The sequence below is a fragment of the Cupressus sempervirens genome, chromosome 11, assembly GCF_028749045.1.
Source record: "Cupressus sempervirens isolate cs-2001-9-10 chromosome 11, ASM2874904v1, whole genome shotgun sequence".
NCBI classification, from domain to species: Eukaryota; Viridiplantae; Streptophyta; class Pinopsida; order Cupressales; family Cupressaceae; genus Cupressus; species Cupressus sempervirens.
The window spans coordinates 757,229,620-757,301,708 of record NC_143128.1 but is presented as its reverse complement, the minus strand read 5'-3'; the positions used below and the strand labels follow the sequence as shown (position 1 = coordinate 757,301,708).

At 32.7% G+C, this 72,089-nt stretch overlaps 1 pseudogene; it reads right to left on the bottom strand.

Annotated features, from left to right (window-relative positions):
- Positions 1-21,192: 21,192 nt before the first annotated feature.
- Positions 21,193-46,896, bottom strand: LOC149531813 (nicotinamidase 1-like; annotated as a pseudogene).
- Positions 46,897-72,089: the final 25,193 nt, after the last annotated feature.

The following is a 72,089-nucleotide window of genomic DNA, read 5'->3' as shown; positions in this document are numbered from 1 at the left end:
GCTTGTTAACCTTCAATCCTTCATATCATTAAGCCTTCTTTCCTAGTATGCCAAGGTAGATTCATCCCTTTAGCCAAAAATTGAAGTATCACCACACGACTACTTGTCTCTCTCTAATTTGCACTATGACAAATTTCTTCTAGCCTATTATATCCTTATATAGAGAATTTAGATCTATTTCCACTTAACCACAATCATCCTATTAGTGTTTTCCAACTATCAGGCAACAAAATACTCAATGTCAGGATAATAAAATTCACAATAGTCTAAGGATGATCTACTTACTATAAACAATTATATGTGCTTTATATCTGGACCCAAGTTCAACAAAATAAAGATTGATTTTCTACTCTTTAGGCTTTGTAGACCCAAGGTAGGTGTACCTAAGAGATGGAATATTTTTTATCTTGACAATACACAATCCTTGAAGTATATTTGGTCACAAATAATTCTAGAAATGGTAGCCTACTAAAACTCAGAGGTTAAGTGCAAACAAGTGCTAACCAACATTGGTATTCTTTAAACAAAAAATTAAATTAAATTTTGAATTTGAGCTTGATGCTAGTTCATGACTCTCCATCTGCAGATTGAATTAATGGATTACTAAATTATCCATTAGGACTTAGATTCCATTCAATCTTTAGACCTAATTGATTGCATTATATTTAATACTATAAGCAATTCATGTTGAAAATTATTCTTATAGACATCCTTATATTTACCATGGAAACCCTATCAAATATAGTAAATTAATAAAAAGGAGACAAGATTCAACAAGAATAGGTATAGAGATTGTTTATTCTTGTATTAATCTCCCTTGGAAAATTAAATACAATTGAAATGAAACTGAGAATGACTTAAGGTAAAACATCAAGATCCTACAACATTAATGTATTCTCATATATTTGTAGAGAAACACATCATAAAGCTAAAATCAAGAAAACTAGACCTAATAAGCTTAATGAAGACTAAAAATTATGTAATGACTCAGACCCTTTCTCTAACCCTAAAAGATCACTTATAAAGGGTTAGATGCAACAAGCTTCATACATAGAGAACTGGCAGCTATCCCTTAGACAACATACATTTACATTTGTTGCTGTCACAAAGCACAAAATTTTGGGTAACAGAAAAACTTTACATCAAAGTATTCTCTTAGTGGGCCCATTTTCTATTTACACTTTCAGATGATACAAATTTCATGATTGACATTTTTCTACTCTAAATCCTTAGAATATGTAGCCATCATATTTTCCAATGACATGTTTGGCTCTGATCTCTACAAGTTTACTTCAACTTAGGCATCTCCACTTGCATCATCATGTATTGTCAAAGTAATAGTTATATCTTGGTGTGTTTCTACCACATCATCAATTGGGACTATAGTGCTTTCCACTTGGGCTAGTTGTTCTTCTCTATCTTCTTCTGCATGCACTAACGTGTCACCTATTTGGATTTTATCTTGGTACACATCATTAGCTACTATCTCTTTTTTTATTGAATGGAAAAAATCATCAATCCATTTGTTGAAGACTACATCATCAGGTGAATCAAAGCTCAAGATTTCTTGTTGCCTTTTAACAATTGTACTTTAACAAATTCTTCATTTTCCCTTGCCCAAAGCACATGTCCTTCTTCATTGATGACTTTAGTTATCCTTTGGCACAATAAATCATTTAATTTATTTCCCCACTCCATTCTTTCTTTTATTGTGTGAATTTGTTTGAATTTCTAAGGAAAGAGATCAAATTTCTCACCTAAATACCTAGAGACAAAGTTTTACTCTTCTTTATAATGCCTCCTTTTTAAAATCAAATAGATCATTAGTTAAATTTAGAAAAAAATTCTATTTGTTCATGGGATGAGTCAATAACTGAAGTGCATAAAAGGGTGATATCCTTATCCCTTTCCTCCCATTTACTTATTATAGGTTTTACAACCTCCTCATCTTTTTTAATTTCTATCCACACATCAAAAATGTTCATTAACTGCTCATAAAATACAGGCTAGTCAATCTTATCTACCAGATATAAGATTTCTTTTCTAAGTTTTTCACTATACTAATAAGTCAATTCAACTTGTAAGGTTTTTTGCTTACTCTTTTCTTCCTCCAACTCATCAGCCATATAAAACTCTAGCCTTTGTGGAGTACTAGGGATCTCAATAAAAGAAGTAGATCTAGAAGATTCCATTGATGGGTGAAGATAAGTTGTTTGTGGCCTAGTAGAATGTCCCATCCCTTTATTCTCAATTTTAATTCTTCTTTGTACTTCTTTATTATATGCAGCCAAGAGCTTCTCATAAGTATCCTACAATTCTAGATTTTCTCTCTGATCTCTCTTAGTAGTGGTTAAAGTCAAGCTAGATACTCCAACATCCAAATGTGCAGCTTCTACACTAGTCATATCCTCTACTATCATCACAATTATGTTGCGCACCATTCTAGTATCATCTAACTATGAGGAACTAGTCCTAGATCCTTTCCTTATTGACCAAATGACTAATGCAGCCTAGTCCTCATTGAATTTGACCTTTTATTTCCTTCCTATTTTGATCCTCTATACTTAGTCTATCTAAAATAAAATTAAAAACTAGAGCATCTGCTATATCCCAATTGGATAGCAATAAAATACTAGATGCTTTTTCCATTTGTCTCCCCTCTTTAAGGGTCATACTTTGGAACTCTTGCATCATTTCTCCTTTGAACTAATTTTGTACATTTGCCACATCCATTTCTAGATGATTTATTCTTAATTTATTGAATTTCTCTTTAAACTTTCCCATGTTGACTCTCCATGAAAATTGGTGGAATGCTCTTCTTTTAACATAAATGTAATCAGATAAAAATTCATGACTAGCCTATTCAATTAGAGGATCTAGTTCTTTTCCTCTATAATATTCCACTATTGATGCAAGAGCATCCAGAGGTATAAGGGCAATCCTGTGTCACCCAAAAAAAATGTACTTAGACTTAGTTTCTATTTCATGTGTTTTCATTTTTGGACACCCATTTGGGTCAAATAAAGTTTCCAACTCTCACAATTCCACTATCAGTTTGCTAGAAAATCCTGAAAAAATAGGAGCATATAATTGGGCCATCATTTTGGTAAACTAGAAGGTGTGAATTGTCTAGATGAATGTAATTGTGATTTAGAACATTCCAAAAAAAAAATCAGGTCAAAAGGCCCCACGGTTTGAAAGTTATTGCAATTTTTTCGGGTTTTGGAGACCTCCTACGAATGCTTCAAAGCCAAGTTAGGGGCATTAAATGACCTCAAAAAGGGACAAAAAATGGGGGACAAGGAAAGCCTATCCATAGGGCTATATAGCACTTTGAGATATTTTTGGAAATGTAAACGGCTCGTCAATCGGAGCTACAGTTCAAAAGTTATGCCTCCTGGAAGTTCAATTACCGTTTTTGAATTCTTCTAGATTTGTGCCAACTTCTAATGCAGCTTTTGGAGCCTTCTATTTGGTTGGTGGATGCCTAGTAGCACCTTCTAGAATGTATTCCTAGTCCTTAACCCTTCGGGGTCTATTTAAGGAGATTCCTGGCATTGTAAAAGATAGTTCGGAGTGGAGTTTGAGAGGAGGTACTGAAAGGAGAAATTATCTCCACATTTATGCTATTGTAAGCCCTTAGGGCATGTTTTGAAGTTTATTTTCTCTGTACTGAATGTACTAGCTTATTTTTTAGTTAATACAATTTCCCTTTTCTATTGTGTCCATTTTTTTCTTGGGTTGTGTCCCCATCAAGTGGTATCAGAGCTAGCTTTCCTGAGTGTGTAGACAAAGCACTAACTGTGAGGCAGTTTGCACCAAGACTGTGTGGCTGTGGATTCAAGTTAGAAGATGCCTCCATGAAGAGAGCATGGTGGAAGGGCCAAAGCTATTAACCCTGAGGGTGTGGTCAAGGAGGAAGGGAAAGTGGTAGATCATCTAGAGGCCGCAATGAAACCCAAAAGAAAAATGAACATGCGGGTACTAGCAAGAACCAGAGGAATGAGGGTTTCAATCACTCCCATGATCAAGACTTTGGAAATAAGAGAGGAAGAGGTAGAGGACATGGACAAGGAAGAGGTAGCTTCCATGGTACCTATTTCCATTGCAATGAAGAAGGTCATCGTGCCTTTGAATTCCCTCAACAACAAGGATAGATAGGAGAGTTGAGGGACAAGCTAGGGTTGCTCATGTGGATGAGGATGCACAATCATCACACTCAGAGGATGTAGAAAGAGGAGAGACCTTGGTAAATGAAAGAGTCCTAGTAAGTGGTGAGATTGAACCAGGACAATGGAGAAGTTTGTTCCATACTAGATGCAAGTGTGAGGATAAATGTTGTGATGTGATCATTGATGGTGGTAGCATTGATAACTTGGTATCAGAGGAGATGGTCTCTAAGCTGGAGCTCAAGAGGGAGAAACATCCCCAGCCCTATCAGATTGCTTGGGTAAAAGATGATCATAAGGTCTTGGTAAGTGAAATTTTTTTAGAGAAATTCAAAATTGGGAGTTACCATGATGAAGTTCTCTATGATGTTATTCTGATGGATGTTTTCCATCTATTGTTGGGTAGACCATGGCAGTTTGATAGACATGTAGTACATGATGGGCATGCAAACACATACTCTTTGACAAAGGATGGAGTTCACCACAAATTGAAGCCCATGAAAAAGGAAGGTGAAAAGGTATGTAGCAGTGCTAGGATTTGTCTTGTTAATGGAGGGAAGTTTTTAGATGGCATGAAACATTAGCATATGTGCTATGCTTTGATTCCTAGGAAAGATAAAGAAGGTAGTAGTGAAATACCACTTGAAGTTTCAGATTTACTAGGGGAATTTGGAGATATTATCTCTGATAATGTTCTAGATGGATTGCCACCAGTAAGGCAAATCAGTCATCAAATAGATCTGATTACAAGAGCTAGTTTTCCTAACAAGGCTACTCATAGGATGACTCCTACTGAAATAGAGGAGGTAAATAGACAGGTTTAGGAGCTGTTAAGGAAGGGCTTGATTCGAGAGAGCTTAATTCCATGTGCAATACCTATAGTACTCACACCAAAGAAGGATGGAGAGTGGAGGATGTGTACAGATTCTTGAGCTATAAATAGGATAACCATCAAGTACCAATTTCCTTTGCCAAGGATGGATGATCTTATGGACTGCTTGAGTGGAGCTCAATACTTCACAAAGATAGATCTCAAGAGTGGCTATCATCAGATATGGATTCGAGAAGGAGATGAGTGGAAAATAGCCTTCAAGACCAAGGAGGGTCTTTATGAGTGGTTAGTCATGCCCTTTGGATTGACAAAAACCACAAGCACCTTCATATGACTCATGAATGAGGTACTTAAGGAGTTCTTGGGAAAATTTGTTATTGTCTATTTGGATGATATTTTAATTTTCAGCAAGACTTTGGAAGAACATTTACCACATATTCGTAGTGTCCTTGAAAGGCTAAGGGAAGAGAAATTGTTAATTAATTTGAAGAAGTGTATCTTTGCGAAAAGGGAGTTAGTCTATTTGGGGTTTGTTATATCACTCAAAGGTCTCAAAATGGATCCAGAGAAGGTAAAAGCCATCTTGGAATGGCCTACTCCAAGGTCTTCTACTGAGGTAAGATCATTTCATAATCTTGTTAGTTTTTACAGGAAGTTTATTAAGAATTTTAGTGGCATATGTGCACCCCTAACTGATATAATAAGAGGGGATAGAAAAGAGTTCAAATGGACTACAGCAACTGCGAGAAGTTTTGAATTGCCAAAGAAGAAGGTAACAGAATAACCTGTGTTGGCACTTCCAGATTTTAGAAGTGTTTTCTAGGTGGATTGTGATGCCAGTGGCAGTGCTATTGGGGCTATATTAAGCCAAGAAGGTAAGCCTATTGCATATTTTAGTGAAAAATTGAATGATGCAAAGAAGAAGTATTCTGTTTATGATCAAGAGTTCTATGCAATAGTTCATGCCTCAAAGAAATGGAGGCATTATTTATTGCCAAAAGAATTTGTTTTTGTATACTAATCATCAGTCATTACAATACCTAAATAGCCAAGGTAAATTGAATCAAAGGCATATGAAGTGGGTAGAATTCTTGCAGAGTTATACATTTGTGTTGAAGCATAGAAGTGGAAAATCTAACAGGGTTGCAAATGCACTAAGTAGGAGACAGTTGTTGCTTACAATAATGCAAGTTGAAGTAGTTGGGTTTGATGAACTCAAGAATTTTTACCCCGAGGATCTTGATTTTGCTGAAGCATGGAAAGCTTGTAAAGAACCTATTGCTGTAGATAGAACCAAGTGGTTAGACTATTTGATTCAGGATGGCATGTTGTTCAAGGGTAGTCAATTGTGCATTCCAAGGAGTTCCATGAGGGAAAATACGATTAAGGAGAAACATGGTGGAGGGATGGCAGGAGATTTTGCTCAAGATAAGACCATTTCCATTCTTAGAGAACATTATTTTTGGCCTCAAATTTCACAGGATGTGAATAAGTTTGTACAGAGTTGCTAGGTTTGTCAAGCTGCCAAGGGTTTAGTCACAATACTAGCCTATATCAGCCATTTCCTGTTCCATCAAGGCCATGGGAGGACATAAGTATGGATTTTGTTCTTGGATTGCCAAGGACACAAAGGGGTAATGACTTAGTATTCATGGTGGTTGATAGGTTCTCCAAAATGGAACATTTCATTCCATGCCACAAAACTCATGATGCTGTCCATATTGCAAACTTGTTTTTCAAAGAGGTGGTAAGACTACATAGACTTCCAAGGAGTATAGTTTCTGATAGAGATACTAAATTTGTGGGGTATTTCTAGAGGACATTGTGAAAAATGTTGAGAATAGACTTGAAATTCAGTTCCACGCATCACCCACAAACTGACGGCCAAACAAAAGTGGTAAACAGAAGTCTGGGCAATTTGCTGAGATGTTTAGTTGGGGATAAGCACAAGGGATGGGATTTAATTCTACCACAAGAAGAGTTTTCTTACAATAACTCTATAAATAGGAGTATTGGAAAATCACCATTCCAAATTGTATACGGGAATAGCCCAAGGACTACACCAGAATTGAGGAAGATAGAGCAAGGGGAGAGGACAAGTGCTGAAGCAGAAGAGTTTGTTGAACATATCAAGCATCTACATGAGGAGGTTTAGGCACACATTACCAAGATAAATCAAGAGTATAAAGCTAGGGCTGATCAAAGGAGAAGACATAAGGAATTCCAAGTAGGGGATCTAGTCATGGTGCACTTACGAAAAGAAAGATTTCCAGCTGGTACTTACAACAAGCTAAAAATGAAGAAATTTGGCCCTTGCAAAATTTTGAAGAAACATGACTCAGGAAATGCATATGAGGTGGAGCTTCTAGATGGTATTCACATTTCTCCCATTTTCAACATTGCAGATTTAATAGAGTATCATGATGATGGTGTAGATGAGGAGTTGGTGTTAGAGCCATGTCCAATTCCTGCTTCTAAGAAGGAGGAGATAGAAGATATTCTAGATCATCATGTGGGTAGGAGTATCAGAAACAGGTAGTATGAAGAGTATTTGGTCAAATGGAAAGGACGACCGATTGAGGACTCAACTTGGATTTTAGCAGCTGAGGTTTCCCATTTGGGATTTCCTCTACCATTCATAAAGTGACAAGGTCACTTTTCAATCTACCCTAGGTGTCTGATGCAGGAGCATCTGAAGGTATAAGGGCAATCTTGTGTCACCCAAAAAAAAAATGTACATAGACTTAGTTTCCGTTTCATGTGTTTTCAGTTTTGACACCCATTTGGGTCAAATAAAGGTTCCAACTCTCACAGTTCCACTATCAGTGTGCTAGAAAATCCTGAGAAAATAGGAGCATGTAATTGGGCCATCATTTTGGTAAACTAGAAGGTGTAAATTGGCCAGATGAATGTAATTGTGATTTAGAACAATCTAGAAAAAGAATCAGGTCAAAAGGCCCCACGGTTTGAAAGTTATTGTAGTTTTTCAGGTTTTGGAGACCTCCTAAGAATGCTTCAAAGTCAAGTTAGGGGCATTAAATGATCTCTAAAAGGGCTAAAAAATGGGGGATGAGCGAAGCCTATCCATAGGGCTATAGAGCGCTTTGAGAGCTTTCCAAAAATGTAAACAGTTCGTCAATCGGAGCTACGGTTCAAAAGTTATGCCTCCCAAAAGTTTGGTTACCATATTTGGATTCTTCTACATTTGCGCCAACTTCTAACACAGCTTCTAGAGCCTTCTATTTGGTCAGTGGATGCCTACTAGCACCTTCTAGAATGTATTCCTAGTCCTTAACCCTTCAGGGTCTATTTAAGGAGATTCCTGGCATTGTAAAAGGCAATTCAGAGTGGAGTTTGAGAGGAGGTATTGAAAGGAGAAATTATCTCCACATTTATGCTATGGTAAGCCCTTAGGGTATGTTTTGAAGTTTATTTTCTCTGTACTGAATGTACTAGCTTATTTTTTAGTTAATACAATTTCCCTTTTTTGTTGTGTCCATTCTATTCTTGGGTTGTGTCCCCATCAACTATCAACTCTAAGCTTGGCATTGGAGGTTCCTATAGATTCCCCTCTTCTAATTTAGGCTATGTGATGAATATTTCCCCTTGGGATCATAGTTGCTCCATCTGCTCATTGGTGAGTTGTTCATCTCCATTTTGTAATGGGGATTATGTAGGAGAATATTGTTCAACTTGGGGTGCCTATTACCATATTACCTTATTATATCCTCAAGGAAATAAGGTTCATGTTTTTTGGAACCAACTTTAACCCTTATTCCAAAAACCAAATCATAAAAACCCTCAATATCACAAAAATGGGGATGAGATACAACCAACTTGTACTGGTCTAGAAATTTGTATAAAAACAACCAACCACCTTTTGTAAGTATGAAATGGTGAGCTATAGTACAAGTGGGAAAAATTGAACCTTTGCTCTTCTAACCAAATATGTTTCCTCCAATCCTCCTATTTTCCACAATATCTCAACTATCCCTACTTTTAAAGGAACATGGTAGGGAAGGTCATGGGGAGTGCCTTGGAAACCATAAACCCTAAAAACTATTGCAATAAGGTATGGTATGATATTAGCCCAATTGTGAGACAACTTTAAGCTTAATGGATTATCCATTGGTCTGATATAATTTATTAATGCCCTAGGGATTCTTGGATTGTCCCTTAATAAGAGGCTTCCTAGTTTTGAAGAAAAATATCAATCAAACCTAACAAAGCTAGCCTTTTCTCCATCCCTAGTCATAACTACACTCCATAACTATATTAGCAGGGCTTCTCCCTCATGTTCTCTATTAAAAACCATGTCCTTCCCAAAATATGTTGAACCCTTAAACAAGAACATATGCATAAATAATGAGTAATGACCAAAAGTCTTTTCTACTTTTCTTTTGGAAATTCCAACTAGCCTGACATGGATTTATTTTGCTATATAGGATGCAAAGTCAAAAATAATATCCACGCCAAAAAAAGAAATCTAAGCCATCATATACATAAATTTGATTGTCATAAAATTCTTCTCATCCTCACCAAAAACTCTACATAAAGTCATATATATTTCTATGGATCTTGAGGTGAAAAATTCCTTCTTAATAGGCTCTTTTACAAAGGTTGTGACCATTGGAAAATTCCAAATTGAAGCTAGGTGTACCCCCAATGCACCTTGCCTGACTATATCCTTCTTTCATAAATATACCTCTTCTAGTCTAGGACATCCAATTGGTATATGGTAATCTGACAAAGGCTCCAAACCAAATACTTTTTAAAATTCTTTAGCACTTATACTCATCAAGCACTCCCCGTCAAATTTTCTTACTACTTTGATAGTTGGGTCATAGTTTTGGGCAATAGCCATGAGTAGGTCAACATCCACAAATACAATAGGGACCACTAATTTTCCTAAGTGAAAATTCCAAATGTTTCCATGTGGAGAAAAAAAATTTCTCTCTGGGAACCACTTTTTAAAGAGAAAAAGCCCTAATTTGGTAGTATTAGCATCCCTAATCCAATTTCGTCTATCATATAGACCTTCTGCAATCTTGAGCCTAAGGTTTATTGAAATTAGCTTCTTCGTCTGAGGAGACTCATTTGTAGACTCAGGTAATAACTCAAGGAGGTCATCATGTATGTTTCTATTAGCATAATCTACTTGTCTTGAGAATACTTTCTTTGGAGGCATGATGATTAAAATTTTTAAGATATTGGAAAGCTTTAATATATATGGTAAATTGAGAAACTTACTTGGCTCTGTGCTACCATTTCATTGTAATTCTGTGACACAACATGTATACTAAAATTTCTATTGCACTTCAATCACCTAAGGCATAATTATTCAATCAATTTGAGCTCTTTGAATGTTAAATTCTATTGGCATAGAGAAGAATTAGAAAAATCTCTATGCCAAGGTAAAAGCACAAACCTGTGTCACCCTTTTACAAAGGAAAAGGCTAACAAAAGTATAACTGTTCACCTTCAATGACATAAAATTGGTATTATTATTTAGAATTTGAAAATAAGTAAACTAATGAAATGTGTATAAATGGATGAAGTTTAGAAATATAATTCTTAATAATTATTTGGAATAAAAAATGATATATTTTTCTTATTTTTAAAGATAACCTTTTAGTTGCTAAAAAATGCTAGAAATTAGGGGTCTAGTTCCGACCACAAAATTACATGTAAATAAACTTATTTCCTTTTATCTCAAATTATGTTATAGATAAAATATGTAGCTAGAACAATCAAAATAAAAAATTGGCTTTACATCTATATTTTTTCTTTTATAACGATTCAAATTTCAACTTATTTAAATCGATAATTTTCATCTCCCACCATATTTTTCAAAATAAATGTATTCCAATGAAAATAACAATTATAGATTCTAGAAGAGGATTCTCTCATCTAGAACATGATATAATTTTTTTGATATGATTTAATATTCTTTTCTTTCTTAAAATTGACATCTTCTCGAGTTTTAAAATACGTACTTGTCAGTTTTTTTTAATTATAATGTACTATATCTAATTAAAACACTATGAACTCTATATGAAAATATTCATGACTTTGAGCTCTATAAAATGGTGTTTATATGTTGTTCAAAAATTATAATAAAAAATAGTTAGAGTTATTAAAATGTCACTTTTTTGAAATAATTTTATCTCTTGAGTAACTGGATACTAACTAGTATAAAACATGTATTTAATGGACATCTCTAATTGCAAAAATGTGAGACCATATATAACTTAGCGAGAATAAATTTATCAAGATCATGTGTTTGAAAAAAAAATATTTTTAGATATAAATACTCAAATTTTATCATTCTTATAAGTCAACCTAAAAGATGACACAACTTTGTACTTTTACCCTGCAACATACTCTATTCCTGGCTCACATGGGGAGTCTTTATTCTTCATAAATAAATCATAAAGAAAAATAGGGTGGCATCACCTTGTATTTTTTAAAACACACCATTGATTCAGAAAAACCCAACTATCTAGGAACAAGATCGTGGATGATTCATTTTTCCACTTGCCAGCTTGGTAGTCAACCCAATAGAATTTCTCTATGTAAGCCTTTCCCTTTTCCACTGGCAACTTGACCTAGACCCACTAGTGCTTGCAAACACGTGTCACCTTTTTGCTATGTTACTATGCCTAAATATTAAGCAACTTCTTATAGGTGACTTGGTGCCAACCATCAATGCACTTCTGATCATATGATGAGGATTCTATGATAACTTCACTCAAACTATGGTGGGTCCATATGTTTTCCCTTTGGTCACCATGTTGCATGGGATAAAGATTGAGCAAGTTTCATAGTGACTTGGCACCTTCCATTGATATATCTTTGATCTAATTGCTCCAATAAATCATGTGCCTTTCTTCTGAGTGTGAATCTATGTAGCATATGAAAAAACATCATTTGAAATGCTAGCGAATAATTTATATTAATTAATCTTTTGGTGCCACCTTTTTAAGCTTCCACTGTGTTTTAATTTAATGGGAAGGAATTATGTTGTTACTAGCAAGAATGATGAGTTTTCCATTCACAACAAAGCAACCATTGTGTTATTTGAAAGAATTCAGCACAAAGAAGATGCACATTCTCATTACTATTTATTGCATTTATTACTTCTAACATTTCATAAGGGTTATGTGGCTCATTTATGATAAAGAATTCTTATGACACCTAGCACATGTTAATTATATTACTTCTTACTTTTACGAGAAGGTGTTATGTCGCTATTGACCAAAATGATGAGTTTTTCGATTGTGACATAGAGACCACCATGCTCTTTTAGAAAACCATCACCATGAAGAAAAAGTGGCAAGTTCTCATTCCAACTCTTTATTTACTATGCTTGACATTTCTGACAACTCTAATGCTAGTAGAGCTCCTTTATGATGAATAAAAATTGGACATTGTTTCCACTTTTGGGCCTACCATGTTTTATTTTGGTAGGATGTTGCCATGTCATGTGGGATGAAGTGATTTCCATTTTTTAATATTTCATAGCGACCATCATGGATCTTGAAGATCTGACAGTGCAGGAATTTTTGGGAAAAAGGAATTTAAACAAATATTTTTTAAAGGCCCCTGTAAATTATGACCCTCATTTTTTCAAAATAATTTTCCCTTGCTTAACTAAGAGATGACAATTTTATGACCTAGAGGGCTCATTTAGGGCATGAGTTTTATTTAGAATTGGGCTTTTCATAGGGTTTAAATAATATTTGTCAAGACCAAAACCCTAATTTATATACTCAAACCAGTAGTTCATAGCAGAATATCTTCATGAAGGCATAAGGAAAAAAACATGACCAATGCATCCATCTTAGGGTTAGGTTAGATTCATTGAATCTTCCCATCTTTCCAAGTTGGTTCCTTCAAAAAATTCCTTTACAATCCTCTTTGAATTCATCTCAAAATGGTTTATCTTGAATTTTGTGCCACCAAATCATCATACTTATCTTTCACATGCTTTAGAAAATTCAAGAATTCAACTTTGTCAACTCATATTCATCAAATCTTCAACCAGACTCATTTTATTTTCCCTTGGAAGTAATGTGTTGTTGCTTAGTATGTACAAATTTTTGTTTGATCTCTACTGCCATCTTTTGATGCTTGACACATACTAAGATTTTTGACCTGGAAACTACTAGATTTCTCTTTGCTTGGCACATACTGAACTTACTTCACTTGGCTTCAACTAACTTTCTGCTTGACCTACATTGACTTTCTTAGCTTCCACTATTTGTTCGGTTAGGCTTGGTAGACACATTTCTTTTCTTAGCCATCTTCTAGTTGTTTCTCAAGTATCCTTTCATTATAGCCTTAAGTAGATAAACAATACGCTATATCATCAAAATCTTGCTTGGTCTTAGTGCTTCTTTATACACCATATAACTCAACCTTTCTCTAGGTTCTCTTATTATGTTTTCTTTTCAGATACTCTTCATCAATCAATCAAATAATAGCATTAGCAAAAAATAAGAAATTATCTCACCAATAAGTAGTAGAGTTAACATCAATGACAAAATAATGATTGTTCTATGAAAAGTTTCATCAATCTTCTTGATTTTAATAATCTCCTTTCAAGAATCCTTCCATAACAATTACTACTAGGTCAACCTATTCTCTACTACTTGGTCAAATATAAAAAATTTGGATTTTTTAAAATATTTTTCATTCTTTTCAAAGATAAAAAATTATATTTTCAATAATAGACCTTCAAATTCATAGTTTTCAAAGTTAAAATACAACTTCCTCTATTAATTTTAAGGTGAGACTTCTATCTTTCATTTCCTTTTATTATTTTATTTTAGATTTGTATCTTGATTGGGCTGATTCTATACACTTTAGATCTAGAGATAGATACATTTCTTAATTAGTTAGTTCAATTTTGCATACATGTTATCACATACAGGCCAAAGAGAGTGTTTCCTTATATTGCATCCCTTTTCATAATTGAAATTGAGTATTGGCATCCCATCCTTTTGGACCTTTTTAATCTAACTTGGGTTAAAAAAGAATCATATTTGGAGATTCTCTCTTTCCCTATACATATATTTTCAATGCTTTAGCTCATGAAGTGGAGGTCTACATCATGTTAAAGTATTTCTATTTCACCACTAAATATAAATTAAATCTAGAAAGATGATAATAATTTGAATGAACTAATATGTAGAAGAGAAATATCATTGGTGTATATTAAAGACACACTTAGTGACACCATAAATTCTCTTCTAAAACTTTTTTATATAGTATGGAGACCTTTCCCAGTATTCTCCTTTATGCTAGGATCTACCCCTTTTCAATAAAAATAACTTGATTTATGGTCAATAGAGGAGAAGTATTTAGTTATTCTTGTTATCCAACATTAATTAGTGCATGAATGGTCTCCACATGATGTGTTTCCTTTCTTTCTTTTTTTCTTTTAATTCTCCATAAGAGTACTTTCCTTACATTGTTCATATTATTTTTCCTACTTGGTATTTTCTAACATGAGAGCATCAAAGGATAAAATATCCATATCACATATGAAGTTATTTTTTTTATGTCATCTAAATTCAAATCTCTCTCCAAAAATTCTATTGAAGATAAATGTTTATTGAATTTGTAAAATAGTATTCCCCATATAGGACCATTGACAACCACACACAAAAATACACCAATTGATAGCATAGGTTATCAATATAGTGAAGATATATGCTAGTAGATATCAAACCTTATGTATATGTTTATGTATATGCATGTTCATATATTTCATTTTTCAAAGAAAATTAAGAAATAAAAACTATTGTAAGTTTATTGGGAAAGTGAGATACTAAGAGGGTTGGGAGGGGGGGGGGGGGGGGGAGGTGCTGAATTAGGATCACTAAAGCTTTTATCGTTCAAAGAAAATAAAAAACTAATTACATTCACCACTAATCCTTCTCATATCTGGATCATGATCCATATAACCTGAAACTTGAAATGGTGGTATACATATAACTATGCATCACATCCATAAGCATAAATGTAAATAGATAATGTTCATAAAATATTTGGTTACCTAGAAATCCTCCAAGGGTAAGGTAAAATTGGAGTGGGGATCACACCCACAAATCTTTACTACTACAATAACAAAGTTCTCCTATTAGAGCTACAATTGTGATCACTTTTGTTGATCTACCTTGTGAGGGGTCTACTCTATTAGGATCTTACAATACTATTAGGTTTACCTTTATTAAAGGATTTAAAACTTACAATAAGTAAGCACTCTATTAGGAGATTTGACTAGGCCTCTTAGGACCACTTTGTTAAGAGATTTACCATAATCCACTTGCTAGAATTTATGAGTACCCAATCCTTTGGTTTATAGTTACAATGTTTATTATAGATATTCTCTTTTCAATCTCTAATGTGATCTACTCTCTAATATATATCTTCTTTTCTCTTCAATTCTCATCTCGATCACTATACTTTTTTCTTTAAAACTTTTCTTGAAACATCCAAAATGTAGTACCTTCATATATACTTTCACATTACATCACAAAAAATAGAATATGGTTTGGATATGCTCTTAAATAGCCATGTGTAGAGCTATCTAGAACATAATCAATGATCTGAATGCTTCTCTTTTTGCCTTATAATCTTATTGGCTAACTTTCCTTCATAGGGATTAGAGATTCATTCCAAAAATGTCTAATCACTTCCATAAAAAACTCTAAAATCATTAAATATTGTCTAAATATTAATAAAAAATGGCTTACCCCATATTTTGTGTCATTAAAAACATTCTTTTTCAAATAGTGTCACTTCACAAATATGGTTCTTGATGCTTAGTCATAACTATTTTTCCTACTGATAAGTTTATCTTCAACTAGCCTAGCTTCTTCTATATAACTCGACACATACTCTTCTTTTCTCAATATTCACTATATAGTGGATATCTTGGCTTCCATAGGGATACTTAGTGATGTAGACTTGTTTGACTCCTATAGAGCTTAGTATATACATGATTATTTACAACTCTAACAAATACATAAGTCTCTCTATCTAGAGTGCCTCATTCCTAGTGATGACTGGCCAACTCTCCCTTCTATATGACTATGTGTTTGCTACTAACAAATAACAAAACTAAAGAGATCAACAATCTTCTCCTTTGACATTTGTGGAAAAATACTTTGTCACGATTACATCATTATAGTTCAATACAAAAATGATAATACTTCCCCTATGTTAATGAATCGGTCCATATAGGACTACAAAAATTTCACAAAAATACTCATATATATATATATATATATATATATATATATATATATATATATATATATATATATATATATATATATATATATATATATATATATATATATATATATATATATATATATATATATATATATTACATGACTCAAATTGTTTGATGTAGCTCTTTCATACCTTTGATCTATCTATTGTTGCATATCTTACCTCTGAAATACCTCCTTTATATCATTTTCTCAAAACTTCTTCTTTCAAATCTTCTTCTTTCCCCCTTCTTTTTGCCACTCATGTATTTTGCTATGGTTGGGAGGATGGAATGAAACCATATTTTTCAAGAAATAGCTTGTGAATTTTGATGATCATGGTCAGAGCATGATCCCATGTAGTTATATCTAATTCTAAAACTTGAATCTTAATCTTCATCTTTGCAACTAAGTAAATAAGGCTAACTCATGTAGAAAGATTATGATTCATTTGTACCAAATCCTTTGCTAAAGCTAACTCCTGTTACATCACCTCCAACTAAGGCATTAACATAGACTGTATGGAGACAATTTTATCCCTCATTCATCTATCTATTGTATATATTTTGGCTAACCTTCCCTATGCAAACAATAATTTGTTGCAATGCATTGGACTAGATCCAACAGATTGAGAAATAGTGTTACCTAAAGATTTTAAGTCTCCCTCAATCTTTGGAATATTAGGTTGAAATTTATTTGTGAATCTAGGTACATCACAAAGAGTAGTGTACAGATAATAGATTGTCTTCATACGTTCTTTTAGGTTATGTACAAGTGTAAAAAATTCAACCTTCCTTAATGCAATTACAATAGAAACCTTGTCAAGTACCTTGTTTTCTAGCTTCTTTTTTGACCAATCCATTAGCTTTTCATTGGTCTCTATATCCTCTATATTTATCTTTTCAACTATTTGTACAAGCTCATAAACACATCAAGAAAAATATTCTTGATATTATGTAACACTTACCTCTATTTTTTCTCCCTCCTCATTTCCTCTTCTTTTTGCTTCTTGGAAAAATATGTTGCAATATAAAAATTTACTCAAATGAAAGTCTTAAAATCCTAGTTAGTAGTTCAATAACTTCTTCCAAGGTAAAAAATTTAGTTTGAGAACTTTCCTTTTTATTCTTTCCTTTAATCTTCTTGGGTGTGGTACTACATGATACACCTAAGCCTTGAGTGTGTGAAGAGATTTGACCACTCATTTTATCTTGTGTATTAATACCAAAGACAATAAAAATAGTAATTGGAAAGGTTTGTGGTTGAGGAACTTGCACCTATTTTGTGGATGTAGATTATATATAGTTTCTTGGGGTGGAGTATGAGCTCCCACACTTGGCTCTAACCATGACATATCAACTTTAATCTTATCATTCCCCTTCTCTTTAGGCTTAGTGTCCTTATTTACCCTTGATAGAGGTCCTATGACTTGAGCCCTTTTTGACATGTGGTAGACTAATCTACCACTGAGTCCATGACTTTTTCTTCTTGTTTCTTATCTTCCTCTTGTAACTTAGTGGATTCTTTTCTTTTCTCTAGCTCCTTAGCATCTATTACCAATGTTGTGTTCTATGATGATTTTTGAAATTGTTATTGGATTTTGTGAATTTGTGCATTAAAATTGATGACTTGAACTTCTGCCTCAGCTATCTTAGGATAGTCTATTACTGGCCACAAGATTAGAGCATTAAGGGTGATTAAAGTAATAGGGACACATAACCTTGCTCTTGAGAACTCAACACACCTGTGTCTTGTTCATCAATATGAACATATTCTATTGTTATAGTGTCTTACTCACTCTCTTTAATCTTGTATATGATAGCTTCTTCAAGTGTGTCTAGATCATTATACAAATTCTATTAATTGTCCAATTTAGCTTCTCCAATACCCTTATCTTTATCATCATCTATTACTTCCTTTCTACTGGTTAAACTAAAAACTCACTTCCATATTAATCCAATTTGGTTTAAATTTTCCAAATCTTATCACTACGACATTTGATACCGAATTACCACAATAGGTCCATCACAACTTTGGCGACGTAAGCTATTGTTGTCATAATTTCTATGATGACGGGTTATGATGTCAAAATTGTGACAAACCTATTGTGGTAATTTGGTATCAGATGCACCTTCCCTAATCTTCCTTTTAGTCTTAATTACTTGTTTCCATTTTACATCAATCCTATTACACAACTCATTAGGAATGGTATTACCTATCTCTATAGGTGTTGTTTTAAACTTTACCATCATATCTAGCATAACTTCCTCTACCTTGGACTTATCTACTACACTTAATGTTCTAAGCTTTTTAAACCTAAAACTAGATAAGCCTATAAAATTCCTAGTGTTTTCACATACCTCATCAATTGATTTAGGCTTTGTTTCTACTACTACTCAGAAGTGACATGGTTCATCTGATTCTATATTTTCTACATCTTCCTCATCATCATTTTGTGTCATGAATTTCTTCCTCCTCTATTGAGGCTAACCCTTAGTTGCTGACAATTTTCTCTTTGTGCAACTTGTGCCACTTTAACCTTCACTTGGTTTTGTGATCTTAGCAACTCCTTTTGATCTGAATTAGGAATTTAGATTGCAATATATACATGGTGTACAACTTGAAATATTGTGACTAAATTGAAAGCAATTGAAATGCAACTATAGATGTGTCTAGAAAATGAAAAGTGACATTTTGAAAAAAAAAAGTTCATGCAAGTTTGATGGATCTCAGGGGTCACCATTATCACTTAGAAGTGAAATAGATAATTCCACAAGCTAATTAAAATTACAAAATAAACTCTAACAACTATAAAAAATTATGAAAACCTATATTAAAAATTATGTATTCTTGTAGAAGTCATAAGTTTCTACTCGTAGCTCAAAAACATGAACCCTCAAAATTTATGAAAAGATCTTCTAAAGTTCTACATTCAATGTTAGGTGTTGCGAAAGCCCAAAAATGCTCTAGAGGCCTCTAAAAATGCAAAATACTAGAACATAGAAAATACAAAAAAAAATTATTTTAGACTTTTCTCATTTTTTCTTATGGAAACATCTTTAGCATCTTCATGGACTATGTTTTGATCACTTTTTCTCATAGGTGTATTAACACTCGCTACTATAGTAGCTCTAGTCCTTAGTTTTACTTTACTGACTCTAATCTTTTTTGATAGATTTCTTTACATTGGACTCAACCTTTGTGACTTTCTTGGCCTTCTTAGCCTACTGTAAACAAAGTGCTAGAGATTTACCCTTCTTCTCTACATTCTCTTCCTTGTCACCAAGAACTTGTGTTATCATTAGGGGTCCTTCACCATAAACATGTGTGCCTAGTTTCTTAAGTCTAGGTCTTCTTATCATCTTCTTCCTATTTCTATTAGATGAGGAAATCTTAACATTAATTGTTATCTCAACCTCTTCATCCTCATATTTTCCAAAAGGATCGACCTTTGTATCAATTTCCTTAGCAAGCAATGTAGTGATTAGTGCATTCACATAATCAATATCAATTTTATAAGAAAATAGTTTTAGCCAGGCTACACTTAGCATAACTAATTGAATGTATCTATTAATTATTAGTATCCATTGGAAAATACACGTCATTATAATACTTCTCTTCCAAATATTTAGGAATCCTTGTCATTTTACTCATCTTTTTATTAAACTTATCAAAATAACAATCCAAAATACTTTATGAACTCTCCAAATTCTTAATATATCACTAGTAAATTTGGACTCAATTTTCAACAAATGTTGGTCAAAATATTGCCCTAGGTTGGTTGAAATTTTGACCAAGTAGTTAGTGGGAATTTTTCTCATCGAAATTTTGACCAACTTGTAGGTGGTTGAAATTTTGACAAATACATTTGTTGATTTTTTTTCCCTCTGCGAAATCTAATTTGTCATTTTTGGTAAAAATTTTGACCAATTCTTGGTGGAAAACTTTCAAGATTTGGTCAAAATTTTGACCAATTATTTCTTAAAATTTTTGAAGAATTGGTGGAAATTTTGACCCTTGGTAGAAAACTTCCAAGAATTTGTGGAAATTTCCACCAATTCTTTGTTATAAACTTTCAAGAATTTGTGGAAAGTTTGACCAACTCTTGGTAGAAAACTTTCAAGAATTAGTGGAAATTTCCACCAATTCTTTGTTGAAAACTATCAAGGATTGGTGGAAATTTTGACTAATTCTTGGTAGAAAACTATTGATAATTGGTTGAAATTTCCACCAATTGTTGGTCAAAAACTTTCAAGAATTGGTGGAAATTTTGACCAAACTAAGTTGTTTTAAAAAAAAGACAAAGCAGGTGAATCCCCCAAGAAATGCCTAGTAATTCATCTAAAGTGATGTTGTTGGCATGAATGAAGCATCAGAGTTTATTGAAGAAATAAATGAAGTATTTAAATATATGATAACTTGAATTAACTTGGATTTGAGAGAATCTAGTTGAATTAACTTGAAACACTACACATCAAATATCATAGAAGTCACTACCCATAGCTATATTTTAATGTAAAATATATCTCCATGATGATGCCTTTTATTTCACCTATACACTATGGTTCACCTACCACAAACCATAGTGTATAGGTACATCTAGCTAGCCTCCATTTAAAAAAGACAAATTATCTAAGAACTACAAATGATCAAATTAGAGCTCCTATTGAGACCAATGGTTGAAAGCTATTTTTTCCAACAAAAATTATCATTAACAACTAATACACTGGAAAAAGATACATCTAATGTATGATTTGTAATTGCACCACTTGATGCAACAAGAATTGTGGAAATTACAAAGAAAGAAATGAACACATAAAATGTATTTGATTCCAAAAAAATTAGGAACCATCTCATTACTATCTCAATATTTCTAGCAATACAACACAAAATGGCCTTTGCATACCTATGGATGAGCAAATGCACCTTCAATTTTTTTTGTAGTCTTGACAAGAAGATCATAAGTTGCACATCCTTGAGAGTATACTACAACTTCCTCCAAAGGTGAAATAAAGCCACAGTTTCTTGTAGATAGAATAGTTGATACAAAGTCTAGAACACATACATCTGTTCATATGCCTAAAACTAATACCTGGATTGAAAAATGCAACTAGCATAACAATAAAAACTAAAGGAAAAATTTATATGCAAAGCTTAAAAGATGTCTAAAACAAGAATCAAGAAAAGAAATGAAGAAGACGCTAGATTTCATAATTTCTTTTAAAATTTGCATATCATCAAAAGAATTTTAAAAAACCTTTGGACTACTCCACATTACCATTGGGATATCAAAGCAAGTATATTTAGGACTTTGGATGCTATTAATTATTACCAATGCTTATTTAAATTTAGTCTAGCTATCTCTCATAAACTACCATGATTACGAACACACTAATTAGAAAAGCATTTGAGAGCACTTGTTCACAAATTTGAATGGTTGGCCTATTTTGTATGAGGTGAAACAAATGGTAGAAGGAAAATACAAAATGAACCTTTCATACCATGAAAAACTATAATAATTAGAGAGAAAGAATTCAATGCAAGAATCAAAATGGAAAACTTAGAAACCTACTATTTGAATATAATTGGCTTTCACCTAATTAAAAAATGCATTCGAGTCATCTTTTGAATGCAACCAATAAAGCCATTTGTGTAGCCTTTACACCTTATGACAACATTTGGGTCCTTCTCGAACCATTCAATGGTTGTTGAGCATTAAATAATAAATGTGAATTAGCTTAAGAAAAATTATAATAATGTACCCATGATTCCAAAGAAATGGATTTGTTGTGTCTTGAAGGCTTAGTTGAATATATAAGATACATAGCTCTCTCAAAAAAGAAAAAGAATAAAAAAGAATAATGATGTCGTACAAGTCTAAAATACATAAAATGTTAAAAGAGCCATCTTATTAGCATTAGTCATTACCAAGATGCTAAAACAATACTTCAAATGTTGCCATATGACACTTTATTCACAATGCTAAAGAAAATCTAGTTAGAAGATGCAAATAAACCAAATTAGAGATATTCAAACCAATCAAAAGTTCAAAACTATCAAATACTAGCAAAGAACAATTCAAATAGTAGTAAAAAAAAAAATTTTCCGAAAAGAAAAGAAATTCGACAATATTAATAGTAAAAAGCTAAATCAAACTTGGAACAAGATTTTCTTCATTAGTTCCTACTATGCAATGAGGAGGATAAGGAAGCTCTAGCTTATCTAGATAATGTGTGTTAAGAAATGCCAACATCAACCATTTTTTAGCACTAAATTCTTTGGCTAGCTTCACACTCTCTTCCACCATTACATTAATTTGTTGATTGGGGTGTTGTGGAGCCTAGAAGAAGGAGATCATGTTGATTTTCATTCTTCTAAAAGATCTAATAAAATTTTCATTAGGTAAAAAGTAGAAAGTCCATTTGAGACTGACATAAAATGAACTTTTAAGCATCATAATCTTTCTCTAATCCAACAGGATTATTTCAAGGCATGTTAACTAACAAAGTAATATGAAACTATTATAATTTTCTATGAATTGATAACTTGAAGATACTGGCTTTCTACAAGTTCTATTACTGAATTATTCCTAAAGTTGTGTTATCATGATTTATGCACTTCGAAATAGTACAAATGTTTAGTAGTTCTGAAGTTTTATGACTGTTAATTTTCCATACCTAGATTTCTTAGAAGGGGGCCAAAGGTACAAAGGAGGCCATGCCAAAAAGCCATGTTTTATATGACAAAGTTAAATATTTATTGAACTATTATTCAATTGATTCAACTTGCAAATCAATCAATGGAACATCTATTAAATAAGTTGTAATGCCAAAATTCTTTTTATACCATTAGTTCTAGTATAATAAAATATAATTAAAAGTAATTCACTTAATAATACAATGTTCAATCAGTATAAGGAAATTAATGTTAGCCAACATTTATTAGCAAGAAGATTAAAGGAAGTATTATCATCAAATTTTCTTAACTAGATAAATTCAATACAAAATAAATACAACTATACAAGTCATGCATCATCTAATCATTTTATAGACATGTGAGTGATTATTTCCTAAAACCATTGTTGAAGGAGATAAATAATTCCTTACAGAGCATAGGAAAAAAATAAACAAGAGGGATTAGTTTGATGTAACCTACATAACCATCCTCTAACTAATGAATTTACCCTATTATTTACATAAGCTTAGTATTTGTGTTTAATTCTTCCATTGCAACATATCAGGTCTACAATTCCCTATACTTTGGTAGCAATTAGATGAGGATAAATTTTCAATTTTCATACAAACATAGAAAGGTGTCAAATTTCTTGAACAATTTAGTTTATCAAACAATGTTTCAAGTATTCCCTCTTTTAGGCTTCATACCATGTAATTAGCCTAATGTGGCATAATATGTGAACATGCCAATTCAAAACTAAATTTTATAAGTATAAAAATTGATTAGTAAATTGTTGTACAAAATCGAGAGTGATTTGATATAGGAGATATAAAAGTTAGAATTCTAGATAGCACTAGATCTATTCTATATAGCTTACAACTATATAGCCTCATTAAATGATTTTTTTTAAAAAATCTTGTAAAAGTGTAGTTTCCAAACAACCAAATAATTCCTTGTGTTGACTACCTGAGCCTGTATTTTTTATTATGTGTTTTTATAGTCCTTAGAAACTTCAATTATTCCATTAATTGTTAGTCATAGTAACAGTTTTAAACTCCTATCATGGAAATAGAAGATAAAGTGGAATGAATTGGTTGTTAGAATGTTCATAGATAAATAAAATATTATGGGTCAAAACTGATGGTATTGATTGAGTTGAAGATGAGATAGTATTGTCCTACATAGAAGTAGATATATTGGTTCCATCTAATAGAGAACATGATACAACAAATGTATTGAAATTTTTTAAGGTGGGTGTATAGGAGTAGTTATCAAGCACAACTAGAAATCATGTGGACTTTGCCCACATAGGTTCAAATCTTGTTGTCCATGCTCTACTATATTTTGAATTTTTTTGGCATGTCACGATTCACTAGCTATAATGTGGGGTCTTGTATCAAGTCAATAAAATGGCTCATATGTTTGTTATTTTGAAGGATCCAATAGAAGAAATGTTGAAGGATAATGAAGAAGGATATGTTGATGAGAACTGGAGTAACTGTAGCTGATTCAAATTATTTTGAATTTTTTTACCATCAATATTTGGAATCACACTCCAATTGATTCTCATGGGTATGTGCAAGATCATGGTGTACCAAACTATGGCCTTAAGTGGCAGTGAAAAACCAACAAATCAGGGTTATGTCAACTAGACACATAATTTTAAAGTGGTTTTGGACTTTATATCAAAAAGTTGTAAGAAAATAATCTATAGAAAATTGAATCTAGTTTCTAAACTACAAGGCCTTATCTAGACAAAATATTATTTGATTGGTCAAAAGTTTCGATTTTGATGTAGTACTACAAAAATTTTAGGGTGAAAATAAAAAGTAGGTGTATGTCTGACCACCCTAATCATAACCAAATGATAATATTTTTTAATATAATTTTAGATATAAAAAGTAGACTCATGCTTGGATGTGACACATATTTTTAGCAATTTTTATTCCAAATAAATAATTAATTATGAATTTTCTACCATATTGTTTTCAGAATTAAAAAACTCCCGTGTCTGACCACCTTAACTAGTTTAAAAAAAAATCAAAATTAAGTTTTTTTTTTTTTTTTCTTATACTAGTCAAAGCATAGAATGTGACACATCTTTTGGATTTCACAAATCTTATACAGTTTGAAAGTTATAGCTATTTTTCAACTAATATGTCAATCAACACTTTGTAGCTAACTCCATTAGAAAATAAGTAATAATTACTTACTGAACTTGTAATTTGACAAAACTTACATTTATGAAAAGCTAAGAACATTCTTAAGAAACCCTTTTCATTACATCAAATTTTGGTTAAGAAAAAGTTGTCAGCTACATGCTTGAAGTAAAAAAACACATAAGAACATGCCAAAAACACATTTTCGGGATGTTTTAAAGATGAGCATATAAGGTTGGTATCGAAATATATAGTAGGAATTATAAATGTATTAATTATTTTCATTTAGTATCAGGATGGGTGGGAAAAAAGTTGGAATAGATTTTGAAATTCTTTGAGGCATTTCAGAACTACATATTTTTCAGATCACCACTTTTTGGCACACCATGATCCTGCACATACCCTCATGTGATTCAAATCATATGCTCACCAGGAAATTTCCCACTTGAAAATTGGTGATTGAACATAAAAGGGTCCCCTACCTCCATTTTATTTCCCCTATTATGGGTAATCATTAGAGTTAACTTGATTTCCCACAATTAAATTCTATTTGGGATCAAAGTTAAGAACTTAACAAATGTTAGAGAAAGCATGAAAAGATGGAGACATTGATCACTTTAGTGCATGACATGACTTACATCTAGGAGTCCAGTTGAATTAACTTGGAACAACTTCTCAAGATTAAAGTAGCAAAATAAGGCTTCTAAAGTCTTAAAGTAAGTTGAGTGCATGCATCTAAAATGAGGGGGTGGTAAGATGATGTCCCCACATGGGTATAGATTAGAACAGTTGGAGTAATAGGTTAGAATAGTTGGAGTAATACTAGCTACTTTCATGTTTAGAACATATGTCAAGGCCCTACCTATTTCACCAATTTCACAATGGGCATCAACCAGATAGTTATACAAGTTTTACATCATTTGGCATGGAGTTCTCTATTCATAAATATTTTGTCTCTATATCTACTAAGAAAAGTTAAACATATTTTTGATTGCATTGTTGTCTCCATTTGTTATAGAACATAACCAATAGTGAGCAATGATGCAAATAAGTGTACAAATAGCCATGCCATGCCACATTTTTTTTGCAGTAATTGTACAACTAAGGATTTTTTATTTCCCTTGTTTCAGTTGATAATGCAACTATATGTTAAGAGTTTCTATAGCTTGAAAAGAATAAAGGAACTACTTTTAGAATTTACAAGAACAAACAAAAATATATGCACCAAACACATATTTATTGTGAGAAAGTTTAAATAAATATTTAACATCTATAAACATAGAAGCTTACCGAAGATTTATTAGTTTTAGAAGTGTTAGTGTCATTGATGACATTTTAAAATTCAATACTCAATGAGCTAGCTAAAATTCTAATTCAAAATATGTACTAAAAATAGGGAACCAGATCCCCACAAATATTGAGACATTTGATCTTTAATAATATAAAAAAAGAATCAAGTCACCTGGATCAATTCCATTAGTATTTTGTGAGTGCAATGGAGAAAGGATGGTTACATCTTTAATGTGAACATTGCTTCATTGACCATAAATGCCATTCAAATTAAAATATTATAATTATACTTGATGAAACAAATTATCAAACAAACAATAAGAGTATATAGAGAGATTGTTGAATAGCATATACTAGTAATGAAAGGTTTCACAATCATACATAAACCATCTTCAATATAGATAAACTAAATTGAATGCAAACCTTTAGTACACTAGACATATATTTTAGAATGGTGAATTTAGGATCGTTAGATTCAAGATGAGGACATTAGTTGAGTCTACCACCTCAAGAAGGTGAAGGCAGGTGTAGCTTAGAGTATGATTATGGTACTAATCCCACCAAATAAATCCCTACCAATCAATAGTACCATTGTCACCTGTGAAAATGAATATGCAAAGAAAAATATTAGAAGTATAATAAACTAACCAAAAACATATATAAACTTTGAACTAATGGCCTCCACAACCATTTAATAGCAACACCTTTTGATAGTTGACTGCTCATTCTAAGAAAGAGGGTAAATTAAGCATCAATAAAGATAAGATTTCATGATCCAAAATTTAAGATCATGTTATAGAAAGTACATCCCTACCTATTATTACAACATCTATCACATTGAATGCAGTTATAAGGGCATTATGAAATTAGAAATCATAGAAAATGAACATGAATTATGCTCGAGTAAGACCATTCTATTGAATTCTATAAACATCTATGAAAACCTACAAAGGTATTTGAAATTAGATACAAAAGTAAAAAATAAAATTAAACGTACCCCAACAATGTTATCAAATGAAGGCTACCTTTAAATATTGCATACTTACATGTTGCTTTCTCTGCTACCATCTATGAATAGAAATACTAATTGTAAACACCAAAAGAGATAAAGGAGAAATTAGTTTAGTAAAGTTGGAATATGGAGATGTGTTTACAAGTCTTTCCATGGTATACAAAAAAAAAGTAAATGGGTTACCTTGTTTTGGATGTAGTAATGAAGGTTGCTCCAGTAGTCCTCATCCACTATGGCTTGTAGATTTCTTATGGGTGCTGCAGCAGTAGAGCGGGAAATAGAATAAGAAAGGTTTATGTTTTGTGTATTTTAAATTTAATGTTTTCAATAAAAGTTCTACATGTGGTGGCATACCCAGAGTAGCAGTTCGATGAGCTCTCTAGATATAGCCACCTAGGACCGGGTGTAGATTCTTTAAATTAGAATAGTTTTAATGATTGTCAGATTCCAATAATAGGTAGTAGGCAGTTTCAGATTCTTATCCTTTTTTTGGATAGAAGATGGAAAAAAAAACATGTGGCCTACTGCATGATTGTCAGATTCCAATAATAGGTAGTAGGTAGTTTTCAGATTCTTATCCTTTTCTTGGGGTAGAAGATGAAAAAATGTTTCTCATCCTTTTATTAGAAAAGGAGAGTTAGCTTTAAATAAGCCGGTTGGCTATGTAAGAGATTCATTCAAATTTGGGTAATAGAGAAAGTTTCAATTTTTTCCTTAGAAAGGATATAGATAATCGACTATGGAGTTTGGCAGCAATTCGATCTTGGTCTCTCTTGTAAAATTGTAAATATATTTTCTTTGAGGACATTCTGGGTTAAAGATCTTGGTGTGCAAGTGAAGATAAACTATGGATATTTATATATTTTGATTAATCCAATCTTGAGTTTGGTTCGAGTTTGATCCCGGCTGATTGATGTCGTGCCCCTTGAAGTAACTCAGTTGAGTGAGTATTCCTCCTGAGATTTCCAAGGTGTGGCTCTGCATCATTTTTGGTATCAGAGCCTAGCATCATAATGGAAGAAGAAGAAGCAAAAAGACAAAGCTATAGCCAAAGACATTCTATATTCCGAACAAAGTGCAAGTGCAAGAATAAGGTATGCAAAGTTATAGTTGATAGTGGTTCCTTTGAAAATATAATCTCAGTAGAAATGGTTGAGAAACTGAATCTTCCAAGAGTACCTCATGATTTACCTTACAGAGCTTATGGGTTAGGAGATGAACAGTGGATTGATGTCTTCGAAAAGTCATATGTTTCTTTTAACATTGGACCATATTTTGATACCATTGAATGTGATAATATGCCTTTAAAAGATTGTCACTTGATTTTGGGAAGAGCATGGCAATATGACAGGTCAACCATATATGATTGTAGAGAGAACACATATACCGTCAACAAGAATGGGAAGAAGATGGTTTTGCTTCCATTGAAGGATGATACAACATGGAAGGAATCAAGAAGTATAGGTCTTATTGATAGGATAGCATTTCCAATGCATGATGAAGTGAAAGAAGTTTTGGTAGAGGCAAATGAAACTACAGAGAAGGAAGCCATAAAGAGTGTAGATGTATGTGAAGTTGGTACAAAAATCTCAACAATGATAGATGTAAGTTGTCCTCTGGAAGGGAAAGAACCTGAAGAGTAGAAAGAAGATAAATTGCAGCAAGTAAATGTTGATGAGAAGAATAAAGAGGGAAGTCCTATGGAATTTGAGTGTGAACAATTTGTGGTTGGAACAATAACATGTCCTTTGAAAATAGAGAAGAGTACAATGTTGGAAGGTACTCCTACGGAAAAGGTTTTGGAGGCAACTGATGAAGCCTTAAATATGCATAATGAAGAAAAATGTCAAGAGGAATGGAATGAAGATGAAGCTAAGGAATGTGTAATAGAAAGTTCTAAAGAAGAATCTAATTTATGGGAAAAATTTGCAGCCATTGTGGGAGAATGGAAAAGGCATGGCGGTAGTACAGAAACTCAGCTTGAAGAAGAAAGGAAAGAGTGCAATACTGTTATTGTTCTTGAGAAAAGTTGTAATAAGAAAGAGATATTTGAAAGTGAGATTACTACAAAAGATCAAGATGATGATAAATGTTTAATAAAGGAAGAAGCGATAAATACGATTCTTAAGATTCAAGATGTGAAACTGGTCGATAGTCAAGAAGTAGATAAGTTTATGGTTACTATTGATGAAGATAGATATGATGCACATTACATGGTGTATAAGGAAGCTCATATTCAAAAAGAGAACTCAAATAATCTTAATGCTGATGATATATTTTCTTCTAATAATGTTTATGCAGGGATGCAGATTTCATGTATAGTGAATCATGTTGAAGAATTTTCTGTGACATTTACAGCATTAAAGAATCAAAGCTACAATGTGGAGAAGTTGGATATTATCTTTGTTTTTCTTGTAGATATGCTCATCCTAGTTCAAAGAAATTGGAAAGTTCGAAAGAAGAATGAGATTCATTTCTACAACACATCATCTCAAGAGGACTTGAGATTCATTCTACAAGGGAGTATGCTGCAGTAGCAAAGTGGGAAATAGAATAAGAAAGGCTTATGTTTTGTGTATTTTAAATTTAATGTTTTCAATAAATGTCCTACATGTGGTGGCATACCCAGAGTAGCAGTTCGATGAGCTCTCCAGATATAGCCACCTAGGACTAGGTGTAGATTCTTTAAATTAGAATAGTTTTAATGATTGTCATATTCCAATAATAGGTAGTAGGCAGTTTCGGATTCTTATCCTTTTTTTGGATAGAAGACAGAAAAAAAAACATGTGGCCTACTGCATGATTGTCAGATTCCAATAATAGGTAGTAGGCAGTTTTCAGATTCTTGTCATTTTCTTGGGGTAGAAGATGAAAAAACATTTCTCATCCTTTTATTAGAAAAGGAGAGTCAATTTTAAATAAGCCGGTTGGCTATGTAAGAGATTCATTTGAATTTGGGTAATAGAGAAAGTTTCATTTTTTGCCTTAGAAAGGATATAGATAATCGACTATGGAGTTTGGCAACAATTCGATCTTGGTCTCTCTTGTAAAAGTGCAAATATATTTTCTTTGAGGATATTTTGAGTTAAAGATCTTGGTGTGCAGGTGAAGATAAACTATGGAGATTTATATATTTTGATTAATCCAATCTTGAGTTTGGTTCAAGTTCGATCCCGGCTGATTGATGTCGTGCCCCTTGAAGTAACTCAGTTGAGTGAGTATTCCTCCTGAGGTTTCCAAGGTGTGGCTCTGCATCAATGGGGTTGAGGTTGTTTAGAGAAACTATCAAATGACTATTGTAAACTAGAACACTAAGGAGGGCTACAATTACCTAATTACAAAATAGCTAAGATCAAAGACAAATATATATTCGAAATAAGAACTATTTGTATGGTGGCTTATGGACTGCAACACCATCTACTATCATATGGGAGTTATAGCAGGAGAGAAATAGACACATTTTTAAAAATAAAAGGATAACATAAGAACAACTTACTGAAAAGATGGAGGCTGCCATTATCAATATTATGAATAATAGAATATCAAAAATGCAAAGAGTGGCAGAAAAGATGACTTATTGGGATGAGAAGATGAGAGGTAGATGAATTTGGGTTTTGTGATTCCTTGGTACATTAGTTTGAGCTTCCCTTGGTTTTGAGAATACTATAATATTCTCTACTTAACAAGGCCAACCACATGAAGTTGGAAGCTCATCTAGCCTCACCCCCCTCTCCCAAACATCAATCTAAATTACCCATTATCATCTAATTACATACTTCATTCATTCATTCATCCATTTATGAATTATAACATTCAATCAATATAATCACATAACATTCATTTATATGATATAAAATTCATTAATACAAAATATTAAACAAGACTTCATTAACACATAATAGTATTAATTAACATCAAATAAAAATTAATATTAATACATAACATTCATAGATAATTACTTAAAAGAATGTTATTTCATTATCCAATAAGTTTTATCAAAGAGAATTTTTAAAACATCATTTTTTATTATTTTTTTTCTTAGATCTGTTAAGTAAAAGGCTGATAGGAGCATCAATATCTTCCTCACTATCCTCTTTTGTGGCACATGTGATGTAATGTAAAATTATGATGGCTCCTACTCTTTGGAGCAGCAGGAGGCTACTACACTAAAGTGGGCTATGTTGCAAGAACAAGTAAATGGGTTAAATTGGTATACTCGTTTTCCCTTTTTAATTGTTACAAGTATATAACTAAGTACTATTACAAAATAACATGCATTTTTCTTACCTAACAATGCCACATCATGTATATTAACATTTTGATTCGCTGCCACATCAACATGTTGAACACTTGGAACACGCTCCACTCCTTCACCATAATGTTCAACATGATCTAAAATATTCAAAAAAAGGATACACATAAAATTGAAATGCAAGATGTTAAATAGTATTCATAATTGCATAATTAATTTCCAATAGCAAATTAATACCTCCACCACTATAATCCACATCATGGTCTTCATCACAAGTAGGTTCTATGATAGGATATGAGTCAATTTATGTTCAAAACTAACACCAAAAAAGAATTTTTTCAACTATTCAATTTCATTTACTTTTCATCTGAAAAATTTACTCGTGACTCATTTGATGCACCAAATTCTTGGGCAAGGCTTTTAGATTCTTGGTGTAGGCATGCAACCATGACTTTATAGCCTTCCTTCAAGGCAATTTTTCTATCTTCAACCATGAGCCCCACATTGAATTCTATGACCTATAATTTTTGCTTAATATTGTCAGTTTTCTATTTATGGTTTCATTAAACAAAATTGTTTGCAACATTATATTAAAAATATACATCTAAAATTTAATTGTTGCTACTTACAAGTAGAGAATGAAGATTCATATAGCCACTAGAGCCAAGTTTGTATTGCCCAACCTTTTCTAGTCTCTCTTTTGTAGCCATGGATGTGTCCTATAGTTTATCAATAGTTTCAAACATGTTAGATTATATATTTACAAAGATCACTCATTAGTGCATGATTACTATGTACTTGATATTGTCATGAAATACCTTCTTTTTCCTTGTGTTGGTTCATTTACTCTATTTTCACATAGCCTTTTCTCCTTTGCATCTTCTATTACTTCATTCCACTCCATCAGTGGAATCATAGGAGGATGATCATACTTTGGGTTCTCCTTAAGACACCTTCTATAATGGTCCCTCATAGTCTTTATATGCCTCAATGTTCTTTTCTAAAGTAGGGTGGTGTCAAAAATATTTTTTCCCAAAAATATCCTCAAAAGATGTAATCAACTAATTTTTTAATTCAAAACCCTATTCATTCCAGCTTTTAAAAAAATTGTTAGATCAATAACCCTAATATAGTATAATAAATGGAGAAAAAGAAAAAAAATTAGTAATGAAATGAAACTACATACATTTTACATATGGTGGGTCCAAATAGCCTCAATGTCATATAAAAAAGATGATCAAAGAAAACATTATTACCTTAAAAACATAAAGGGACTATCAGACCAAAATGAGTTATGTATAAGTAAACTAAAATTACACTTTAAATAATAACAATTTTAAAGCAGTTGGAAGCTTTCTTAATTTTAATGAAAACATAGCTTTCTTGTTCAAAAATAATGTTCTTACAAATGAACTAGTACTATTCACACACACTACTCTAGGAAATGGATCAACTTTAGTAGTACTAGTCTCTGTTACTCTATCAACCAAAGGTCTCTCTATTAGTACACAAAATAGGCACATGAGTACAAAATTCACCCAACAGAAAAAAAAATGCATGATTAGCACATTACAAAATATAAAAAAACAAGCTTTTACTAGTTGTAGTGAGCATAGACAAGGATTTTTGCATGTTCCTTGTTGCCAACAATGTACAAGGAAATATTAAACTTTTGATCGAAGGAGGCAGCCAAACTTCATCATGAGTTAATTGATACAATATTTTTAACAAAGAAATTTGAAATAGATAAAGATAAAATAGGATACTAGCTAGAAGCATCCAAAAATAAAATTTGAGTGTTATAATGTTGATGAAAACAAATAAAGAAAGTGTTACTTACACGAAGGTTGTGTGCTACAACCCTCGCCATGTTCACCACACAATGTCACAACTATCACATATTTTTGTAGCAGCGCACATAATATTTTAGATCACAATTCATAATATACTATAAAATATAAATATCTATTGAACTTCTATTATTACTTTATATTAATTACTAATTACTGATCTACCTCACAATAGGTGTTTCATGGTCATGCTCTAGGCCATGCTTAGGAATAATATATTCAAACTAAGGATCATTTTTATCACTATGAGGTGCATTTAATCTTGTCAACCCAAGGACATATACTTGAAATGGTCAGCACAATATCTACACTAGGACTCTTAATGAGTCACTAAGCTTATGTTGTAGGAAAGTAGAATGCAAGGAAAAGAATTTACACTATTGCTATAAGAAACTAACACACTTAACTCTATGAATACTAGAAATACAATGAAAGGATAAGAAATATTCCAACTTGGTTAATTCACTATAACTATTCTCACATATGCTGCAAGAACATTCACAAAGTGCGATGCTATAGGAAGGAACTTACAACTTCTACTTACTAAACTAAAAATGCTTGGAAATAAATCTATTCTATCCTAATCTAATCCACCTTCCAAGTGGGCTCCCTTGGTCAACTTAACTAAACTACTAACACAAAAGAGAAGCCAAAAACTATTTTATTAGATTTCAAAAATTCATTACATAACACAGAACTGTAAAAACACAACTATAAAAGTTAACAGTCTGTTCTCATAAACTCTTTCTTCTAATTGGCTAAAACTAATACACTTGGATTGATTCCTATATATAGGACATCAACACTTATTCCATAACAGAAAGGTAAATGACCAAGCTTTAAATCCTCAAGAGAAAATAGGAGGATAACAACTAAAGGTGGGAAGAAGGAATAACGACTTAAGGTGGGAATAATAAAGTCTGAACATCTACTCACCATTGAATAAATATAGAGAAAGCAATAAGTCTTCATAGTTCCTCCTTACTCACTGTTGTGTATTGTGGAACCGTTACAACTTTCCTCCACCATGACTACTCCTTAGTGTTCTCTTCTCCTCGAATGTTGTTGGTGCTCAACTTTTGAATTCCTCTAATCATCTTTCAATCTTCATTAATAGGTTAGTTTCAATACAAAGACATGTTTGCAAATAAATATTCATCAAATTAAATTCAAATATAAGAATACACATTTTGATAACTATATGAAATATTGCATAATTAATATATATATATATATATATATATATATATATATATATATATATATATATATATATATATATATATATATATATATATATATATATATATATATATATATATATATATATATATATATATATATATATATATATATATATATATATACTAGCAAACGATTGCATCGTTTCTATGCATAGGTTTATCATAGGTTCAGTAAAAATAGGTCCACAAATTTCTCAACAAAGATAAAATAGAGTATCTTAAAACTATCATGAAATAAAGGAAAATGTTGGTCTCATCAATTACCTTCAAAGATTTTGTTGGTGTTTAAAACTACTGAACCACAAAATTCTCAACACCAAATTGATAATACCCACACAATATAAGGAATAGACAGTTCCTGTCAACAACTCTATGTGTAAACCATTTGGACAAACTTCAACAAAACCAAAATGGCCTCCTACTCTGTAAGCTTTGCAAGAGCAAGGTGGGTTTACCTAGGGAATGCTTTAGATAACCATTGCTACATGAGAATTATAATAGTTTCATTCTTATTTTAATCCTCTATCCCTATCACATGTTCAATTTATCCATTTTTTGATATTCTCTGATTTATATACATCCCTCTTAAGAAGTTTTGGACCTAATTTTCCTTAAGCTTACAATTACTTCTGGGAATAACAACTACCTAATATCTAGAAGTAAAACATAAATGAGTTTTGACCAACATTATAAATCTAAAATGGAACAAGAATGATTTTAACTTTGAAATGTTTGGACATGTAGCATTAGAATTTACTCTGTAACACCTCTGATTTATATGACCAGTTCTTTATCCATAGGGGCATAGAGTTAACTATTAGCAGGAGATCTTCTTCAATTAACTTGTAATTGAATTTATCAAATATAATCACCTATTTCCATTCTTATGAGATATCCCTTTCATAAACTCATAAATTTTACTAATCTACTGAAGAATTTACATAATCCTTTGAATTAAAAGAAACAACAAACCAATATATAATCCATCCAAACTACATTCAACCAGATGAACCCTATTCAAATGATCTCAAAACTAATAAACTCATGAAATAGAGACAAAAAATAGTGACACAGATCTAGTGTTAATACCCTTTTGTATTATCCTTTTGCTAATTAATACAAGAACAAATAGAGATTCAATGAAGAACCCATGAATTCATGCTAATAATATCATTTTTATTTGTCATCAGAAAAGTACATAACTAGAAGTAAATTCAAACACAACTACACATGACTGGACTGACTGTACTATTTCTTGACATTCCCAAAAAAATATCAAAATTCAGAATGTCAAATTGCTTTGAAAACTCATTTATATAGGAATGAGTTGCAACAAGCAAAGGGAAAATGTGATTGATAGGTGTCATTCCAAACTAGAAAGAAAAATAGCTAACAAAAGACAAAACAAAGTGTAATAGAATGTCAACAATATCAAAATATTCATCGATAGGCTCACATATGACACATTGTTACAAAAAATTAGCTCCTTGGTTTGCCACCATTATTCTAGATCTTCAAAATATGTAGCTATTAAACTAGCCAATGATGAGTCATCTTGTGGTGCTTGCAAATCAATTTTTACACTTGGATTTTCACTATTTTCACCTTGGACAAACAACATTATTTTTAAGCTTAATTATTTCTTTGTCACATCCACACCCTAGGTCTCTGTACTTGAAATTAGAGCTAACTAGTGACCTTCACCTTCTTCATTTTTCAGATCCGGTGCTAATGTGTCAATAATCTGCACCTCATCATCATATATCTCATCTTCATCTATTCCAAATTCCTCAACCTACTCATCAGAAGCAATATCTATCATCCATGTGTCAAACACTATATCATCTAGCCAGTCGAATTGCAAAATATCATTCTATCTTTTGAGTACATACTCAACCTCATTATTAATGGTAACAAAATCCTATTTCAAACAATCAAAGAGTAACTACACATTTACTAACTCTTCAGTTGAAGTGGCCCACCAAGCATGTCCCTTTTCATTTATGATTTTATTCATCCTTAAATAGAACAAATCACCTAATTGTTTGGTCCACTCATCTTTTCTTTTCAAATTATTCTTTTTGTTTATAGCATGGGGAAACAAACCAAATTTTTAGCACATGTACTTACTCAAGTAACCCATTATTATTCTTTGCAAACAAACCCTCCTCTCATTAAAATCTAGCAAGTCAGTGACAATGTCATAAATCTTTTCAATTTGGTCATGGGATGACCTTATGACTAAATAACAAAAAAATGTCACCTCTTTTCTTCTCCTTTTCTTCCCCCACTTATTCATAATAGGCTTTAAAGCCTCATCTTTCTCTTTCAATTCTTCCCAAATGTTTACTACCCTTGCTAACTGATCATAAAATAATGGCCACTCAATTTTGTCTATAAGGTAGGTGAGATATTTTCTTAGATTATCTTCATATTGTATATTTAGCTCCACATGTAAGGCCCACAGCTTTCTTTTTCCTTCCTCAAAATCCTCAGCTATGTGGTATTCTGGCCTTTGGGGTGTGTCTGGTACATCTACAAGGCAGGTGGATTTGAAGGGTTCCACTGGAGGACAAGGGTATGTTATTCTAGACCTTGTGGACCTCCTCATTAGCTTATTTTCAAGCTCAATTCTCTTTTTTACCTCCTTATTGTAGGCCTCAAGAATTGTTTCATATTTACTTTGTAGCTCAAACATGGTCTATTCTTCCTTCTTAGTAGTAGCGAACAAAAATTGGGATGAATCCACATTCCAATGTGTTGCCTATACAAGAGGAGTATTAGCAACTCTCCTTAAAATTATGTTTCCCACCAATGTAGGCTCATCAGGTTGTGATAATGTGGCTCTAGATCCTCCTCTTAATGACCAACTAACCAATGTAGCCTAATCTTCAATAAAAGCAGTACCTTGGAAGTCTTTTTTATTTTGATCTTGCAAATTCTATTTATTTGAAACAAAATTGAAAGTTAAGGTGTTAGCAATATCCCAATTTGGTAACAATAAAATATTTGATGCCCTTACCATCTGGCTTTCCTCCTCAAGGCTTATATTCTAAAATTCTTTTATCATTTCTTCTTTTGTTTGGTTCTCAATGGAGGTTTCATCCATTTATGGATGCTCTATTTTCAATCTTTTATGCATTTCTTCAAAATTATTCATGTTTGCCCTCCATGCAAATTGTTGAAAAAGCCTAGACTTTACAAAGTTGTCATTAGCCAAAAATTGATGACTTGTCTATTCTAATATACAATCCAATTCCCTCCCTCTATAGTCAGCTATTGTTAGATCCAAACTAGGTGGAGGAGTTTCCTGAGGGTTGCCCTCATCTAACTCTACCTGGGTGATAAAAATACCTCCTTGTGATCCCATTAGCTCAATTTTCTCACTAGTGAGTTATTCTTTCCCCAATCCTTAAAGGGGATTGAGTAGGTGAATACTCCTCAACTTGAGGATTCTTTTCCTTTATTATTTTTCTCTTCTTTGGGGATGGTTTATTAGGCCTTTCTTCTAGGACTACACTGGTAGATTCCATTATCTACTTGCCCTTATCTTTAGTGGTATTTTTATTCTTAATTATATTGTAGCTTGGCCTTCTTTGAACAATTATTTGGCTAGCTCCTATATTAGGAGTGAAAGCCAACCTCCTCATGACCTCTTTGCCCTTGTCTAGGTATGAATCAATAAAAACTTATTTTTTCTCATTCATAGCTTCCATTAGTTTAGGGAAGGTATTCATGAGTTTATTTACTTTATCAACCTTTGTATTAGCATTATCTAGAGGACCATATTTCTCATGAAAACAATGAATGAATTCTAAAACCCAGGAATAAACTCTCCACTTTTCTTTTTTGGTTTCCTATTCCTGTAATGAGACTTCATTCCTTATAATTTCCTCTGGATAATATGAGTCATGTTTGACCTGTCCCAATTTGATCCTATGTCTCAAGGTTTGATTATGGAACCCCTTAGTATCTCAAAAATGGGGATGGGAGATAAGCCATTTTATACTAATCCAAAATTTTATGTAAAAAGAGCCAACCTCCTTTGGTAATCACAAACTAGTGTGCCATAGTGCAAGTATGAAAAATTGACCCTAGTGACCTTTTCAACAGAAATATCTCCTCTACTACTCCCAATTGCCACAAATCTTTAACCATTCCTACCTTAAAGGTACTTGGTAGGGAAATACATAAGGGCTCCCCCTAAAACCATAAATTCTGAAAATAGTAGAAACAGAGTAAGGAATAATATCTCCCCAATTGTATGAAACTTTCAAATCATGAGGTTTAACCATAGGCCTAATAAGATTCATTGGTGACTTGGGGATTATGGAATTGTCACTCAATATGAGGCATCTCAATTTGGAGGCAAAATACCTATCAAATCTGACAAAACTAGCCTTATCTACATCCTAGGTCATATCTACACTCCATAACTGGACTGACAGTGCTTCCCCATCCTCCTCTCTATTCAATTCCATGTCTTTACCAAAATATGCCACCCCTTTAAACAAGAAAATGTGCATCAATAGAGAATAGTGCTCAAAGGTCTTCTCCACTTTCCCTTTGGCAATTCCAAAGAAACCAACATGGATTTCTTCAACTAAAAAGGAAGAAAAATAAAAAATAACATCCACACTAAAAGAGGAAATTTAAACCATCATAGACATGAGGCCGATGGGCATGAAATCCTACTTGTCTTCACCAAAAACACGACACTGGGTCCTTTATATCTCTACAGCCCAGGAAGTGAAAAGACTCTTCTTAAAAGGTTCCCTAGAGGTTGTAGTGATTACTAGAAAAGTTTTGATTGTTCCAATGTGTGGCCTTAGTGCACCTCCCCTAATCACATCCTTCTTTGCCTTGTATTCATTTTCTAGTTCTGGTAGATTAATTGGCACATGATAATCTGATAATGGCTCTAGGTGAAAAACTTCTCTAATTTTCTTAGGACTAATTGAGATTAGAGCTACCCCATCAAATCTTCTCACCACCCTAATAGCTAGGTCATAATTCTTGGCAATGGCTTCAAGAAAATCATAATCCATGAAAACACTTGGAACTACTAGTTTCCCCAAATCAAAATTCTAGATGTTAGCATGTGGGGCAAACAAATTCCTCTCTAAAAACTATTTTTTGAACAAAACAAGACCAGTTTGTGTTTTTTTTGCATCCCTAACCTAGTTCCCTTTGTCATACATGCCATCAACAATCTTAAGCCTAGGGTTTAAGGAAATTAATTTCTTAACTTGTGCAAGTTTGGTGGTGGACTTTGGGAGTAGTTCTAACAAATCGTCATGAACATTCCTATCCATATAGTTTACTTTCCTAGAAAATGCTTTCTTGGGAAGCATCTTGACTGTAATTTACATGAACTATAATGCTACAGAGGTTATTATTCTGGTACTTACTTGAATTTTCAAAATTTCTCTTCTCTGAACCTTTGCAATAGCTCACGAACAGATGGAGGATTGCTTCACATCTTTCCTAAGCTTAACACAATATCATTAGTAGGTTCTTGTGCTTAGAAAATGTGAAATCTTTGTTTGCATGGAACTAGAAATGGAAAAATCTCCTATGTTATGCTCTATTTTTCTCACATGCGAAGCTTTCATTCATCATAAATGCACAGAATGAAAAAATAGAGTGGCATCATATTTGCTTTTGAATTTATGTCATTGATCCTCAAAAAATCCTATGATCCAAGAATGAAAACTAGGTTGACTCACCTTTCTCCTTAACACACTAGCAATCAAGCCAATAAAATGCTTCCATCTTTACCTTTCCTTCAACATTGGCATTTTAGTCTAGGCCCACTAATGATTGGGGACACATGTCATCAAGTCACTACCACACTATACATAACTTTCAAGCATCTTGCTATAGCGAGATAGTGATAACCATTGATTTTTCTTTGATTGTGTAGAAGATATTTGATACAATTCTTACGAGAAATATGGTGGGTCCCTAATTTGCTACGTCAAAATACATAACTTTGGCATAAGTCTTCATAGCAAGATAGCAACAACCATAGATTTGAAGTTGATCTGATTGCATAGAAACTATATGAATCTTTTAAGTTGTGGTGAGACCCTTACTTGCTACCTCACTATACTTAAAATGTGCATATCTTTCCATAGTGATAGAGCGAGTATCATTGATCCATTCTATATCTGACAATCAAAATCCCTTATATTTTTTATGCATGAGGTGTGGGTCTAGGTTACTATTGATGCTGAGCTAGCTTAACATGCTATCATATATACATTATTTTAATTCCCAGTGAAATCACACCTCCTTGAATTTTTCATGCTTTTTATTTTTAGGGTAGGTCACTACATCACTATTGGTGAAGGTCATTAACTTTTTGACAGCAACATAGTGACTTCTAGTGACCCATCAAAAATTGGCACCAAGAAAATTTAAAATAGAATAACCATGAATGACATGACTATCACAAAAATAAAGGCATAGTTTGCAAGATATTTTCCTTGGAATTCTCAAAATCACCACCCATTTTAAAAGAAAACTGTATTTTGCAAGATCCAGGCACTTGCTATGTCACTACTGAAAAGTTGATGACTTTTGTGGTCATGACATAGTGACCTCTAGTGGATTTAGAATTCTGGTGATGAAGAACATGTAACACATTGATTGAAAATTCACCAATTAATAATGCTATCAGAAAAGGTGGTCATGCACACTAATGAAACTGCATGGGAATTCTGCAGTCACATCAATATTAAAAGGTTGCCACTTTCATTATATTCTGAGCACTCACTATGTCACTACCGGTAGGGTGCATAATTTTTTTTGTCGCAATATAGTGACTTGCCAAAAAAACTTGGATTTCAGTGACACCACTTGTGAATTGCTCCACATGCATCCTTTCGGATACTAACAACCCTGGGATAGAGCATGGGACCATAATGTTTTCAAATTGATACACTTTCCCAGTGCCAAACCTCATTATTCAGTACTAAAACATAGTTTTGCAATGGTTGCTAGATTGCTATGATAAAAAACCTTGCAACTTTTTCTAACGAGCATGTGACATCCATGGATTCAACCAAGATCTAATGGTGGGACATGACCTTTTCAAAAAGGACTCAACAATGAGTTCAAAGCAAGTGAGAAAAGAATATTTGGCCCCTTTTAAAAGATTTTGTGCCAAGATAAATTTAAAAGGGAAAAACCTAGGGTTTTACACAAGTTTTAAAAGATATCAAAAATGCAAGACCCAAAGCCTAAAACGCTAAGATCAAATAAAAGGACTCGCATCTAATTTTTATACCATGATTTTAAGAAAAGTTACTGTGTAAAAAATCAAACCAACAATTGCTCTATCTGGGGATGATAGACTACATGAGTCTATGCAAGAATTTAGAATCTTTGGGAGAGTAGACTACAAACTTGATACAACAATGACAACTTCTTTAGAAAGCACAAGAGAGAACTTGAAAACAAGGAACTAGACTGTATAGGGAAATTTATAGGGATTTACATAACAAACACTTAAGCACGAGAATAGAGAAAACCCTAAAGCTATTGTTCATGGAAAAATAGATACTTTAAGAAAAGTACCTCTTCAAGAGTTGTCCATGAACTGGCAATTCAAGAATGTCTTTGGTTAATTCCTTCAGGAAATATGGTTCCTCTCCATTTGTATCACAAATGCAATATGGGCCAAGCCAAATTGGATCAAATTCACCATGCTTTCCTTTATCTTCTAGTCTAGCATTCTATATCAATTTTATGTCACCTACTTCAAACTTTCTCGTAGTAGTTCTTTTGTCATATAAGTGTTTCATCTGTGATTGTAGCTTGGCATTTTGAATAGAAGATTCCTTCCTGATTTCTTCTAATTGCAAGATGTCATCCATTCTGAGTTGCATCTCATCAACAATATCATCTTCATAAAGTTGAACAAATTTATACATCTCATTTAAGTTGTTCTAGGGAATCCTAGCTTGCATACCATAAATCAAATCAAATGAGGCACATCTAATGGCCTTTTTCATGGTTACTCTATTAGTCCATAGAGCTAATGGCAACTTTGAATCCTAGGCCTTCTTTTTTTCTCCTAGAATTCTCTTGATGATTTTCAAAATGCTTTTATTACTTGACTCTACCTAACCATTCCCCTAAGGATGATAAGGTGAAGATGTGTAATCTAAATGCCATATTTGTTACAAAAATTCTTATACTCTTCAAATCTAAAACACATAGCATTATCATTCACAATTTTCTATGGGCATGCAAATCTGGTTTCAATATTGTTTAAAATGAAATTAATGACTACCTTACTTGTTGCATTCTTAGTAGGGACTGCCTTAACCCACTTGGTGAAATAATCAATAGCTACCAAGATCCATGAATGTCCACCACTATATTTTTTTGTGATTTTACCTATAAAATCAATTTCTCATTGTTGAAATGATGCCTACACTACAACTAGTCTCAATAGTAAATTCCTAGAGAATTTTAACTTTCCACTAAAACTTTGACAAGCATCAGAAACCTTTACAAACTCATAGGCATCTTTGAAAAGTGTTGGCCACCAAAAACTAGCCCCATGAATTTTATGAGACACGGTCTTAGCCATATAATGAACACCACATACACCTTCATTCATTTCTTTCAAAATCCTCTTAGACTCAATCTCATCTACACATTTCAAAAGCACCCCCTCCATACTTCTCCACCATAATTGTCCTTGTAGTATAACATACCTTATGGCCTATAACTTTAGAGACCTTTTTTGGTTATCTATCAGTTTTGATGGAGATTTCATGTTTTGCAAATAATAAATCACATCTCTGTACCAGTCAAAGGTATCCATATCACAAAGATCATCCCTGTAACTCTCATCAAATTGGTTGATTTGGTTTGCCTCTAAATTTTCTTCTATCGTCAATTTGGCCAAACCTTGATCTCTAACAAATTTAGTGATCTGAATGTCAATATTAAACTCTTGTATCCTATTGATCCATCTACATCTCCTGCTACATACCTCTTGTTGTGAAATAACATCATTCACAGTTGTAGTAGGGACAAAAGAAATGATAGTAGATCCCATCAAGTAACACCTAAAAGCCTTGACTCCTTTCACTAGTGCATATGCCTATTTTTCATTTATATCATACTTGAGTTCTACTGCCTATAGAGATTTGCTAAAAAATGCAATGGGCTACTCATAACCTTCCTCATTTTTCTATAACAATACTATAGCAATAGTGTGAAATGAGGCAAAGGAAAATATATGCAATGGTTTATCATAATTAGGTGCTTTGAGAATAGGGGCATCTTTGATAGCCTACTTGAAGGAATGCAATGCTAGGTTCACCATCCCATTTAATTTTAGATCCTCTCTTTAGCATCCTTGATATAGACCTACTAATCTCTACAAAATTTGTCACAAATCTCCTAAGAAAGTTGATCTATCTAAAGAATGACTGAATACCTTTAACACTTTTGGGCTTCTAAATCTTGTCTATTGCTTCTACCCTTTCTGGGTCAATCCTCACTCCATGCTTACCAATTAGATGTCCTAACAACTTTCCTTCAGTAACACCAAAACTACATTTCCTTGGGTTTAAAGAAATACCATACTTGAGGGCTCTGATAAATACCTTTTCCAAATGTATGCAATGATCATTTTCATCCTTGGAATAAGTAGTAAGGTCATCCTGATATACAACTAGAAACTTATCAATGATATCAGCAAAAGCCACATCCATAGCTCATTGAAAAGTAGCTCCAGCATTAGTAAGCCCAAAAGGCATCCTAAAATAAACATAAGTACCCCATGGAGTAGTAAAAGTAGTCTTGAACTATTCTAATTCTTTAACAACCACTTGATTATAGCTTAAAAATCTATCCATCATAGACATTAGTTCAGAGCTAGTAACTCTTTGCAACATAACTTCCATATTTGGCAATCCATAATTATCTTTTAATGAAGATATATTAAGATTCTTGAACTCCACACATTACCTGATGTCTCAATTTTTCTTCCTAATAGGAACCAAATTAGATACCCAAGAGGAATGCCTAATAGGCATTATAATCCCAACATCTCTTAACTTGATCAATTCTTGTTGCATCTTGGGAGCCAAGGTATGATTTATTGGCCTTTTCTTTTGTCTAAATGGCTTAGCATTTAGTTTCAAAGCGATCTCGTGCTAAAAAAGATCTTCACTATAGGCTTTTAGGTCATTATATGACCATGCAAACACATGTCTATACTTTCTTAGCAGGTCTATTAGATCTTTCCTAATTTTAGGAGGTAATTTCTTACCAATATATACATTTTTAGGTGGTTCCTGAGTTCTCAAGTTTACCTCCTCGAGATCTTTGGCATTATATTCACTAGTGTTCATTTGTGACCTGTCTTGGTTGTCAAAAATATTCTATAAAACATTTAACTGCACAACTTCCTACCCAAAAAAAGTATCCTTTCCATTTATATTCTCTACATAGGTTGCACAATCAATTTCTTGTCCTAACAACATATTCTCACAATTCAAAAATCTCAAAATATCCTTACCATCTTCAAACACTTGCCAATTCTAGACATTATCAAGAATATAGGGTCTAATTTGAGTCTCAACTTTGGATACACCAACAAATGTGACATCATCAGGTTTTATTGCTATATTAGCTAACAAGTCTGCCATTTTGTTATTAGTCCTATCCTTCCACATTATCCCAAATGCATCAAAACATTCAATCATATCCCATAAAACATTTCTATACTATTTTAATCTCTTATTCTTTTAGACATAAGCATTTCTTACTTGGGGTACAACCAACTCAGAATCTCCTATAACATGTAAACATTTTAGCCCATGCTTATGAGCTAGTCTAAGGCCTAATAGTAAAGCCTCATATTCTGCTATATTGTTGGTATAAGGGAAACTTAAAGTAGAAAAGAATTTGTATGTTACCCCTGCTAGGGATATCAAAAAAATACCTACACCTGCTCTATCTTTGTAGCAAGCCCCATCAAAAAACATGTTCCATAAATCTCCCTTATCTATTTTTGTATCAGCTTATACTTCAATCTAAGATTTATGCTTTTCTTTCTTTAAAGTCAAAACCTCTACTTTGAATGCATTGGCATCTATATCCACAAAGTTTGTCATATCATCCTTAATGTCTTCTTCTATCATATATATGCTTTTTGGTTCTCTATTTAGTTTTACCAAATTCTCATCAACGTTAAAAGTAGCAAATTATAGATCACATTGCAAACTTTCTCCCATCGTAGCACTCCACTTTCTAGATAATAACATACCATACTGAGGTGGAATATCAACAACTAGCACACTCATAGTAAGTTCCTTATTTGGATAGGCTATCAATCTATAAGGTAAGGCATTAATAGTACCTATGGCTATCACTTCTCTTTTATCCATAGAACAACATCTTTCTTGACTGGTATCAACTTTCAAACCTAATTCCTTCATTATTTCAAAAGGCATAACAGTATTGGAAGCAACAGAATCAATCATGCACTTTTTTAATGTTTTACCATTCACTAAAATACTTAAGAAAAATGGCTTAACATTACCCAAGCATTCATTAACAGAGCTATCCAAAAACATCAGAGGAATCTGAGACACAACTACTTTAGCTTCCTTGTCTTTTACCTTTTCTTTTCTTCCTTGCTTGGGATCATGAGTTTATTTTCAATCTTGTTTTGTCTCTAAATTAGTATTTCCTAACCATGCTATGGCTTTATTCCTATGTTCAAGGATCCTTAATAATTTAGACAAAGGAACTTTAACATTGACCTATGATAGAACATTAAGCATATCTATAGAAGAATTTGAGGGATTATTAGTAGTCATGCCCCTTTTCTCATGATGTTTATTAGAAGTACCTTGATAAATTTTGTCATTTATAGTGATTAGTTTTGATACCTTCTCATCAAATTTCTTAGGAAAATTATTTGAGCACTCTAACTCCTTAAGAGTTCCACCTTTCTTTGGTTCCCACTTTTTACCTGAAATTTTGACCTTCACAACAGGACTTTCTTTAGGCTTTACAATTTCCTTTTTCTTAGGGTCAATTGTCTTGATAAATATGCTAGCCACCTTACCATTATCAACATTTTGAGCCATATGTCTGGTTTGTACTTGAGCTACCATGCTAGCCATAATCTGATCAACCTCTTCTCTGGAAGGCTTCCTTAGTATCACCTTCTATATAGTATATGCCATGTTACATACATTGTCCTTAGCATCACTCTCTTCATCAGAAAATACTTGCTGCTACATATGACCTTGAAACTATCTTTGTTCCACTACATCTTGGTCATGATCGTTACTGCCATAATGGTCATAATGTGACTCAAACATATTACATCCTACATCATCACTATTTTCTTCATTTTCTTGACTTTGTTCTACCTCAGTTTGGTTTCCAAAAAATGACAAAGTTACTGCACAATACTTAGGAGCATGAGGTAACTGACAAACAAAACACCATGTAGTTTCAGTAGCGGGTTTAGGGTCATCTACAACATTTATGAAACTTTTAGATAAAGTATTAGAGGTAACCTTATTACTAGTATTTTTAAGAGGAGGAACATTAAGGTGACCATCCTTCCAAGTAGTACTATAAGGGAAATTTTTCAATCTATTATGTCTACAAAAATTGGACTAGTAAGGGACCTTATTTTCAGTGGGATTCCTATCATTCTTTCCTTGGGGAAGATTCAAACCTTTTATAGCATTCAAGACTTGAATCATCTCACTAGGCTCCTACCTTTTTCCTCCTATATATTTGTGCTCTTCTTTTCTATTTCCCTTACTCCCAAATAACCTAGGGTCAACTCTTTCATTCTCCAATCTCCCTAAAATTCTCAAACTATTTTCTATATTGATAGCAATTCTAAAAGCATCTCTTAAAGTCCTAGGCTCCTTATCCCTCAGCTGATATGAAATTTTACCATCAAAGGCATTCAAATAAGTAATCATACATACCTTATCATCATCTTGCATGGCTTGCATTAACTTATACATACTCTTCTAGAACCTAGTGTTGAAACTAGTAACAAATTCATTATGCAACTTCTTAATATTATTGAACTCGGTTAGAATATAACTTGGGTTTTGTTTATCACCATATTGTTCCTTATAACAATATTCAATGTCTTTCCAATCTGTAATGGATGATTTAGGAAGCCTCTTGAATCATTCTCTAGAATCCTAAGTTAATTATGAAACAAATAACTTCATGATAATATCTTCAGCCCCAACCTCATAGTCACTCATCATGTCAAGAAAATTCCTCAAGTGATCCTCACAAGTAATAGCATTATTTCCAAAAAATATTGTGAAATCTTTTCCTCATTTCCTATGGGATAGGGTTAGGAAAAATAGGAAAACCTTCAAAACATAAATGTCTATAGCCTTCTAACTAAATAGGTCTTCTTTGTAAATCAATCTTAGAAGTATTGACAACATTTCTTTCATTATTGTTAAAAGCATTACTAGTACTAGGATCTACAATAGATTTATTGGGATCCATTTTTTGTGATAAAGAAGACAAGAAAGAAGCAAACAATTTAGTAGTATTCTAACATGCAATATTTGTTTTATCATTCTCTTTAGGAGAAAATATAAACTACTTCTTAACATTTTCTAGAAACTTAATTTTATTATTCATCTCAGCCATGGTTGCCTCATTTTCTACAATTTCTAATTTCTTAGCAAAAGAATCTTTCTCTTTCCTCCTTTTTTCTAACACAACATCAAAAGGTGATAAAGAATCATGAGTCTAGATGGGCTTTATTGGTTCATTTATCCTAATACCAACTTCCTTTTTTTCCCCCTTATCTTGAACAACAACATCATGTTCTAAATCTTGTTTAACATCTAGGGTCCTATAACTTTTGATTTGTTATATCACAGGACCCTCTTGGTTTAGATCTTGATCCTCTAGCAACTTTAGCTCTTGTATTTTAAGTTATTCCACTTGACCCACAATTTTAGACTACTAGGAATTGGCTGCTATCTCATTCTTCTTTTTCAAAGAAGCAATTCTCCTTAGTAACTCTTACTTTTCTTCATAGGCCTTCATGATCTTTTCCTCCCTTTCCTTCTAAAATTTCTTATCAATGGCCTCTTGCTCAACAAGCTACATTCTCAACATTTCATTGTCGTCAAGGTTAGGAATGGTAAACTCAGAACAAGAGGTCTTCTCATCATTAAAACTTTTAGGCTCTAAATGTTTTGGTCTTTCCTTTTTAGGAGAGTAATTTGACATGAAAGGGTTTGTGATACACTGAAAAATATTTTTACTAGTCCTATCCTATAGACTACGTGCATGTGGTTGGAAAACCTTTTCTTGACATATCATTTCAGGAGTATTATAGAAATCATCATCAAACAAAATAGGATGAGATCTAGGCTCCTTGCATAAGGGTTCCTTTTCAACAAAAATGTAGGTATTATTTTCCCCTACCATTTTCTCTTGGGAATAATTTCCCTTCTACATCTAGGTTCCTTTCACAACCTAATTTTTCTTTCCTCTCATAGGAAGATCAGTTTGTAACTTAATAGCTGGGTTTTTTTTCACATTTGCCAATGTATTTTTCACACTTCCCATGATATAAAACATTCTTTAACTTGACACTGGTTAAAACCTTTCTGAGTTTCCATCCGTGTAGGGAAAAGTACTGCAATAATTTTATTGACCTAATAGAATATCACAAGATTATCAAAAAAGAAACTGACAAATAGAAAGCACCCAATCCAAATTTTTTGTGGGATTATAACTCTTTCTTAGTGGATAGGACACCTTTGCAAGGACTATACATGTCAGTGTACACTTGTGGAGTGAGGTTTTCTTTCTCTTCTTTTTAAATTATCAAGGTTTGTCACTAGAAATGTCCACTAAAACCACAAGTAATTTCATAGGATCTGACAACTCTAATACTGACACTTATCCCCAGTAGACTTGCCATTTTGTTGGTGTTTAAAACTAATGAAAAACAAAATGCTCAACACCAAATTGATAATACCCACACAATCTAAGGAATAGCCACTTCCTATCAAAAACTCTATGTCTAAACCATTTGGACCAACTTCAACAAAACCAAAATGGCCTCCTACTCTTTAGGCTCTGCAAGACCAAGGCCAATTTACCTAGTGAATGCTTTAGATAACCATTGCTACATGAGAATTAAAATAGTTTCATTCTGATTTTCATCCTCTATCCCTATTACATGTACAGTTTATTGATATTCTTTGATTTATATACATCTCTCTTAAGAAGATTTGGTCCTAATTCTCCTTAAGCTTACAATTACTTCTAGAAATAGCAGCTACCTAATATCCAGTAGTAAAACATAAATTAGTGAAGACCAACATTATAAATCTAAAATGGAACAAGAATGATTTTAGCTTTGAAATGTTTGGACATGTAGTAGCAAAATTTACTCTCTAACACCTCTAATTTATATGACCAATGTTTTATCCATAGGGGCATATAGTTAACTATTAGTAGGAGATCTTGTTCAATTAACTTGTAATTAAATTTATCAACTATAATCACCTATTTCCATTCTAATGAGATATCTCTTTCATAAACTCATGAATTCAACTAATCTAATGAAGCATTTACACAATCCTTTGAATTAAAAGCAACAACAAACCAATATACAATCCATCCAGACTGCATTCAACTAGATGAAGCTTATTCAAATGATCTAGAAATTAATAAACTCATGAAATGGAGATAGAAAATAGTGAGATAGATCTAGTGTAAATACTATTTTGTATTATCCTTTTTTTGATTAATACAAGAAAAAATAGAGACTCAATGAAGAACCCATGAATTCATGTTGATACTGTCACTTTTATTTGTCATTAGAAAAGTACATAAATGGAAGTAAATTCAAACACAGCTACACATGACTAGACCAACTATACTATTTCTTGACATTCCTAAAAAAATCAGAATTTGAACCCTCAAACTAACTTGAAAACTCATTTATATAGGCATGAGTTGCAACAAGCAAAGTGAAAATGTGATTGACAGGTGTCCTTCCAAACTAGAAAAAAAAAAAGCTAACAAAAGACAAAAAAAGGTGTAACAGAATTTGAATAGTATCAAAATATTCATTGGTAGGATCACTTATGGCACATTGTTACAAAAAATCAGCTCCTCGGTTTGCCATCACTATTCTAGATCTTCAGAATATGTAGCTATTAAGCTAGCCAATGATGAGTCATCTTGAAGTGCTTGCAAATCAATTTTTACCCTTGGATTTTTACGGTTTTCATCTTGGACAGACAACTTTACTTTTACCCTTGATTGTTTCTCTGTCACATCAACATCCTAGGCCTCTATACTTGCAACTACAGCTAATTGGTGACCTTCACCTTCTTCATTTTTGGATCTGGTGTTGATGTGTTAATAATTTGCACCTCGTCATCTTATATCTCATCTTCATCTATTCCAATTTCCTCAAACTACTCATCAAAAGCAATATCTGCCATCCATGTGTCAAATACTGTATCATCTGGCTAGTTGAATTGCAAAATATCATTTTGTCTTTTGAGTACATACTTAGCCTCATTATCAATGGTAACAAAATCCTATTTCAAAGAATCAAAGAATAACTGCACCATTACTAAATGTTTAGTTGAAGTCACCCACCAAGCATGTCCCTTTTCATTTATGATTTTATTCATTCTTGAATAGAAAAAATCACCTAATTTTTTGGTCCACTCATCTTTACTTTTCAATTTATTCTTCTTATTTATAGCATGGGGAAACAAATCAATTTTTTTGGCTCTTTTACTTACTCAAGTAACCCACTATTATTCTTTGCAAACAAACCCTCCTATCATCAAAATCTGGCAAGTCAGTGAAAATGCCATAAATCTAATTTGGTAATGGGATGATCTTATGACTGAATAACACAAAAATGTCACCTATTTTCTTCTCCTTTTCTTCCCCTACTTATTCATAATAGGCTTTAAAGCCTCATCTCTTGCTTTCAATTCTTCCCAAATGTTTACTACCCTTGCCAACTGATCATAAAACAATGGCAACTCAATTTTGTCTATAAGGCAGGTGAGAGCTTTTCTTAGTTCATCTTCATATTGTATATTCAGCTCCACATGTAAGACCCACAACTTTCTTTTTTCTTCCTCAAAATCCTTAGTTGTGTAGCATTCTGGCCTTTGGGGTGTGTCTGGTACTTCTACAAGGGGTGTGGATTTGAGGGTTCCACTAGAGGATGAGGGTATGTTATTCTAGGTCTTGTGGACCTCCCCATTAGCTTGTTTTCAAGCTCAATTCTCTTTTTAACCTCTTTATTGTAGGCCTTAAGAATTGTTTCATATTTACTTTGTAGCTCAAACATCACCTATTCTTCCTTCTTAGTAGTACCCAATAGAAATAGGGATGAATCCATATTCCAATTTGTTGCCTGTACATGAGAGGTATCAACAACTCTCCTTATAATTATGTTTCTCATCAATCCAAACTCATTTGGTTGTGGTAATGTGGCACTAGATCCTCTTCTTAATGACCAACTAACCAATGTATCTTGATCTTCAATAAAATTGGTACCTTGGAAGTCTTTTTAATTTTGATCTTGTAAATTCAATTTATTTGAAACAAATTTGAAAATTAAGGCACTAGTAATGTCCCAATTTGGTAACAATAAAATGTTTAATGCCCTTACTATCTGCCTTCTCTCCTCAAGGCTTATATTCTGAAATTATTTTATCATTTCTTCTTTTGTTTGGTTCTCGATGGAGGCTTCATTCATTTTTTGATCTTTTCTTTTCAACCTTTTACATGTTTCTTCAAAATTATTCATGTTTGTTGTCCATGAAAATTGCTAAAAATCCTTAGACTTTACAAAGCTATCATCAGCCAAAAATTGATGACTTGCCTATTTTAACACATGGTCAAATTCCCTACCTCTATATTCATCTATTATTAGATCCAAACTAGGTGGAGGAGGTTCCTGAGGGTTACCCTTATCTAACACTACTCAGGTGATAAAAATACCTCCTTGTGATCCCATCAACTCAATTTGCTCACTAGTAGCTATTCTTCTCCAATCCTTAAAGGGGATTGAGTGGGTGAATACTTCTCAAATTGAGGACTCTTTTCCTTTATTATTTTTCTCCTCTTTGGGGATGGTTCAGGAGGCCTTTCTTCTAGGACTACACTGGTAGATTCCATTATCTGGTTGCCCTTATCTTCAGTGGTCTTTTTACTCTCAATTATATTGTAGCCTAGCCTTCTTTGAAGAATTATTTGACCAGCTCCTACATTAGGAGTGAAAGCCAACCTCCTCCTAACCTCTCTAGCCTTGTCTTGGTATGAATCAATAAAAAAATGTTTCTTCTCATTCATAGCTTCCATTATTTCAGGGAAGGTATTCATGAGTTTATTTACTTTATTAGCCTCTGTATTAGCATTATCTAGAGGACCATATTTTTTATCAAAACAATGAATGAATTCTAAAACCCGAGAATAAAATCTCCACTTTTCCTTTTTGGTTTCTTGTTCTTGCAATGAGAATTCATTCCTTATAATGTTCTCTAGATAATATGAGTCATGTTTTACCTATCCCAATTTAATCCTGTGTCTCAAGGTTTGATTAAAGAACCCCTTAGTATCACAAAAATGGGGATGGGAGATAGCCATTTTATCCTAATCCAAAATTTTATATAAAAAGAGCCAACCCCCTTTGGTAATCACAAACTAGTGTGCCATAGTACAAGTAGGAAAAATTGACCACAATGACCTTTTCAACAGAAACATCTCCTCTACTCCTCCCAATTGCCACAAAACTTCAATCATTCCTACCTTTAAAGGTACTTGGTAGGTAAATACATGAGGCCTCCCCCTAAAACCATAAATTCTAAAAATAGTAGAAATAGAGTAAGGAATAATATCTCCCCAATTGTGTGAAACTTTGAAATAATGGGGGTTATCCATAGGCCTAATAAGATTCATTAGTGACTTGGGAATTTTGGGATTGTCACTCAATATGAGGCATCTCAATTTGGAGGAAAAATACCTATCAAATCTAGCAAAACTAGCCTTATCTGCATCCCAAGTCATATCTACACTCCACAACTAGATTGGTAGTGCTTCCCCATCCCCCTCACTATTCAATTCCATTTCTTTACCAAAATGTGCTACCCCTTTAAACAAGAACATGTGGATCAACAAAGAATAGTGCCCAAAGGTCTTCTCCACTTTCCCTTTGGTAATTCCAACCAAACCAACATGGATTTCTTCAACTAAAAAGGAAGCAAAATAAACAATAACATCTACCCCAAAAGAGGCAATTTGAACCATCATATACATGAGGCCAATGGGCATGAAATTTTGCTTGTCTTCATAAAAAACATAACACTGGGTCTTGTATATCTCTATAGCTCGTGAAGTGAAAAGAATCTTCTTATAAGGTTCCCTAGAGGTTGCAGTGATTACTGGAAAAGTTCCTATTGTGCTAATGTGTGTCCTTAGTGCACCTCCCCTAATCACATCCTTCTTTGCCTTGTATTCATTTTCTAGTTATGGCAGATTAATTGCAACATGATAATCTGATAATGGCTCTAGGTGAAAAGCTTCTCTAATTTCCTCAGGACTAATTGAGATTAGAGGAACACCATCAATTCTTCTCACTACCCTAATAGCTAGGTCATAATTTTTGGCAATGGCTTCAAGCAAATCATAATCCATGAAAACACTTGGAACTACTAGTTTTCCCAAATCAAAATTCTAGATGTTAGCATATAGGGCAAACAAATTCCCCTCTAAAAACTAGTTTTTGAACAAAACAAGACCAGTTTGTATAGTTGTTGCATCCCTAACCTAGTTCCCTTTGTCATACAGGCCATTAGCAATCTTAACCCTAGGGTTTAAGGAAATTAACTTCTTATCTTGTATAGGTTCGATGGTGGACTCTGGGAGTAGTTCTAACAAATCATCATGAACATTCCTATCTATATAATTTACTTGCCTAGAAAATGCTTTCTTGGGAGGCATCTTGACTATAATTTATAGGAATTGTAATGCTATAGAGGTTATAATATTAGTACTTACTTGATTTTCCAAACTTTTTCTTCTTTGAACCTTTGCAATAGCTCACGAATAGATGGAGGATTGCTTCACGTCTTTTCCAGGCTTAACACAATATCATTAGTAGGTTCTTGTGCTATAAAAATGTGAAATCTTTATTTTTGTGATACTAGAAATGACAAAATCTCCTATATTATACTTTATTTTTCTAACATGTAAAGCTTTCATTCATCATAAATGCATAGAATAGAAAAATGGAGTGGCATCATATTTCCTTTTGAATTTGCATCATTGATCGTCAAAAAATCCTACGATCTAGGAATGAAAACTAGGCTAACTCACCTTTCTCCTTAACATGCTAGTAGTCAAGCCAATAAAATACTTCCATCTATACCTTTCCTTCAATGCTAGTGTTTTAGTCTGAGCCCATTGATGATTGGGGGCACATGTCATCAAGTCACTACCTTGCTATACATAACTTTTGAGCATTTTGCTATAGCAAGATATAGATAACCATTGGTTCTTCTTTGATCTTGTGGTCAATACTTGATACAATTCTTACGAGAAATATGGTGGGTCCCTCATTTGCTACCTCGATATACATAACTTTCATGCAACTCTTCATAGCAAGATAGTGACGGTCATAGATTTGAAGTTGATTTGAGGGTGTAGAAACTGTATGAATCTTTTAAGATATGGTGGGACCCTTATTCACTACCTCTCTATACATAAAAAGTGCACATCTTTCCATAGTGATATAGTGAGTATTGTTGATCCATGCTTGATCTGACAATCAAAAACCCTTATATGTTTTATGCATGAGGTGTAGGTCCAAGTTACTAGTGATGCTTAGCTAGCTTAACATGCTATCATATATACATTATTTTAATTCCTAGTGACATAACACCTCCTTGACTTTGTCTTGCTTTTTATTTTTTAGGTGGGTCACTACATCACTATTAGTGAAAGTCATTAACTCTCTGGTAGTGACATAGTGACTTCCAGTGACCCATCAAAAATTGGCACCGAGAAAATTTAAAATAGAATAACCATGAATGACTTGACTATCATAGAAATAAAGGCATATTTTGCAAGATATTTTCCTTGGGATCCTCAAAATCACTACTTTTTTAAAAAGAAAATAACCTTTTGCAATATCCAAGCATTGTTATGCCATTACCAAAAAGTCGATGACTTTTGTGGTTGAGATATAGTGATCTCTAGCAGATTCAAAATTCTAGTGACAGAGAACTTGTAACACATTGATTGAAAATTCATGAATTAATAATGATGTCATAAAAGGTGGTTGTGCACATTTAAGAAACTACATGGGAATTCCACGGTCATATCAACATTAAAAGGTTGCTGCCTTCTTTATATTTTGAGTGCTCGCTATGTCGCTAGTAGAAGGCCACATAAATTTTTTGATCATGATATAGCGACTTACCAAAAAAACTTGGGTTCCAATGACACCACTTGTGAATTACTCCACATGCATCCTTTCTTATATTGACAACCTTTGGATAGAGCATGGGACCATAATGTTTTCAAATTGACACACTTCCCTGGTGTCGGACCTCATTTTTTAGTACCAAAACATAGTTTCCCAATGGTCACTACATTGCTATGGTAAACAAACTTGTAAATTTTTATAATGAGCATGCAACATCTATAGATTCAACTAAGATCCAATGACAGGATAGGACCTTTTCAAAAAGGACTCATCAATGACTTCAAAGTAGGTGGGAAAAGAATATTTGACCCCTTTTAAAAGATTTCATGTCAAGATAAATTTAAAAGGGCAAAGCCTAGGGTTTTACACAAGTTTTAAAAGATATAAAAAATACAAGAACTAAAGCCTAAAATGCTATCAAATAAAGGGACTCACATTTTATTTTTATACCATGATTTTAAGAAAAATTATTTTGTAAAAAATCAGACCAACAGATTTGACCCTATGGTCCAATTGTTTTCTCAGTGCCTCTTGTTTTAAATTTGATTGAAAATATCTCATTGTAAGAAGAATATTGTTTCAAAGAGGGAGATTATTGATAAGGAATATTTTCAATCATTGTTTTGTCATTTGATGTCAAACTTTCTATTTGGTAGAATGAAAATTTCTTATAAGGTCCAATTACTATCACTTAGTGGATTGATGAAGAGGATTTAATCAACAAGATGTAATAAAAGTACCTAAGGGAAAGATTGAGTTATGGTTTTGTAATGACATGCAAGGATCAATTAAGATAATTGTAAAATGATGTATTGATAATATGCTTGAAGATATAGATGTTGGCCACACTTAGAAACATTGGAAGAATAAGTTGTAACAAGGTTGTCTACAAAGCTTAACTAATTTCATTAGTGAGTGTTGAGCAAGCTAGCTCAAGCCAAGTAGATTTTCAATAGGTGCCAAGCAATTGCAAAATCTAGTGTGTGCTAAGTGATACAGAAGGAGCTGAGCATGTTCAAGTGTTGAGAAAAGTAATAGGTGATGAGCATCAACAAAACTTAGTGGATGCTGAGTGAATCCATAACATGTGTCAAGCATCGATAAAACATAGTTGGTGCCAAGTAACATAGTATGTGCTGAGCACTAGAATTTCAATAGTCCCAAGCTGGTGCATTATTTGAAAAGTCTAAGATTTTCCAAATCTAAGCAGACAAGATTGTTACCATAAATTATGTGAACCAAATGGAGGATAAGGATGATGAGCTGGAGGCACAGAATTTTTGATAAACCATTTTTAGGAAAATTCAGGAGGATTCTTCATGATGTTTCTAGAAGAAACAAGATATGGGTTAGATTCATTGAATCCTACCTAATCCATTCAAAAAAAAGTTAAAAGAGAGAAGAAAAGAAAGAAAGTAAATTCCAAACTTCTATTTAAGGAGTCATAGGCCAAGAAGCAAGAGTTGTTGGAGGTGTCAAAATTGCAAAGTGGTTGAAGGGTGTCAAGGAGAAGACGTCACGGAGAAGGAAGTATAGAGCACAAAGACTCTACTTTGATAAGTGTTCAGAGAGAGATGATTGCACTGGTACATTGAGCATAAAGACTCAAGGAGAAAAAACTTGAAAGGAGGGCAAGTTGTCATGGCTATAAAAACTAAAAGCCAAGAAATTGTGAAGAGCTAAAAAGTGATATGAAATTTGCAAGTTAAGTTGTGAGTTGTATTAGGTCAAAAGCCCTTGTTACTCTCTAACAATTGTATCAGTTAGGTTAAAATCCTATGAACTTAGGTTGGTTTAATAGCCATTTGTAAATATTTTAATAGAGTAACATTCCAAGTGAATGTTCTAAAATCCTCCAACCAGGCCCACTTCTAACAGGGTGGTTAAATCCTTTAACTAGTTCACATTTAATAGTGTGTTGTGGCCTTTAATAGGGTAGGCCTTTCATAGGGCATCACTTTAAAAGATTAAGAATTGAGTAGCATGTTACTAGTGGTTTTTCCCAAATTTGATTTCTACATAAATCATTGTATTATGTGTTCATTCTTCATGTGTTATGCTTGCATGTTGATTTACAGTAACTTGCTAAGTAGGAAAAGTTTAAACTTGGATGAATGAACAATTTAATGGGCTCACATTACTTGATGAAAATATTTTATCAAGACATTTGGACCTTGAATAACTGATTCACTCCCCCCCCCCACAATCTCAGTTATTCTAAAGAATTTCTAACACCTCTTTCTCCTTGCTTTTGTCACAGTTGATGATAATGTTAACAATTTCATCACTATTTCTTTGTTTGAGCTATTGGCCATAAATATAGGGTTAACACTAAGGGTGATGTCATGTAGAAATGATGCCTATATTTTAGATCGCATATGATTTGCTATCATTCTAGCTTTTTCCTATCATTTGTGACATCAATATTAGTAAAATTTTATAAAAATAACCCCAAATCCATAAAGAAAAGAACATAATAATATGACATTTGTTTCTATATAATTTGAACAATTACAATAATTAAAGTTTACCTCAACTGAACGTGTGTGAGATGATGCATCCCCACCTATGTGTAGTGGTCTACCCATGTTGCCCTGTGGAAAAGATAAGAAATTCTTAGAAATTAGTAGCAAAATGAAAGTAGTTGACACTTAATGTTTATAGCCACACATATGGTTTTCAAATAAAAATTTGGTGTAAGTAATGTGCATATCTACAAAATTCAATATTAGAAAAATTCCATCAAGATAATTGCAATTCCATAACGAAAAGAACATAATAATATGACATTTTTATATATAATTTGAATAATTATAATAATTAAGTTTTACCTCCACTAAAGATGGTGTGTGAAATGGTGCATCCCTACATATGTGATGTGGTGGTCTATCCATGTTGCCCTATGAAAAAGATTAGTAATTCTTAGCAATCAATAGAAAAATGAAAGTACTTGACATGTTGCATTACTTAATGTTTATATCTATACATATTATTTTCAAAGAAAAATTTGGTGTAACTAATGTGTATATGTGCAAAATTCAATATCAGGAAAATTAAACATCAATAAAATTCCATCAAAATAAATCCATAGCTATAATGAAAAGAATGTAATTAGATGAAATTTGTTTATATATAATGTGAACAATTATAATTTTTAAGGTTTACATCCATTAAAGAAGGTGTGTGAGATGGTGCATCTCTACCTATGCGTGGTGGTCTATCCATGTTACCCTATGAAAAAGATTAGTAATTCTTAGTAATCAGTAGCAAAATGAAAGTAATATAGTTACTAAAAAAAAATTTAATAATAAAATAGATTGTATATTACAGTCGATATTAATTAGAGGCAATTAGTTTAAATGTTATACATACTAGTCCCATGATAGGGAATCTTTTTGTATCTACATGATTCAAATTGTAATCTATCAAAAGCTTTTCCCTTGCACTTATTGATTTTATCGCACATACAGAAACACAATTTCCCTTGTGTACCTTGACTATACAATTTTCCAACTTATTAGTTGATGTGGGTCAAGAACTATTTACAAATCCTATAATATTCCATGTTGCTTTTGGCCTTCTATCAATATATATATTTATAATGAATATTTTACTTTGATCATTTTCTTTGCATTGTATACAATATTGTGACAATGCATACCTACGTATACTTTTCTATATTGTACAATCTACATCCAATTGTTGTAATTGTAACAAGGTCCTACATACTTGGTCAATTCAAAAATTTTATTGTAATAGACCTTTATGTCATCCATGGAAAATAGGCCCAAACTATGTAATCAAGATGGAGTTATGTGATATATATGTTTATTAATAGAAAAAAAAAAAAAAAACTAGAGGTAGTTCCTTGGGTACCCATTCTTTCTGAAGATATGTGTACCTTAAGGAAACCTCCCTATCACATTTTCTCTCATTATCATAAGAATATGACACCCTAGCAAGAAAAAATTGCATTTGTTTGTTAAATTTTCTCCTAGTCTTTTGACATCTAGTTGATCTCCCTATTTTAAACCTACTAAATGTCTCACTTTTGTCTTCTATTACTACATTTCCCTCACTCAAGGAAGACAAATAAGACACATACTTATTTTGTGGTACCTATAATCTATAAAATGAGAGACACACTACGAAAAAATAGAAGAAAAAATAAATTATGTAGCAATGATATGAAATGACATACCGTTTATGTATTGTGGTTCCAAATAGCCTCAATGTCATATCCAAAAGATGAGCAAAGAAAATATTATTACCTACAAAAACATAAAAGGATTATCAGTCCAAAATGAGTTATGCATAAGTAAACTAAGTTTATGCTTTAAATAATAACAATTTTAAAGCTCATAGAAGCTTTCATAATTTTAATAGAAACATAGTTTTTTGTTCAGCAACAATGTTCCTACAAATGAACCAATAATAGTCACATGGACTACTCTAGGAAATGGATCAACTTCATTAGTATTGGTCTCTGTTGTTCTATCAATTGAAGCTCTATCTATTAGTGCACAAAATAGGTACATGAGTACAAAATCCACCCAAAAAAAATAATGAATGATTAGCACATTACAAAATATAGAAAATCAAGTTTTTACCAATTGTAGTGGTAATAGATGAGGATATTTGCATGCTCCTTGTTGTCGACAATGCATAAGGAAATATTGGACTTCCAACTGAAGAAGGAATTTGTACTTCATCATGAGCTAAAGAATATAAAATTGTTAGCAAATATATTTTCAATAGATAAAGATCAAATGGGGCACTAGCTAGAAGCATCCAAAAAAAAGTTAAGTGTAATAATGTTGATGAAAACAAGCAAAGTGTTACTTACATGAAGGTTGTGAGCTACAACCCTCACCATGTTCACCACATGATGTCACAAGTGTCACATATTTTTGTACAAGAACACATAATATTTTAGAGTGTATTCCATAAGATACTATAAACTATTAACATCTATTGAGCTTCTATTATTGCTTTAGATTAATTATTGCTTACCTTCAAAGATTCAACCCTACAGTCCAATTCTTTTCTCAATGCCTCTTTCTCCTTGCTTGTGTCACACTCAATGATAATGTTAACAATTTCATCAGTGTATCTCTATTTGATTTGTTGGGCCATGAATATAGGGTCAGAACTAAGGCTGATGTCATATAGAAATGATGCCTGTATTTTAGATTGCATTCAATCTTCTATCATTTGAGTTTTTTCCTATCATTTGTGACATTAATATCAGTAAAATTTCATCAAAATAACTCCAAAACAATAAAGAAAAGAACATGATAGTATGACATATGTTTCTATATAACAATAAAAATTACAATAATTAATGTTTACCTTAATTGAAGGTGTGTGAGGTGGTGCATCTCCACATGTGCATGGTGGTCTACCCACGCTACCTTGTGAAAAATATTACTAATTCTTAGAAATCAATAGTGAAATTAAACTATTTGACATGTTGTACTTAAATTTTGTATCTACACATATGGTTTTGAAAGAAAAATTTGGTGTAACTAATGTGTATATCTACAAAATTCAAAATTAGTAGAATTTCATCAAAATAACTCCAAAGCCAAAATGAAAAGAACATAATAATATGATATTTGTTTCTATATTACAATAAAAACTAGAATAATTAATGTTTACCTCCACTAAAGGTATGTGAGATGGTGCACCCCTTCCTATGCATGGTGGTCTACCCATGTTGCCCTATGAAAGAGATTAGTAATTCCTAGAAATCAGAATTGAAATGGAAGTATTTGACATGTTCTACTTAATGTTTTTATCTGCACATATAGTTTTGAAATAAAATTTTGGTGTAACTAATGTGTATATCTATAAAATTCAATATTAGTAAAATTGCATCAAAATAACTCTGAAGCCATAACAAAAAGAACATAATAATATGGCATTTATTTCTATATAATTTGAACAATTACAATAATTAATATTTACCTCCATTGAAAAAGGTGTGTGAGATGGTTCATCACCACCTATGCATGGTGGTCTACCCACATTATCTTGTGAAAAAGATTAGTAATTCTTAGAAATCAGTAGTGAAATGAAAGTTTTTGACATGTTCTACTTAATGTTTGTATCTAAACATATGGGTTTAAAAGAAATTTTTGGTGTAACTAATGTTTATATTAGTAAAATTCAATATCAATAAAATTCCATCAAAATAACTCCAAAGCCATAATGAAAAGAACATAATAATGTGAAATTTGTTTCTATATAATTTGAAAAATTATAATAAATAAGGTTTACCTCCATTGAAGAAGGTGTATGAGATGGTCCATCCCTACTAGTGTGACATGGTGGTCTATCCATGTTGCCCTATAAAAAATATTAGTAATTCTTAGCAATCAACAATGAAATGAAAGTAATAGACTTACCAAAAAAAGTATTAATAATAAATAATATTTTATATGTAAATCATTTATCTTAAGTTTGCTAAAAATTTGGTGTAACTAATGTGCATATCTAAAAAAATATTTGACATGTTCTACTTAATGTTTATATCTACACATATGGTTTTGAAAGAAAAATTTGGTCATGCATGACCCCATCATAGTTAACATTGATCGTACTTGGATAGACATTTCATTGATCATCATCTTCATCCATGTCATCATCATCATCACCATCATTGTACTTGTCACTTTTTGGTCATCATCACCACCACCACCATCTCCGTTGCCATCATCATCATCTTCATCACCATCATCATGATGACCATCATCACCATGATCATCAGCATGATGATGATGATGATGATGATGATCATCATCAATATTATCATCAAAATGACCAAAATCATCACCATATTCATCTTCATCATCATTGGGTAACAGTCGTTCATGATAATCATTTACTTTGTCTTGTACTTCTTTAGTATCTTCTTTTTCCATCATATTATACTTTACCAGCCTTCCTCTTAGATCATGTTTAACAACAAATGACCAACCTAGTTTGTGTGGAATGTCAAAGTAAAACACTTGTTCTTATTGGCTTGGAAGAATATAGGGCTTGTCCCTAACTAGCTCAAATGACCTTGTATTAATCATTGTAACTCCATTATCATGTTCAATAACAACCTTATCAGGATCATTTCAATTCAGTCATAGCCTATACTATTGAGATAATAGGTGTTGCACACATTATATAATAATGTTATATTTTATTATTTTATTTTATTATGTAATATTGTACCTAAATGGACGTGCAACATATAAAGATTCTCATGAAATATTGTTGATGAGTTGTATTGTAACATTGTGATAATATTTTATGTAATTATTTAACATTGGGGAAAAGAATTAAATGCCCAATATTAAATGTGGGGTCAGTGGGTTAGGTAGCACATGGTTTATGTAATACCACTTAGTGGTTTTGTGTGACTTGCTACTATATAAGCAGCCACAAGGGTAGTTGTTGGTGTGATAAGGAGAAGGCAAAAGACAAGAGTCGAGCAAGACAAGGCTTGACAGATTAGCCAAAGGATCATTTGTGAAGATTGGAAGCATGGCATGGGATGTGTGGATTCATGCTTGTTCACATAGTTTGCTCGGTTGTGGCTATAGCCATGAAGGCTTCCATGGTTGTATGGAAATGGTATTTTTGCTGAATAATACATGGTGATGGATGCTTTTGGAGGCTGGGTTTTTCCCTCAATGAGGGTTTCCCAGGGTATATCTTGTATCACAATTTTGTGGCTATATTGTATATTCTCTTGCATGTATATTTTAATTCTGTATTTATTTCAGATCTATTATGGGTTATGTGGAAATGGTTATATTTTTTATTGCCAGGTTTCCTTACAAGTGGTATCAGAGCTATAGTTTTATTGTTTGTAACCCTAGATTGAATCCATGGGAATGCATGAGAGGATAAAAGAAAGGGAAAGATATATGAATAATTTATTGCAGATCTAAGGGTTTTGGATTTTCTATTATAATGGGATGTTAAAAGATTTGGGCATGTGAAATTTTTTGGACAAAAGGATTTTTTTGAATGTTTAATTTAAATGAGGGTTTTGGGAGGTAGCTTGCCAAAATGACCTCTTGGGTAAAAAAAAACCTCACCATTGGATTCGGGTTGAAATTTTCATAAATTTTGATATATAATATGCCCTAATTGTGCCATGTTCAAAGGAAATAAAAGAGTTTTTTGGTTTCAACCCATAATGGACATCAAATTTAATCCAGTCAAAATTTTTATCATAGAAAAAATAAAATAAAAAATCATACTAAAAATGGTAAAAAGAGTGTCTTAGTAAAATGGCCATAACTTTCTCTTAGAATATTAAATTTTAGAGTTCTTATAGGCATTGGAAAGCTAGTTCAGAGCACTACAACTTGGTATAGTTTTGGTTCTATGATTTTGAGATTTTTTAATGTTTTAAGAGCCCTAAAGTTAGATGTTGTTTATTTTGAGCATGGATTAGGGCATAAGTTAGACATATGGAGTTAGATTTTGGACTTCGAGGAGTTAACAGAAAACTCTTGGAGAGCTCTACACATTGGTTTAGATTTGGTGTAGGTTTGGCATGATTTATTTTGTGATATATTGATTTGAATAGTTTATAGAGATATTTTGACTATAGTAATATTGTGAATTTATGGCATTGGAGATTTAAGATTTGATGTCATTGTATACTCAAGTTTGGTCTTATAATGATATGGTTATCAGTGTTTGGTTTGGATATGTATGATGACTTGTTGGATCTACAAGTTGTGCAGTGTTGTAAGCGGTCTATACTTATAGGTTGCATTTATGGCTTGGTTATGGGTTGTCTTTGCCCATTGATCTTTCATTATTGATGCATATTCAGATTGGTGGCTTGGATTTGGGTTGTCTATGCCCTAAGTCACATGATTTGCTAATTTTTTTCTTCATATAGAAGGGATGAGATGTTGTTACCAGGTACAGTCATCGTGGAGGATTGTGGTTGACTATTTTATACTGATAGGTTGAACACTTTGAGAGCCAGATGATTGGTTCATGGATGTGATCATGGTGTCATGGATTTTGGCATGACGTGATTGGATATACAGGTACATCTTTGATGTTCATTAACTTGAATTTTTGATTCAGTTATGGTGGTATATCTTCTTGGTTGAGGATCATGGTTATTTGGTTTCTTTTGCAGAGTTCATGAGGTGCACTTTGAGTTATTTGATGGTTTGATGCCTTGGTTAATTTTCATGGTTAGAGGATGGATTTTTTCATCATGATGTCATGGATAGCTTGGATACATGGTTTAGTGGGAGCTTGTGACAGTGATAAGGTGACAATGCAGGATTAGTTCTTGGTTTGGTTTGGATCTTCATATAGGTGATGGATTTTATGATGCCATCAGTGACTTGGTACCATAGTTGAGTGGGAGTTTTTGGCATTGATATATTTATTGAGTTTTTGTAGATGTTGGAGGTTTGTCTTAGATCCTATTGTTGTAGAAGTGTCTTTGACATTTGCATAGTCCACTTGTTATCTTCGTGGTGTGTGAAGATGGTTAGATCTTGAGGACTCATGGAGTTCTTGGTTATAATTATGGTGTGTGGAGATGGTTCTTCCTAGTATGTGGAGATGGTTTTTCTTCATGGTGTGTGGAGATGGTTGCATCTTGAGGACTCACAGGGTTCTTGGCAAATGTTTGGTTTATATTTTTATTTGGCATGTTATCCTTCGTATGAGGATGGTTTCATTATTATGTCATGGTATAATCTTGATACTTGTTTAGAGTTGTGACATATTATAGTATGTTCATGTGGAGCATGTTATCTCTTTGGTTGAAATGGTTAGATCATGTTGTCATGTTTATGTTCTGAAGGCCATGGTTGAAACTTTGACATTGATCTTAATTTAGTTTCTTGGTATTGAGTACAATTATTATAAGTTGGATACTTCATGATATTGCTATGTTGCATTTGGAGTTGGCATGGATTGATTGGTTATAAGTTCTCATGGATACTTAGAGATGGTGGTGATGCTGATTTCTCTTGGATTAGAGAAGTATTTGTTGGGACAGTTGATGGTTTCAGCAGGAAGTCCAAGGGGTAGTCACCTGATATGGACTTGAGAGGAGATTGTTCTTAGATGAATTTTGGTTGGAGACTTGGGTATCTTGATGAAAATTCTCATTCTCCACTCTTGGTATACTTGGTGGTTTGCTACTTGAGAGGTATAGCCCATTATTTTTTCTCAGTTGCATTATATTTATGCTTGTCTTTCATGGATATGGATCTTGAGCTATGGTACATGAGTTAGTTCTGGAGGGTTCATTTGAGAGATGGTTTAGAATTGGTTATCTCCATGTGCATATGTTGTTATGTTGGTTGAGTTTGGGAGATGGTTATTCCTTGGTTTAGTAATGGGTTTATTGAGTTTGATCCTCTTGTGAGAGGCTTACATCCATTATTAGTTATATGGTATGGTTTGGGTGTTGTTGAGGCTTCTTGTTGGGGTTTTATGGAGGAGATCATACTTGCACAATTTACATCTAGAGGTTTGTGTAGAAGGACATGATATAGGTTATGATTTGCGTAGTTTCTCTGGTATTAGTTATCTTCTTGGATGTTTAGTTTTGCCTACATTGAATTTAAGATTGGTTAGAGATTGTGATCATTGGTTTGTGCTCATGTATATCATGTGAGAGATGACATTATTATTTCTTTATCTCTTTCCTCTATTGGTTGTGGAGAATTTTGGAGACTATTGGAGACTTGCTATGAGAGTTATTCTTGCAAAATATTAGTTTATGTATCATGGATGTCATTGATACTACATGGATTCATTTCTTTGAGATGTTGTGAGTGGATTGGTTATAGATTTGGCATTATCTTTTGCAGTGGGAGCTTCTTAGTATATATGTGGTAGGTATTGTTCTTCAGGCTTGTGATTACAATTTATAGATTGGATATGTTGGTGATATGAGATTCACTTGTTATACCTTTGAGGTATGGATAGTTGGATGGGTTTGGCACTTGCTGTGGGTGATATTTTAGCTATGGATATTTTGACAACTACGAATGCATGTGATTACCTTTAGATCAGGTTATTTGTGCTTGGCATTTCAGTTGGTACAGGATTTTATGATCTTCTAATGCAACAAGTTTGGTGGCTTTCTCTTTGGATGGCTTCTATGTATGTCCAGTGGCAGTGGCATAATATGAGGTGAGATCATTCATGTTTGAGATGCTAGATACTTTGATTTTGTTGTAGATACTAGGATGGAGCACTTGGTGTATTTTGATCTGTGATGGTGGATGTGCTAGGAGGGATTATTTTCTTGTTCATTTATGTGGCTACAGATTGACCCTATGCAATGTATACAACAAGCGGGAGATTGTTGAGATAATGGGTGTTGCACACATTACACAATATTGTTATATTTTATTATTTTATTTTATTATGTAATGTTGTACCTAGATGGACATGCAACATGTAAAGATTCCCATGGAATATTGTTGATGAGTTGTATTGTAACATTGTAATAATATTTTATGTAATTATTTAATATTGAGAAAAAGAATCAAATGCCCAATATTAAATGTGGGGTCAATGGGTTAGGTAGCACATGGTTTATGTAATACCACTTAGTGGTTTTGTGAGACTTGCTACTATATAAGTAGCCACAAGGGTAGTTGTTGGCATGATAAGGAGAAGACAAAAGGCAAGAGTTGAGTGGGACAAGGCTTGACAGGTTAGCCAAGGGAGCATTTGTGAAGGTTGGAACCATGGCATGGGATGTGTGGATTCATGCTTATTCACATAGTTTGCTCAATTGTGGATATGACCATAAAGGCTTCCATGGTTGTATGGCAATAGTATTTTTGCTGAATAATACATGGTGATGGATGCTTTTGGAGACTGAGTTTTTCCCTTAATGAGGGTTTTCTAGGGTATATCTTGTGTTACAATTTTATGGGTATGTTGTCTATTCTATTGCATGTGGATTTTAATTCTATATTTATTTCAGATCTATTATGGGTTATGTGAAAATGGTTATATTCTTTGTTGCAAGTTTCCTTACATATACCATTTGATGAAAAATTGAAGAACTATTTTTAATGAATTAAAGTCATAGTCAAGTATATCATCCAAAATGCAATAGTATCAATTTTCTAATTGTTGAGGATGTATGTCAATTCTAGACAAAATATTGGTGACCATGAAGACTACACTTATCCCGAAATCACACATTTTCTTCATTTTGTTTGACTTTTTTATGCAAAATTTATTGTCATGGTAGTACATAGGTTTGTGGTGTTTGACTTGCCATTATTGAAACATGTCAAGATTATTTGCATTGATATGTTAGTCGATATTAAACTTATGAATCATGACTAGTAATATTCTACATACCTTTGTATCTATTAAGTCATATAATAGGTCAAGTACCATTGGTGTAACATTGAGATCTCCATTATGATGAGCTTCTTTAACTAATGATGCAACACCATCCAATGTAAATGAGTGACTATATTCTTGAGACTGTTTAATCTACACCATCATCCAATCAAGGTTGTTTTCAATATACAAATATAGTGCATCTACCTCATGAGAAACTATAAAGAAAACAATTAGACCAGTTATAAACAACTTATATTGATGATGGATAATAATTAATAAACTGCAAAAAAAAACTTATAATTACCTCTCACTCTCCTCTATCTACCTTTCCCCGTCAGGTATTCTCTTTTAAATTTTTCATTAGAGTTGAGATTCCAAATGTGATCTACATAGATATTTGCTACAAACTTTAGAAGATATTCACTAATATACACCATGGTCTAGTATACCATATATCCCTCTACCATAGAACCCTCAAGATGTGCTCTTTGTTAAACCAATCCCTTCATAAATTTCAAGTGCCTCTTAACCATCCACATTGACTTAGTTTGTATAGGTCCACACAATTTAGTCTCCTCAACTTGATGTATGAGATAGTGTTCTTGAACATTGAAAAAGGTTGAAGGTAGAAACTTTGTCATTTCACACATAAGCTATGGAATTTTTCTCTTCCAATATTTTATATCTTTTTTTATCAATTTATTTAGATGATAAGCACCTAAAAGAGATTCAAAATGCAAGAACATATAAATGAGATTTTAGATAAAATTATACAATAGATTTTAGATAAAATTATACAAAACTAAGAGAAAACACCTCTAACCTCATGTATTTTCCAAGATCATATAGAACTTGTTTAATACTATTATCAAACTGGTGTGGGAGGGATAGTTGTAGGATTTACTGCAATGAAAAAATGATCATTTCAATATATTATTAAAACTACAATAGGTAGTACATTCAATTTTACAAATACACAATAAATAGAGAACATGACTTACCTTGACAAAGGTATGTCAATCATGTATTTTCAACCCTGGCCTGAAATCACCTTTCTTTGGTAGAAGAGTGCTTATATTTGTAGAAAATTCTATTGAAAATTTGGTTTTTTTATGACTACTTTTAATGCATCACTTTGTTGCTATGTAAATAACCAAGGAAAGACACTTGTATTTATGTGGTCTCCATTGCTATTTGATTCAATGAAATCTTTTAGTGCATGATTGAATTCATGAATGTTAGTACAAAATTTGGCAGTTTTTCTCTATCATGCCTTTCATCCAATATTTTCCATAGTCTCTTTGTTAGATTCTTTCCAATATGCATCACACCAAACAATTGCATGATTGGGAGATCCTTGTGACTTACAATTACTGACTAAATCAAGTAGGATAACATTCTATTCCTCTAGGGAGTTGGTCATTTATGCCTTGATGACCTTCATGAGCATCAATTACATCATTAGTAAAAATAAGACAATAAAAAAAATACAAATTTTAAACTTCAGATGACAAACTATACATTATCTCGACGATTTAGTCGATCGTATTCCAACTTTCTTAGATGAGGTGTCATTCTTCATGGCCTTGATGATGTCTCTTCTTTTCCATTAAAAAGATGTTTTTTGGTAATTCAATAATTATGATTATTGTGGAGAAACTGCCTAAACTCATCAAACACTTTCTTTCCTAAACTCCTTGAATGATGAGATTTCATCTTCAGACCATAAACTAGACATGCAAATTTTGCCTTTGGCTAAAGACCTAAAAGATCATGTACTATTGGATCATGTACAATTATAATGTGCAACTTAATCATAAAATAGTAATATGTAAGCACTATAATAAACAAAAAATATGTGACCTTAAAAATATAACATATCGCAATAATGAGTTAGCCTAGGGGCATCATATATTGTCCATAAAAGCATTGCATGGAATTGAAATTGTTAATGTACTAATGGTCTAGAGATGTCATAAATAGTGACCCCATTCCATAGCTTTAACAACTCATCAATTAGGGGCTCAATATACATGTTCATATCTTTAACTTGGTACTTACTTGTAATTGAATGAACATAAAGATTACATAATTATTATGACCATTTTCATGCACTATCTATAAATTAATTTAGATAACTATAAAATGAAAAAATACCTAGCACAATCATTGACAACATTATGTGCTCCCTCTTTATGGACATCCAAGGAAGAATGTTATTATTAATAACAAAAAAATGTCACACTGAGTAAACAGATCTCATATCTCCAAATGGATTGACACTGTCTGCTGCCAATGAAAGCTTTAGATTAAGAGGTTCTTCTTTAAAGTGTGATCATATTTCTTCTATATCTTTAAGTGCAGAACCATCTATAGGAATTCACGTAATGTCATCTTGACTTCTATTGTGTACATGGCAATCCATAAATTGTGCCAAGCTAGTGCACTTGAATAATCATTGAAGACATGGAATAATGAGAATGTAATGAAGAATGTTGTAAGGCACCTTTTTTGTTATTTGATCTTATTAATATCTACTAATATGATAATTAGTGAATTCTATTGCAAATTCATGTTGTTTATGATATAGAATGTGATATTTGGGACATGCATATATTATCTTATACTTCATTCCAATCTAATTCATAATGGTAGATAATTCTTGATACAAATGAGAAAAAATGTTTGATGGTGGTAACAAAAAATCACCTATCAACCTATAACATCAAATATGCATGGTTAATATAATGAATAGTAATTATATGCTAACATTGAAGATGATAAAAATAACATACCTTAGCATACATGACATTGCTACATTGGATAAACCATTTATAATCTTTAAGTTCACCAAAAATACTATAGATAAGAGAAGAGTTGTTTGGGAGCCTTAGTATAGGGGCTTGTGTGACTTCTTGAGTAGAGGTATATCAAGACCATCTTCATCATCATTATTAGATGTGTTAGTGTCATCATCATGAGCCTCTTCATCACCTACTCCAATACTATCTTCTCCAATCACATCCTCTGGCACATTATCATCTTCTTCCATGGGAGTGTTATCCTTAGCTTGGATATTCACACCTACATGTTCCTTTAGTAGGAAATCCATATTCAACAATGGACAAAACTATGGCCATCTTCAACATGACCATGTGGTCTACAATGACTCTGGGCTATCGTGGTTAGAATTCTTCGATTCTTTAATCCCTTACACTTTTTGCAAAGATAATTAAATTTATCAACTTTTCTTCAAAACTGAGACCACAATGTAGCCATTGTCTCATTATTTTGTTCTAGGTTCATGTTGTTAGGTGGAGTCTTTTTTCACAACAAAATATATCTACAAAAAAATTAGATATGTTGTACTTAATGTTTATATCTACACATATGGTTTTGAAAGAAAAATTGGATCTAACTAATGTG